Source organism: Conger conger, chromosome 11, assembly GCF_963514075.1.
Source record: "Conger conger chromosome 11, fConCon1.1, whole genome shotgun sequence".
In the NCBI taxonomy this organism is placed as follows: domain Eukaryota; kingdom Metazoa; phylum Chordata; class Actinopteri; order Anguilliformes; family Congridae; genus Conger; species Conger conger.
This window is the reverse complement of record NC_083770.1, coordinates 36,603,466-36,675,554: the sequence shown is the minus strand read 5'-3', so window position 1 is coordinate 36,675,554 and position 72,089 is coordinate 36,603,466. Positions and strand designations below refer to the sequence as shown.

At 40.9% G+C, this 72,089-nt stretch overlaps 1 protein-coding gene across 1 annotated transcript; it reads left to right on the top strand.

The window, feature by feature from the left end:
- The first annotated feature begins 29,591 nt into the window (after positions 1-29,591).
- On the top strand, positions 29,592-62,601 carry LOC133141161 (calcium-binding protein 7). The gene is made up of 5 exons (XM_061261589.1): positions 29,592-29,700; positions 55,886-56,029; positions 57,960-58,072; positions 59,950-60,100; positions 62,474-62,601. Exons 1-5 carry the CDS (start codon positions 29,592-29,594, stop codon positions 62,599-62,601), a joined length of 645 nt encoding a protein of 214 aa, XP_061117573.1.
- The last annotated feature ends 9,488 nt before the right edge of the window (positions 62,602-72,089 follow it).

The window sequence follows — 72,089 nt, the reverse complement described above, 5'->3', positions numbered from 1 at the left end:
ATTGAATCATTATGCAATAGCACATTATCATTATGAATTAAATTAACTGTGAATGTCCTAAATGTCTGATTCAAGTCCTAGGCACAGTGGTAACAGTTATTATGTCCAGACAGCCAGTCCAATTGCTGAATTTAGAAATTTGGCTGCTTTCCTTTCCCAATTAGCCACACATGAAGGAGATTCTCTGCTCCAGACTTTCATCCATGGCAGCAAATATATGAACTACGTGAGTATATCTTGGCAGTTACGGTATCTAGACATGAAATATTATTTCTATTACTTTTTTGACGAATAAGACAGTTTTGCCAATGAGTTGAAACAGACTCATTTCAAGATTTGCCAGTTAGGTAAGAATTTCAGAAATAACTTACAATATTTACAATATACATGTTTTAAGTCTCATTACAGGACCAAAACACTTAAGACAGACATTTTTAGTAGAGTTACGATGACGTTATGGATCCTCTCATATTCCTGAGTCATTAAAGTTTGAGCACAGCCGTGACTTGGTGCTATGACAGAGATGGTGGGAAGGGACTGAAATAACCCAGGTCTACAGGGGGACAGCATATGCTGTAAGAGCCACTCTAATTACCCCCACGCTTCTGTTTCATGATGTAACAACTGCCGCTGATTAAAGGGCCTGCCGGAATGTTCCAATCATACATTTAGTTTGAAATATTGAAATAAGAGGCACTTTCATTTTTAAATATCAGGTGACCAAAGCACCGTATATTTGTTCCATTACCACACAAATTTTATTTGTAACGTAAAACCTTTTTCTGCCACTCGTCTTAATGAGATGAATCAGTCAATAGATTTTTATTATAACCAAGTTTCCCTTAAAAATAAATTATATATCTCAGTTGGATTATAAGGTTAGATATAAGTTAAAGTAAAAAGAAAACAAAAAAACAAGTGTACTGACACCACCGTAATCATAAATCATACATAAATAATTAAATATAAATATAATAACTCCACTCAATCATATGTATTATGGCCAGGTCTCAATTGTAAAATAAATGATATATCTCATTATATAACTCAGTGGGATTATAAAGTTAGATATAAATTAGAGTAAAAAAACAACAACACCACTGTAATCATACATCAAAACATAAATAATTTAATATAAATATAAATATAATAAGAGCAATCAATCATATGTATTTTGAAGGCCATTTACAATCAAGTGGTACTTTTCCAGATTGAACACAAGGCATGGTGTTTGATGGAAAAACTGATCCCTGGTGTTAAATGCATTAGATGAAAATTAACTTGATGAATGTTTTGCGGTGATTTCTTTCTTTTATCCATTAATCGCATTGTAAAACACTGTACTATAATGACTATAATTGTGTATAATTACTACAACAACTGTAATCACTCAAACTGCGTATTCATTATACAATTCAAACCCACCAAGGCGTTATCCCATGCCTTTAAATGCAATGCCTTATCTTAAGTAAACCTGTTAAGACTGCCCAATGATTTATGGCAAAAAAGTAATGTCAAAGTAGTATAGTATATTTTTTTTTTTTAAGTGAAATTCCATATATGTTGACCTGGGAGTGGAGCACGTAACCAAACACAACCCCCACTCCATACATGCATCTTATCAACCTACATGAATTTGAATGTGTCTGACTTCAAATAGCTGCACCTATCCCCAGACGTTTTCTATCCATGCGGGTTACATCCAGTCCAATTATTATCATTAATTTAATGTGTGACTCAGAGTCAGATTGGTTGTTATGTTTAAGAAACAATGAAGCGTTCCGAACAGACAATTAAGCCAGAGGAAATTCATATCTCCCCTGTTGTGAATGTCACTGCTTCAAATCTGTAATCTGTAATAAGATGGCAAAGAAATCACCGCTGATGACTCAAAACATTTATGCCAGATGTAATCTTTGCTAAATGGACATGAATGCAAGATGATTTATGACCCAACAGTCTGCATCAGTGGTAAATATGTCCTGCACTGTCACAGTATCAAAGTGATGATGGTAAGGGCAAGCCCAGCAATGCCATGGCAACAGGTAGGGAGAATGGGAAGTGTAGTTTTCCAGAAAAGGTTAGAGAAACCGAAGACACTGAAACCTTGATGAGATGAAAACAATGTGTTCGTATGCGGAAAGAAAATGCAATTTCTCTTTGGTATGCTAAATAAGACAAAGGATTACTCTCTCAGAATGAACAATTTCCTGTAAAATGATATTTATCTTAGATAGATATATTATTATATCTTGAAATTAGAGTGAGGTTTCCTGGAATGTGTTGAGAAAGGGTTAGTTGGTCATTTGAAAGTCCACACAAAGGAATATTTTTGGTTTCACATACCAACCTTGCTGAAAAAAACAGCTCAAGCTAGGTTTTCAAACAACTAGTTGACAGTTTAGCTCCACGCTCAACATGGTTTGACCAGCTCAGGCTATGTTTCGAAACAGCTGGTAGCTGGTCATTTCAAGCTGATCATAACAGGATTGTACACCTGGTAAGTAAGGATTGGCACTGTATGTACTGTAAATCAAACTCTTTCCCTGGACTTTACTGGCTCTCTGAGTCACCATCCGTCCCATTTAAAAGTTGGAGAATGTTTAGCCGGTTATTTGATTGCGCTCTCCCTCCGACATTCGACCTTGAGGCTCCCTGGACACCACGTCGCTGCGGCCTCACCTTAATTTCCTAAATGCACTGCATAATAAAGTGAAGGAGAGCGTTGAGTGTGGAGTCAAGGACAGACGCTGGACGGAGACTCCTGTACGTGCTGCTGCCTCGGTGCTGGGTTTCCGTGCGCTAACGCCCTGGCAGGCTGATGAACAATCCTCCGTTCCTCCCCACAGCCCGGGCTGAGCCGCATTTCAGCTGCCACTGTGAAGCCCTCCTTATGAACATTAGCACCCAATCACGGCCTGTCACCTGAGAGCGCGTCTGCAAAATGGGACGTGAACCCAGCAACAGCGCGGTGTCAGGCTCATTTCCCATCTCCCAGCCCTCCCCCCCCCCCCCCCCCCAACACCCCCAGCAGCGCCAACCGCCCCCACCCAAACCACCAACCCCCACAGCGCGGTGTCAGGATCGTTTCCCATCTCCCAGAACACCCCCAACACCGCCAAACCTCCCCACCCCCCCCTCACAGCGCACATCAATCACTCCAGTACAGGACACCACTCTCCATGGATCTACCACCACAGAATTCATTATGCAGCCATAAACATAGAAATATATTTGCGTGGTACGGTATTATAAAAACTTTTACTTCCCTCTCGGGTCTTTCAGTGCACTTATCCCTGGTTATGGGTTTGCACTTTGCACTTTGTTGTACGTCGCTCTGGATAAGACATTTTTAATGTCATTTAAAAATATGTAATTATGCCTTTTAATTTGCCTTTTAATATTTCATCTTATTTTCTGATTTGGCATAGTCCGAAATGTACTTGAGTGTTTCATGTTTTAGTTCTATGTAATTTACATATAGAAGTTCTTACCGGAATTTCTGTAGTAATGTAATTCAGGGATCTCTAAATGCAATTTCTCTTCATTTTATTTCCTAACATAATTTATTTAAATTGTTTATTTAATTTACTATATGCTGGCTACTTCACCTCAATTTTGCCCCTGTGAAAAACAAAGATATTCTATTCTATTCCATGCATTTATTTGCCCGATGCTTTCATCCAAAGCAGAAATATGTGCATGCTGAAGTTTATTGGACAACTACAGAACACAGGTCAGCTAAGCTATAATTCTAATAAAGGTATCCATAGCCATGAACATCCATTCCAGTTCACGCTTCTATTGTAGAAACAGCAGCTGCTGCAGCATCCTAGCATGAGGTGCTGTCACATTTCATCGACTGGAGGTAAACACCTGAACGTCTTACCTGTAAACACACGCAACGTTTCCCAGAGCATGTCATCGAACTCTGCCTGCAAATAGAGAGGGAAAGCATCGAGGGGCCTGGCATGCCAGCCAATCAACTCCTGTCCGATTCGGCGGAGTGTTGATGCGTGCCACCGGCTTTTCCGGTGACATATTGAAATTACATAAATCACATTAACCCCCCCTGGGTCCCCATTAATTCCATAGCGGTGAATGCAGGGTCAATTACAAACCCAGCGAACCCTTCGGAGGGCTAAAAAATGAGGATAAAGGAAAGGGAGGATTTGCTTGCCAGTTGGAAGCAACAGCAAAGTGCTGAATGGACTTCCAGGCCTTTAGAAGCCCACCTTTGTATTCAATAAAGAAGCACTTTTGTGTTTGGCTGAGCTAACTGACACGCCATTGCATTACATTACTTACCACATTACAGTACATATGCCAAGATAAAGTAGATTGAGATGAAACATCAACACTGATGCCTCTTCTGTATTATCAGGTGTTTTAGTCTTTTCTCTTAAGGAGAAAATATTAATTGGTTTTCAGTTACCTTTTTCATGTCAAGTGAAATTGGTATATCTAAAAATGAGTCAAACTATCTTACCCCATTATCTACATTATCGTCTAATTTAGCAAACATGTAATAGAAATGTGTTGTGTATAGACGATTTTAAGTGTAAATATAAGATAGAAATACTGGTTGAAATGTGGAGAAGGAATCCTCCCCTTCCCCTGCCCGCATGTTCATTGCTCTTTGACCAGAGCAGTAATGGTTTATGGTGATGCCTTAATTACACTAAGCCTCTTCCTGAACATGCCCTGCACAAAAGAGAGCTGGCCCTGTCAGAACCTTTGATGACATCACCACCCTGCGCTCCCAACACTGCCGGTTACAATTATCCAGGGTGTTTAATTCCAGAGATAATCACCTCAGGGACTGCCGGCCCGGGTTCGAGAGCAGCGGAGGGGCTTACAGCCCATCTTTCTCTCTCTCGGAGGACTGCCGGGCGCGGCGTGTCCTTCTTATCATATCCTGCCAGCCACCTCCGAGGCTGGGAAGAGCCGTTTTATTGAATTTCCAGAACGTGCTCTGACCCGACGAGAGACAGAGAGCTGTCCCTGGCCGGCGCTGGAGGATTAAGGTGCGCCAGGAGAATTGAACGGCAGGAAGCAGCCTGAAAGCATAACACCACTTAAGGAACATTACAAAACATACGAGTGTTTACATGCACCGTTTCTCACAAAATGGCTGACGGTGGGGCATTTTGGGTGGAGCTCTGAACTCATGTAAGATATATTACCTGTTGGCAAATGTCCGAAGAGACGGCAGAATGTTGTGTGCCTTTGCCAGGAAGAGGGCAGAAGAGGAGAATGAACAGAGGGGTAATTTTTGTTTGTCCAGATGGGCACACATGGGCAGGTGCTCCTGTGCCTTCACCTGCTGTTGCAGGTACCTCTGCTATAAATGACCAGGACTGATCAGCGGTAGGCTGGATGCTGCATTGCTACACTGAAAAAGCCAAAAAATAAGTATCTTCGTCTTATATTTACACTTATCTCATTTCCTATTCTTATCCTATCCTTATCTATTACATTTTTGCTAAATAAGTCAAAAATATTCCCAATGAGGTGAGACATTTTGACTCCTTTCAAGATTTGCCAGTGGGGTTAGAAAAGTGTACTTGTCAGGCAAAGATTAACTTTAAACAAGCTAATATTTTCTACTTCCAAAAAAGTATTTTTAATTCTCATTACAAGACTAAAGCACCTTATAAAAAATAAATTCAGTTCAGTTATTACATAAAACTACATAAGTAAGTTAATACATTCATTAATATAAGATAGAGGTAGAGTTTATTTCCCTGGAGCTGACTGAAGGTAAGTGGTTTTGGCATGTGTCTGTTTGAAGACACAAAACAGAATCCTTGGAAAGATCGAAATTAAGACCAGTCTGCAGTTGAGAACATAATGCCACCCACAGGCCCTACCAGCAGAAAGCACTTTAACCTCTGGATGGATGGGCCTGTGAATCAGGAGGCTGACCGCATCTGTGAAAGCAGAGATTGAGTATGATGTCTGTAATCTTCCACAGAAATAAACGCCACGGAGGCATGGGTTTTCAGTTCTGCCTGAAGCAGGGACAGTGTGCTCGTTGTCTCTCTTCGCTGTTCTTATACCTCACCGCCGGAATTGGGTACTGTCTGCTATTGCTATAGCGATCATTTTCATCCATCCTCCAAAATTGTAGTCTTGGGTTCAACATCAGAAAGCCCTTACAGGGACAAACTACAAATTTAAAACAAAAAACCTGAAATTCTGCAGTTTAATCTGAACAAATACACAGGAAACATATTCCACAGGTACAAGAAAGACTCCCTCTAACTTCCACAATCCACAATCCCACATGGGATCAAGACATTCAGTATAAATAAAATATAATCCTCCACACTGGGTTCCCTTATTTTTTCTTTTAACATACGTACATTAATATTTATAAACCTGGGAAGGAAATTCCCCCTTCTCTCATGACCTGAGCTCTGTACTGTATGTTCGGAGTGAGTCTGGGCGGGTCAGAGATCCAGTGTGCTCGTAGGATCTGAACTCTGCAGTGATACAGGGAGTCTGGGCGGGTCAGAGATCCAGTATGGTCGCAGGATCTGAACTCTGCAGTGATACAGGGAGTCCGGGCGGGTCAGAGATCCAGTGTGCTCGTAGGATCTCAACTCTGCAGGGATACAGGGAGTCCAGGTGGGTCAGAGATCCAGTATGGTCATAGGATCTGAACTCTGCAGTGATACAGGGAGTCTGGGCGGGTCAGAGATCCAGTATGGTTGCAGGCTCTGAGCTCAACAGTGATAAAGGTTCTGGGCGGGTCAGAGATCCAGTATGGTTGCAGGCTCTGAGCTCAACAGTGATAAAGGTTCTGGGCGGGTCAGAGATCCAGTATGGTTGCAGGCTCTGAGCTCAACAGTGATAAAGGTTCTGGGCGGGTCAGAGATCCAGTATGGTTGCAGGCTCTGAGCTCAGCAGTGATAAAGGTTCTGGGCGGGTCAGAGATCCAGTATGGTTGCAGGCTCTGAGCTCAACAGTGATAAAGGTTCTGGGCGGATCAGAGATCCAGTATGGTTGCAGGCTCTGAGCTCGGCAGTGATACAGGTTCTGAGCACATCCCTGAGTGAACCCCAGGCTGGTCTAAAGAATGGAGAACAGGATGTTTGGAGTTCCAGAGAAATGTGATAAAGCAATGAAAACACAGGGCAAAGTGTACAAAACCAAGAGCTTTCCGAGAGCTTTGCACATCAGCAGAACCCCCTCGCACAGTGGCAGGGGTCGCGGAAGAGAAATTGGTACACTTAACATTCTTTCCCACTGATAATACTGGCAATAAGCTGACTTGTGTGTTTTCATTTATCCACACAGCTTAGTGCACTGGACTTGAACGAGACTGAAATCAGAAATGCTGTGTAAACCGAAGACATCATTTTTTAACCATTTTTCTTTTGTAAATAACTTTTGCTCCTGATTTTCTTTTCTGGTTTCTCTCAGTTTAAAATGCCCAAGCCTACTTGGTAGCATCATCTCACACTTCAAAAACCAAAAAGTAAATCTCAACAAGAGCCTTGTATTTTTACTAAATAAGACAAAACTATTGCCAATGAGATAAGACTCATTTCAAGATTTGCCAGAAAATTTCACTTCAAGCAAATAGTCATGTCAAAAAAGCTAATATTTTCTACTTGATCATCATTAGTTAAGACTAAAACACTTGTTAAGACACTCATTTTATGCAGTGCATCTCAAAACTTTACACCAAATTACTTAGTTTCCAGTTTGGGGGAATCACACAGATTTGAACTTATTATTATAAAACAAGAAAAACAAACCTGAAAACCACAAGAACACATTCTGAAGAGGCAGTGCTGGGACACTATGTTTGAAGTTGTCAAATCCCCTCAGTTGACCAGAGGAGGAATTAATCAGCCAACTGCGGAGGCTCTGGCGGTATGTTGTTTTCTGTGACTTGATTATGAGCTCCTATGGATCGCATCAGATTATTCAGTCACAAAGCGTACATACATAAATAAACCAATTCCACTCCAGATTAAATTACCTGCAGTAAACCAAATTTGATTTTTAATAAAGCTTTGCTCGCCTGCATATAAATCATCCCTGTGGAGCTTAAAGTTTGCACAAAGGATGTGGCCTCTACACAGACTCCCTGTCTGTAATTGGATTGGTTTTAATTGGCCGAGTGTGCTGCCACTCTCAGCTGATGGAGATGACACTTGATCCCGCCCACCAATAGTTTGGGGAACACATGAAAACTAAAGCACAATTAGGACATCATTTGTGAAACTCAGAAACATGTTCTTATACTGTTTGGGAGAAACAAGCTTCAATGCACATGACCGCTGACATCCCATGTCATTCATGAAACAGGCAATTAAAGTACATTTCAGAGTGCAAATGAGAATGCAGGGCCAAGGGTTTCGAAGGGAAAAGAGATTTATTAGCATTGTAATTGAGAACTGTACGCATACTTATTAAGATTGGAAACAAATGAGAAAGAATATGCTTTATGTTGTCTCATTATTCTTCAAAGTCTAACCAAGAAAGATCATAAGGTGAACCAATTCATGAGATGGCCCATGGGATGGGCTTTTAGTTAAGCCATTCTCAAATTTTAATGGTTTGGTAGAGCATTAAATTTGACTTAGTGTTGACCCAGACAACTTTGAGGAGGAAGCAAACTAGTTTCATGAATATTACATTTTATTTGATTATTTAGGGTTGATCGTTAACAGATATTTTCTTGGTAAATCAAACAGGTGGGCTTTAAAAAAAGGAATTTGAATCCCTTGCTAGTCCACAAGGATTTATAATTCAGAAGAAATTGGAAAGGGTAGCGTCTGAAATAACTAAATTAAGATTGACTGCAAGGAAGGCCATTTATTGACTGGAATGCACTGCTTGGAATTTATATGATTAATTTTATCACGGAAATTAAATTATGCACATGGAACATCCAGGTACGAATGAATATTCCTTTCACACAATGGCCCAATGTCAAGAGATTTCAGTGATAATTCAGAAAGGTGATAATCAGTAATGGTGGCTATACTACCCTTGGGGACCTATCTGTGGAACTGTTAGTGGCACAAGGCTATCGAGCAGAAGCACTAGGCTTTGATGCAGGGATGCACCCCGTGGCGTTGGATCAGATTCTGACTGGGAGCAGATGTGGTTGACAGAGTCACACAGGCTGGTGATGGCAGTTTCCAAAGGCAGGATCTCCCAGGCTGAATTGCACACCAATGACTTCTTTGGTCATGTGGAGTATCTGCACTGTCCTCTGCCACTCTCTCAGGAATAAAATGATTACAGTAGGAACCCTTTGATTACATAGAAGAACCTTATCCATTTCTAATTTGTCAGGCAAAAATGTTCTTTTTCTGAGCGCATTCTCATTTCACACCTATGATAGAGGTGAGACGGGGCAGCCTGTAGCCTAGTGGCTACATGACTGGGATCTGGAAGGTTGGTGGTTCAAGCCTATGTAGCCACGATACGATCTGCACAAATGTTGGGTCTTTGAGCAAGACACTAAACCCCACATTGCACCTGGGGGAATTGTACCCTGCTTAGTAAACTGCTTTGGATAAAAGCATCAGCTAAATAGCAAATTGTTACCACAGAGGGTTCCATAAACAACTCAAAAGTCAAAGAACAGAGTGTACCCACAAAGCTCAGCTTTTGGACTGTAGAGTAGAAATGAGTGGCAGCTTTCCGTGTGCACCTTGGAGAACTAGTGTCCTAGTCTGCACTTCCCTGGGTTGAAGGAGGTTGTCATGGTGACAGGCTTACAATTGTGATAAATCATCCAAATATGTGGAAAAAATGTAACTGCCATATAACTGCCAATAAATATATTTATCAAATGCATATGGGAGATGCAGACAAAAGTCGTTCATTTTTTACCTTTCAATAAAAGATCAGATCCATCAAACATCTTGCAGGCAAGATTAGATCTGATAACATCTCGAAATGAAGAAGAAAGAAAATTCTAGGTATTTTATTTTAAAAGCCTATTTTAATCTTTAAATGTGATCCTCAATCAAACCTATCCAGTTTCTGTTCAGAGGTAAAAATACATAAATAAATAAATCCATAAATATGGATTTTGAGCAACAATAGGTGGTTTGCATTAGCCGAGCAGTTAGACAATAAACCTTCACATCACGCAACAGCAAAATGTTAATATTCATAATATTTATAGCTTTGTTCTTAAAAGAAGCAATGAATAAATACGTCTACACCATTATTACCCCAGAGATAGTATGCATTGGAAATGCATATGCTTAACCTTAGAGCAGAAATAAATAACTTCGAGTCCCACAATAAAAGGCCAATTTCCTTTATGTGAGATTTAGAAATATCATAACTAAGAGTGATGACAAGAATAACAGTGCAGACTGCATGTTTGATATATGTAAGTCTGTATTGTAGAGAATTTACCAGTAGTTTTGGTATTTGAACCTTGGTTCAAATGGCTGTCTTTAAAATCACAGTTTATACTCTGGATAAACATGCAGGTGAATTGCGGATGAGCTAAGATGTTTGAAACTGATCATGAGGCAACCAATCACCTTTATCGATTACCTGTAGATCCCAGATAGCAAACAATTCTGGGCCATGCATGGTTGGGTTTAAGCACTTAAGGGTCAGTTATGGTAATTGCAATTGTATTGTGGCCCAATAGTAACCAGTTGAATTTGATTTTGGACCAAAGGTAAGTAGCCACATTTTTACATTACATTACATTATTGGCATTTGGCAGACGCTCTTATCCAGAGCGACGTACAACAAAGTGCATACCCATAACCAGGGATAAGTTCGCTGAAAGACCCTAGAGGGAAGTACAATTTCAATTGCTACCTGTACAACAAAGATAAGGACGAGGGCCCCCTTTTTTTTTTTTTTTTTTTTTTGAGAACAAAGAAACAAACAAACAGTGCAAAAGTGACCAAAGTTAACTATCCAAACACTGCTTACCTAGCCAACATTTGATGCTAATGAACTATGGCATGGTCTCATCAAGGTTGAGTTGTGGCTGTGTTCTGGCAGCCAGATTCAGATTGGTTCATTAGCATAATTCCGGGGCAGTATGTGGGCCAACTGAAATCAGAATGGCCAGCACTGGGTCATCACTCAGCTGCAAGTACATCAGTTGACACAAACCAGAATGACTCATTCTCAACATGAAGAATTGTACAGAGCAGTAAGCCCTGGGTTTTGTTGGCAACACTACCCTGACACACACTGAAGATCTGACTCAATCCAGGTGTACTGTGTTGCACCAAAACTGCTTGCCCTTTACCCTGTTCACCTATCAAGGAGTTAGTTGCCGATTCTATCCCTGGCCCTCCAGGTAAAAGTCAAGTGTCAAGTGTCCTTGAGCAAGACACCTGACCCCCCAATTGACCCTGACAAGCATGTTGGTATCTAGCATGGCTGACTTTTTGCCATTGGTGTGTGAATGGGTGAATGGCACTTTACGCATTAATTGTAAAGTGCTCTGTGTAGCTGCGGTTGCAGGAAAAGTGGAATCCATTTCCATTTACCAATAATGTCTGAGCCAATTTCCAGCTGGATGACAGCTCTTTTTGTTAAGTTGCCTAGCAAAATACAGCTGTCACAGTACCTTTTAGCCTCGACTACGTAAATAGCTTTGTCAAATCCTGAGTAAACTGCCAGATACAAACACATCACGTAGACTTAATTGAGGCTATAATCGCAGCTGCCATTACTTAGTCAAGTCTTAGAATATTAGTATTTATAAAATTAATTATGCCAACCGTAAGCCGTGTATTTTGCTCAATTTGTTTAATGTTTGCTGTAACAATGACTCACGTCTATTTTAACATCAGCTGGCAGATAATATATAATGGGCATCGCAATCGTGAAACTGTGGGTACTGCAGTGATTTAACAGCGCAATTATTGTGAGAACATATCCATACAGTAAGGATTCACCAATCATTCCAGTCATGCTCTGCAATGGGTTGCCATGTTTCTGTTAGACCTGATAATGCGCAAACAATTATAATCAAAACTTTCTCAATGTCTCCCTGGCTGACAGCTTTGATGTATTAAATACTGATCAGAGAGGATTAGGTTTACCACAGCCTTCTAAGGCTCATTTTCCATGGGCCCATAATATTAAGTGACCTACTTTAATTCTTGCTTTCTGTGGAACAGCGGTTCACGTGTTTTATAATGGGAGTACTGTTATTCGTTTTTAAGTTCGCTGTCATTTTTATTGATGTTTTAAACTATTCCTAAGCCATAAAATGTATTCACAGCTTCTCCATCCATCTATTAATGTGATGGAGCCAATTCTGTACCTGTGGGCAGCAAACTTACAAAACAAAGTCATTGCTTTTCCCCTTTTTTTTGGTTTTACCCATGGTTCAATGCAACTTTTAAGAACTGTGTCTTAATTAATGTTAAGAAGTAACTTCCTTTGAATTGTTGAAATTTCTGCCTTTTGCTCACAAGGGAAGGGTAATCAGGTCACGCTGTAACATTCATTCCAGCCTCCGTTTTCTACAGCCTACAACCAAACATGTACTCTCCTCCAAATGGCGTGATGTCAATTTCCACTTCTTATCACACTGTAGTTTACAAGTTGTCAGGCTCACACAGACATGAGTTGGAGGAAGATACTTCACAAGTATCTTAACAAGACAGCCTGCAGGCACCAGGGTGACCAGTGGGAGTTGTTGTCACACAAAGAGACACCATCACTCCGGCTGACTGAAACACCCACATGTATGCATGACCTGAGAGCCAATTGAGTGTAGCCCTGCAGTGTTGCCAGCACCAGAGAAGTCTGAATCGATACTAGGCCGGAGGGCTCGTCCATGTACTGGAGCAGGGCAAGCCACTATCCAGCCACTTTCAGTCCCTCTCTGAGTCCCTTGTCTCAAGGCAGAGCTAAACCTGCATACAAGCATTTCCCAGAATGCGTATGTCAGGGAACCAAGTGGGCGGTGGGGGAAGTCCCCCAGAGAAAGGAGGTGTCAGAAAGCTGACCTCCACGGATGATAAGGAGCTAATATTAGCAGCAATGCTATATAATTGAAGCCTCTGCGTATACTTTATCCACAAGGCATTTGCCAGTCGAAATACAAAGAGGGAATGATGGGTTTGTTGAACTACATAATTAGTTTAATAATGTCAGAATAAGATAGCAGATTCTATATATTTTAAACTGGCTTTATTCCTTACCCCTCTGTGGGCCTTCAAAAAACAATTTATTTTTTAAATATAAGCCTTTTTAACTTATAATGGGAGTCCTCTGGATACCTTTGAGCCTGGGTGGGGATTCTTGGATCAGAGAAGATTGAAGCCCCTTGGTCTAAGAGGCCACTAATGAACTTGTTAGGGGTGCACCAAGGTTTTGCACAAAGTTTTTGAAGAAGGGAAAACAGTGGATGCATGGTGACAGTGGGGTCATATAGCACATGCAGCCATTTAATGAAATTGAATGTGTATGTTCAGACTAAACAAAAAAATTGCATTGCTGTGGAAGGCATGTTAGCAACCAAGATATGCCATTTCCACATGCTCTGATAAAAAAAATCCAAATGAAATACAACACATAGCAGACATAACAAATATGTTAACATATTTTCATGGCCTTGCTTCCCAGTTCAGATCTGTTCATGCACACACTTTACTGGCAGGGACAACATTGAAGAAACACTACCCCGCTATTTACTATAATACTTGCATATGGCCAGTCACAAGTATGCAGAGTGCACTCTATGAACTGTAACCACCCATATTCCTAATCCCAGTTTTATAATTAATGTGCTGAAAAGATTGTGTGATGGGATTGCTGGGAAGGATGGTTGACTGTCGGTGTGTTAACTCGCACCATCTGTTCATAATAAACTTGAATGAGTATTACTACAGGATGACTTTCAGGATGTGGGTAGCATTATTTTAGTGCCAAGTATGTGTCTTTTTTCTAAGATATTTTTGTATCATAGATTATATAGCCACCCACTTTATCACAGTGGCTTCATATGGCTTGGTAAGCATGAATCTCATACTGTTTGTGTATTCCACACCCTAAGGATGGTACAGGATCTTGCAGTGACCCATTTCCATGAAACTTAAAAGTAATTCATGAAATTACAAAAACAGTGGCTTGCATCCAGGTTTTGCCATGGCTTTGTCAGTTAGATGCTGAAACAGCATTGGTCAATAATCTTCTACCATTGTGCCTTCATGACACACTGAGCATAGTGGACTGAGCTGAGGAAATAACAACATTAAAATTGAGCATTAAAATGTGCTGTAAAACTGCGTCACTGGAAGGGAGATCACACTCTGAAAAGACATAAAGAGAAAATCTTCACTATGTTTTTTAAAATGTTCTCATTGGAAGGTTGTCTCAAGCTTGTAATTTTTTTTATTCTCTGCTATTTCTTTTTTGTTTGAAAGCTTTATTCAAAATACTCATAAATGAAGGGTTGTTTCGCACAAGGATACATATTTTATTTGAAGGAATAAAATGAGAATGTTTTATGACATGAGTAAACATTTAGTGCTCTGGAGTTCATACAAAAACGTTCATATGTTTCCAGGAAATTTACTATTTTATGTGTTACCTGTTGTGCCTTAAAATCACCTCAATGCAAATTCTGAACATATGGCTGTGTGGCATTTAGTCCTCTTAGAAATATTGTGAACTATTGAACGATAGGGACATTTTCTTACCCGTATTTGCTTTTTAAAATGTGAAATTAAATAGTCAGCTTCAATCATGGTAAAAATAGCATGCCAAATGCCATTAATGTAATAGTATGCATGCCTTTATAAAAAATGTTTGCTCAGCTTGACCGCACAGGGCTACGTTCATCGCGACTTGTGACCAGGCGTTAGAAATGCAGTAAAACTGGAATTCATGGTCACAAAGGAGAATGAGTTATGATCCACTTGTGGAGTTAATCTGACTCATGGCAACAAGATCGTGGCCTACTTTTGTTTGGCCGTGAGTTCATACAAGGCTAGAAGCTGCTGATTATAAATAGCCAAGTTACAGCGTGCTAAAAGGCATTCGCCCATGAATACTTCATGCCCAATGACCCTTGAAGCCACAACGGTGCAGTTGCGTTCTCAAAATTGCGTTCAAAGCTGCTGCGTGGCACATAAAATCAGACGAATCATTCTCTTCCACCCTGCATAAAGCATTCTGGTGAATAAGAGTAACGCAAAAGCCCCAGATCAGTTGACAACTTCACAGTAAAATATCCAACTGTTTCAACTCTTAAGAGAGTCCAGTAGAGGTACACTGAACACTTTAAGCCTAACTTTTGTGACTGCATGATTGTGAGGACAAAACAGAAAATATTTTTTCAGCATATGCAAACTGTAGATAATGTACTTGCAGTCTGCCTCTTGAGTCTATTTTGAGTCTGTTTCCCATGCTTTAAGCCAACGGTCATTGAGTAGCCTATGAAGTACGAACTGGCCTTTAGTTCCCATTTAACGCACTGTACACACACAAACATGGGTTTCACTGTATAAGCAGGGCACATCAGTTCCTTCCCGTGGTTTTCTTTCTAGCATAATGTAGGTCTAATCGCCTGATTGGCCAAACGGCACGAACGAGCCGAATGAGCTAGCAAATATGTAGCAGAACGTCACTCGAACGTATCGCAGTCCCGAGTGGTCAAATGATAAATAGGCTACAGGCTTTGTTTTAATTTCCAAAATCGGGCTTCCTTTCATTTTTCTTAAATAATGAATAAATAAAGAGGTGTCTCTTGATTTAAAAATCTTTCACACTTGTAAAAAAAACTTCAACAGCAGTAGGGACCACGTAGAGGTGTTTACTGCAAATACACTGAATGAGTAATGCGTCAGTAGGCTAAGTTCAAACGGCACAAACATCGCATATTGCGACTTCATGGGAAAAAAACTGCCTCGTTTCTGCGTGGCGAGTTCTGTAGCGAGCTCCTTCAGCTGCGGCACCGCACCGGAGCTGGGTTACCGAGCGAACCGTCGCCTGAGGACCGAACTATTTGATGCGCCAAAGCGGCTCCCCCGAAAAATATCTGTAAACAGAATGCAGCTCGGGGATGGAGGAAAAAACGACACGGCCGTGCTGCTGTCCTCATTTCATCGGCTTTGATGTGTTGGAGGATCCCCAATCCCCCCAAACCTCCCAGCATTCACCTCGATTAACATTCAGAATGCAGCGCAAATTCCATAATCTTATGCTGCAGCAAGACAAATAGCCGTTCTGTTTTTAGAGTGCGCCGTCGCGGCGGAGGGGCTTGGATCCTTACCAGGTGGGGACTTGCTTTATTCCCAGCTGGGCAATCGCCACTGTGTCGATGAGTAAGGTACTTAACCCAAATTGATTCTGCAAATATCCTTATGTTTATAAAAGGATAATGGCTAAAAATAGAAATGCGCTAGTCTCTATGACGGTGCGCTGAAAAAAAGCAGGTTAATAACAGCGTTTCTTGTTTAAACACTTTAGACAAGCTCTCTCACGGCACAGACAAGTTTGCTTATAATGGAGCTCCTCATAAAGATTTTAAACAGGGGGCACTAAAGATGCAATATTTATGCGCTTGCTCATCCTTAATAAAAATGCCCATCACAGAAAATGGCCCAGCCAGCTGTGGTCCCAGCTGTTGGACTCCTATGTAATGGTCAGTCTAATATTCCAGTCGCCCAGGGAAATCTTCCGCAGATCTAACAGGTTTTTAAAAGCTCACAAATCACAAGGCGTTCCACCTCATTAAACCTGGGGTTAATCTCGTTGGGAATATAAATACTAATGAATGCTATGAGTACCAAACTCACAGCAGTGTGCAGCAGGACAGTGTACAATGGATCGTACAATGGAAAAGAAACTCGGCTTTTAAGCCTGTGGTTTTAGGTCTGATTCACAGGTAGGGAAGTGTTGTACACTGTAAAAAAAAATACACACCTATTTACTCCATAGAATTAAGGTACATTAACAGAGTGATCACTAATATTTTGTGTTATATCGATTTATTCAATAATATCATGTTATATTTATTCAATAATAATGCTTGTGATCTGTTAAGTTAATTGTAGTGTACTCTTAAGAAACATACTTAATGTGACTTGCTTTAGTGTGGCCTACATCTCACGCAGCCATCAGACTGAGCACTGTTTATATGTGTGATAACAGATGCCAAAGAGAATCAAAACACAGTGTACTCCCCAGGAACAGAACAAAGACAGTCTTTTAGGCTCCAGCACGTACTCCCTCCCTAAATTCATTGAGAAATCCAGGTCTGTAGCAGAGTCTCATTTGCATCTGCAATCAGTGCAATCCGCCGCCGTGTAATCCATGGGCGTAACGTGATTAGACTCTCCCAAAGTTAGTGAAGGTTGGAAAAGTTGGCAAATGTTTTGTTTTGTTTTGGCCTTTTCTGTTCTCGCACGGTTTTCATTGCGATTGCTTTTCATGTATTTCCCTTGCCTGCTATATGGGTAAACATTTGGATTCAGTTTCTTTAAAAGCCAAGCTTGTATGTTAAAATCTCTGATGAAAGATAGCATAAGTAAATAGATGTGAAATGTCTTGAGACGTTCTAGTTTCCTGAAAAAAAGGGGCGACAATAGGAACGAGAATCACTAACAAAAGTCTGCTAAGGGGACCGCCCCACCTTGCACACAATCTTTGATCACTCCCTACTCCCCAGCTAGACCACTCCGGTCTGCCAGCTCTGGTCGCCTTATGGTTCCCTCTCTACGTGCACCTGGCGGTCGAGCTGCACGTTCACGCCTGTTTTCCGTTCTGGTTCCTCAGTGGTGGAATGACTTGCCTACCACTGTCAGGACAGCAGAATTCCTCCCCCTATTTTGATGCAGACTAAAAACACACCTTTTCAAACTCTACCTTAGTCCTCCCTCCTGATTTCCCCCGCCCCCCTTTCTGATATCCCTATCCTCCTTGTCTAACCCCAAAAAAAAAAAAAAAAAAAAAATGCACTTATGATGACTATATGTTTAGAACAGCAATTCATGTGTATTTTACTAGTTATGGATGTGATGCTTTGCCTTGTGGAAAAACCTATGTACTTGTAAGTCGCTTTGGATTAAAAGCATCTGCCAAATGACTAAAATGTAAAATGTAAAAATGAAAAGTCAATGAGCAGGATACTGCAAGTTACAAAATATGTAACAACATGAACAGCACAAGTTATTAATAAAATAAGCACTGTATTATATACGGATAGAAAACTGCTTTGCATTTCAATAGCACTGTTGATCTGCCATCATCGTTTCTCACCAAGTGAAAGGGAAAGAAATTCAATTTCCAGTGAGAAGTTCTGACCTCTGAGTGGAGATTACTGAAAGGAAAGGTCGCTAGCCTTGTTAGACCCGTTTCATTTTAGACATAAAGCCCTGTTGCTCTCTTGGTCAGCTGCTGTGGCTGGAAGTGAGGGTGTGTGTCACTGGGCCTCAGATGTAGGAAACAGGAAAGAAACACCTCAAAGTGGTGACCTTTGAATTGTACCTGTCGCGTTTAGGTCCTCATTGATTACCTTACTAGGGGGAGTTCATAGCACCTCGCTTCAGAGCAAGAAGGTACACGGTTCATATCCTCACGAGGGCCTATCTGTGTGGAGTTTGCGTGTTCTTCTTGGGTCTGTGTGGGTATCTGCCTGGTACTCCTGTTTCCTTCTACAGTCCAAAGACATGCAGTAGGCTAATCGATTCGGAGTCCCTAAATTGCCCGTAAGTCTGAGTATGTGGTGAATGTGAATGGTGTATGCCCTTTCCGACGGACAGCACAAACTGTTCAGAGTGTTCCCCCCGCCAGCCCCTTCCAGGACTAAGCAGTTCAGAAAAGGGGTAGATGGGCGCTCTACAATACCATTCACTTACTCTGTGCAGCATGGTTTCACATTTTCACCTCCTAATTTGCAAAGCGAGACTGCTTTTGAAATCCAGGCCTTTCAAGTTCCCAATTGATCTTCAATATTCAACGACTTTAAATTGTTTTGCTCTTGGCAGAGTTTTTTTTATTTGAAACATAGAGCTGAAACATCTTTTTGCCCACCCAAACAGTCTGCTCCTGCTAACAATCTGACAAGAAATTGGAGTCAAATGATGGCCTTATTTCAAGCAAGCAATGGCATTTTAAAGAGCGATTCACTTCTCAAAGATGTGAGCTAGTTTTGGGCTTTTTCCAATTATACCAACTTTAAAATGATCCTCTCTTTACTGAAATGTTCAAAGCTTTTTCTAGTGGTGTAGAAAACCCTCATCACTATCCAGACATTTAGCTATTTAGTTTCCACTTTCACATCTTACACTGAAAAAAGCCAGGTCGGACTACGAAGTGTATGCATATAAATGTCAAGCTTTTATCTTTATGGTAATATTCCAGAAGATGCAACCATTTAACATGCACCGTAGAGCTGGTGTAAATTTAAGCTCTGACATTATGGATGAATGCCGATGGAAAAAGCAGACTTAAGAAGCTTAAGAAGTATATGTCATCACAAAATATACATCATGTAATTTTGTAAATTCAATTATATTTGCACAAAACTCAGCTCACCTAAGTGCAAATAAATACATAACAATTTCTGATTTGAATATATCAACATCAATGAAAATCCTTGTTTTATCTTTTATCTTCTCATGGGTTTAAATGTCTTCTGGGTGTGGAGCTCAGGGTTCACTTTCAAATGTTGAAAGAAAGGTGAAACATGGTGAAACTAGTATTGATGTATGCTGGAAAATTATTTCCCCTTTTTTTCCAAAGTCATTATAAGTCAACAACATCTGGTTGCACTACACTCTGTTAGTAAATGTAAATTCAGGGATACGGATAAGAAATTTATCTTCATTAAGGCTCCACTCAAGGAAACATGGAATCCAGCCAGGCCCAGTTAAAAACGCTAACAGTGACACTTAAAAGCAGCAACTGTTGGCATGAAGATGTTTTTCAGCTGTGAATACGCACAGTTTCCCTCAGTTCATTTCCATATGTCCCTGGCGGGTTATTTCCGTTGGCAGTTGGTATTTTCTCCCGGCTCCTGAAAGGTCCCGTGAAGACTCGATGGGGAGCGCAGACGCGTTTAGCATCCAGGAAAGAGTCTGCCGGAGCAGTTATCAGTGCATTTTGGACATGACACATTACACGAGTTAGGGTTTTTAAAGCTGCGCAGCGATTGTAGAGTGCACGCACTGAGCTTTACAAAAGAGTCACGGCGAGACGAAGACGAGCAGATAAAGGGACTACACTGGGGATGAAGTTGTGTAGTGCGCACCGGGCTGAAGGTCACCGAGTTTATGATAATTTGAGGATTTGATCGACATTGTGTGATGGCTGCTCATGAATTATACTTGAGAAACTGTCACATGCTGTTTAGGAAACGTTCCACCCTCGTTTAAGAATGTTCTGTCTCATGTAGGATTGGAGATCTTCACCAACACTGCAAAACGCCAAGTCTAAATAATATTAACAAGCATCTTTTGTCTTATATTTAGACTTAAAATCTTATTTTTTGTACATTTTTGCTACATAAGAAAAAAGATTGCAAAGGTGAGGTGAAACAATTTTTACTAATTTCAAGATTTGCCAATGTGGTAAGATAAATTTTATTGATAAATTTCTCCTCTTTTGTCTTTTTCTTGCTCCTAACCGGGAAATCAACTAAGGTCCATCACCTTTAAGGACATTCCCACTCCTTAAATGTTCCTTCTAGGAGCTATACGTAGTAGTTAAGAACTCCAGAACTTTCCTTTCGCGCAAGAAAACAGGAGCGCATCCTTTGTGGAAGTATTTTTTCCTAAAGCGTGACTTATAAATGATCAACCTGTGGGTCCACCTCTCCCCATCTGCCATTTCCGTAACTTGGCACATGGCTTCAAACTGATGTTTGAACATTCCATTTGCCTCATTCATCTTTTCCCTGTATTCCCTTTTACCATTTATGTCTTTTTCTTTAATATTTTGTTCCCAATGGGTGGAGCTAGCGGCAAGAAAGGGAGAAATAAAATAAAAAATAAGGGATTGGAATGAGCCCAATGTGTCGTGATCTCTGCCCCGCCCCCAGGCCAAGCTTCTCTGGCTGCATAGAAATTCAGCACAGGCACTGAGGGAACTGTGTTATGGGTGTACAACCACTTCATTTTAAATCACATTTCTGCTTACACAAACAAGTATCTGGATTCAATTAACATTTGCCCTTAGTTTTGATGTGGAAATACACGCACATTAAAGCAGGTAATTACTGAGCTCACTATGTGCAATTGTGGTGCAAAATTGACACTTGCATTTAATTATGAGTCAAGGTTAAGGACCAACATTGATGGAATCCAGGTCAATGCAAAGGGAAAGGTAAGAGAAGTACATCTGTAATCAACATGTGTTCTTTTCTCAAGGGCTATACTCATGCAGGCTTGTGTTTTACTACACTGTCCAGTTATGCAGCCGAGTATTAACTGAAGCAATTGAGGTTAAAAGGATCTTGCTCAGACGTACAACCAAAATGCATTTATAACCTGCAGTGTCCAAGCTGCAAAACAAACTTAAATCTGTACTCTTCAGTAGAGAGCAGTAGCAATGCTTATTTCCTCATGGAAGGGTATTGCTGTACCAGTATTAAATCCCAAGGAATCTTGTTCCTGGGTTTTTTTTTTGGTCTACCGTATATTCAGAATGATAGTCAGTATGACAAGGGAAAAACAATGTACAGCAAGAGAGGTTGCTGCATAGTCTTAACAATATGTGATAGTTCAAACATAGACTCCCAGAAGTATATTAAAGGTTGACTTAAAAGATCACTGTTATGAAATTCATATTCAGATAAGGAGTTCATATTGTGTGTTGCATACAATTAGTGGATGCAAGCATTGCGATTTTCTGAGTTTCACATCTTCCGCAGAACAGAAACAGAGCACTGCTGACGCACGGAAGTATCCCGGAATGTTGCCATGAATATCTTCAAAGGCCCACTTGAACTCTGTTTTGCATTATTTTGATTCATGAGATCAAATCTCTGCCACTTGGGAGCTGGGTTGTGTTTGTTTGTTGGTGATGCACCAGAAACATTTTATTATTCTTTTTTTTTTGAAGACGTGTGCCGCTTCCTCACCGCGGCCTGTCCTACATCCTCTGCGGAGCTGAAGAGCTCAGAAGAGTCTCTGAGTAACTGACTCCACGCTTAAAAAGGCTTCTGCTGTCCTCTGACAACCTCGCTACGGTCCGCCCTGAGCCTCGCCTGGGGACCGGATGCACGCTTCACGTTAAACGCGATCAGGAACACTGGTATTGAAATGTGGGCCAGGAATTCTTGGTTCAGAAATACCTCAGAAATACTTAAAAAGGCAACACTGCGCTTGAATTTTTCAGGGACGGCTGCATTACGAATGCCTGTGATGGCAGTTGGAAACAAGTGTTGTGAGCTCCTGTGGTTTTGCTGATGCTGATGGCAGTTGGCATTTGGGGAACAGTAAGTCAGCGAGATGTTTGTAAAAATCTATATGCTCAGATGTGACAAAATACAAATACATCGAAAATACAAACCCACAACACAGATAGTCACCCACGCGAAGCCACATACTAATGTAATTACAGAAACCACTTTGATGCAGCCTATGCAAGAAGTACATCAAAATGAATTAATCACGACGAACAGGAAATTATACATCGAATCAATGATCTAGACACTCCGCCCTTTCCAACCCAAGAACGTTCATGACGCATCATGCTCGTACACAACGAAGCCGTGCATCAGCGAGTCGGACGTCTGTCAGCTCGTCTGTAAAAAACAACGTTTATATCCATCATCTTTCAGCTTGCGGCTGTCTCAGTGGCTCTGCAGTGAAAATCGCATCCCGCTAAACAAGTTACAGTGTTTACCGTTATTTATTCAAACCGAGTCCTCCAGCCGGTACACGGTCGGGAAAATTGTTTGAAAAGCTTCAGTGGAGATGACAAATTTGGAGGAGCAAGTTTATCAGGGGCGGTCGCCCGTGTAGCGTCGCTCCTGCCTTGCTGAGATGAAATGCAAATCAGAATCGAAGACCCGTTCGGGCAGGTCCCAGAGAGCTCTCGGGTTTTTTTTTTTTTTTAAACTGAGCAACTGACCTTTAAATCTTGATTAGACTACAACTGAACACCCACAGAACGATATACGCTAACTATAAGCCTGAAACAACGTGGGACTAACGTTCAAATAGACAGTAAGGCATTTTGGACAAAACGAGTTGCTCGCCTGTTCTTGTTTTAAGGGCTGTTTTACATTTATATTATAATGGATTGGCTAAACCTACTCACCAGAAACGAATTTTCTAAAGGCTCCCATGGTTTTGATCTCTGATCCAAATGGAAGTATTAAACATATTTGGAGTGTCTGTATATACACTCACCAAGCACTTTATTAGGTATTTATTAGACTTCTACTGCTGTAGCCTATCCATTTAGAGTTATGATGCGTTGTGTGTTCAGAGATGCTCTTCTGCATACCACTGTTGCAATGTGTGGTTATTTGTGTTACTTTCACCTTCCTGACAGCTTTGACCAGTCTGGCCATTCTCCTCTGATGTCTCTCAAGGCATTTTTGTCTGCAGAACTGCTGCTCACTGGATTATTATTATTATTATTTTTCATTTTTTGCACCATTCTTTGCAAACTCTAGAGATTAGTGTATGTGCAAATACCAGGAGATCAGCAGTTTCTGAGATACCCAAACCACTCTGTCTGCCACCAAAAATCATTCCATGGTCAAAGTCACTTAGATCACATGTTTTCCCCATTCTGATGGTTGATGTGAACATTAACTGAAGCTCCTGACCCATATCTACATGATTGTATGAATTGCACTGCTGCCACACAATAGGATGATTAGATCATAGCATGAATAAGTAGGTGTAATAAAATAATTTTTTTCCTAATAAAGTGCTCACCAAGTGTATATGCGAACAACAACAAATTGGACCAACCGAAAAAACTAAACAATCATTTATTACTAATACTAAGTACTTACAGTAGACTGAGCTTTTAGTCCACCCCAAGACTTCATTATTTCCATCTTACTCTTCATGAGAGTAGGCCACAGTATTCCGTATCTGAAGGATACGGTGTTGTCTTGAGCTCATAGAGAGAAGCTCAAAGAGATGAATGGATGAACCCATAACATTCAGACACTCCCGAGAAGAAAAGAGTACAGTAGCACCAAGTGGACCTTAAAGCAGTCACACATGAACACCAACAAACTTTCAATGAATATCCAGACAAAGGTGAAAACACAGTGTATTAAAACCCCAAAATATATGCAGGCACAGTGCAACCCTCTCTCTCAAATAGAACAGCTTGCTTTATATTATTTTGTTTATCGCTGGTTAAACAACTGTAATTCTGGCTCCATCTCATACAATAATCACTGTGTCATGCTCTTAAGTGATCTGCTGCAGTTTCAACAAATGCATTCTGTATTTTGTTCAAATGTAAAAACACATATTCAGAGTTTCTTTTTCTTTTCTTTTTTTCAATTATTGGCCAATCTCTCAGTTTCTTGTCAAATATTGTACCAAAACTACTATTGAAGGTTACATGATATGATTCCGCTCAAGTGCCTATTTCTGAACAAGATACCTGAGAAAGTTCAGGGCTGGCATTGGGTTAGAAGGTAGTTCAAAGAGGCAATTGCATTTGATGCTCAAAAGAGGGTTCTTTCACTTGAGAAAGGTGTTTAACTCCTCCATTTGGATATTATATTTTGTAGCTGGCAGAGAAATCTGCTCCATTGAGTGCCACTTCACTTAGAATGTGTGTTATTATGATATTAGACAGCTCTTCGGAAGTCAGTGTAACGGGGTGTCAGTGCTATGTGCAACATTATGTGTGTGGGACATCCCGATGCATCGTTACCCCTGAGTATCTCTTTCAAATTAGAGGGCGGTCAGACTCTGATGACCTGACCTGGCTCTTCCAGTGTGCACAGGGACATATCTACTATGGTGAGGGTGTGTGTTTGTGTGTGAACCCCCTCCTGTCTGTCTGCTCTGGACTGTCAGCTGAATTCCTCTCCTCTGAAGGCTCCGGTCAGAGACACAGGGCAGACAGACCAGACACCATGGAGCCTTCCGTCTCCCAGGAGTGGGAATGACTGCCCAGCGGACGGGGCGTCAAACCTGTCCGATACGGCTGTCACCGGATCACTGATGGGCAGCAAAGAGGAGAAGACATCCCCCAGACCCCCCTCCCCCAAAAGCAAAACCTCCATAGCACTCCCCTCAATCATGCCCCCCCTCCGCCCCCCATCGCAGCCCCCATAGCAGAGACCGTAGACCTTCACACTACAGGTAGGACTAGCGCCATCTAGCGAGTGCCACAGGACAGAGCAGCGAAACAGCAGTTGTGTTGGCCTTGGGCCGAAAAGGGTACGAGGCCCACCCCCCCAGAGCCTCTCTGCATGGGCCTCGATCGTTAAAGACTTCGAGGGACAAAAGGAGAGAGCTGTGGGTTGAATGTGGTCCGGAGGAAAGGGAGGTGGGCCATACAAAGCCGCCTGACCTTCCACCGGCCTCCCGCAGACCTGGAGCGACGTCTGAATGGATGAGAGAGGTGGGGTGGCTTTGGTCTCGGCTCCGGCACAGAGGGGGACCCATTCACCGGATCTTTGTTTTATTCCATTCCCATTGGGCCATCGGTGGCACCAAAATCAATAGCCATTTTGAAAAGAAAGGTCAAACTCCAAACATACTCAGACGTTTCTCTAAAAAAGGGGAACACCGTAGGTGTGTATTGGCATGTGTGAGCCAGTAGCACTTTAGTGGGTAAACCAAGGAAAACATGGCATCCGGACGCCAGTTTAGCAACCAACAGGTCACAGATTCAGGAAAAACACTCTTGTGACAAAGTCTCCAGGGAAAGGGCTTGGATCTAAGTAACTTGCTTTATGTTCAGCCAGCCTCACAGGATGTCAACTTCATGTGCACTTTATGTTTGTACAAAGCACTTTCCCTTCAGTTCTCAAACATTAATGACTGAGATGAAAAAAACTTTACATTAATCTCAAACTCAAATTAGGTATGTGCTGGAAAATGTAAGACGTACTCCTGAGATGGTTTCAGGACACAGGCCCCGGGAACCTTTTAAGATGCTGCATGGAACAGTCCTGCAGAAGCCACAAGCTCCTCAGCCTGAGGTATTTTACCATGGTTAAGAATCTGCCTCTCGGTACAAGGCTAATATATTTAAGATAGGGCTACACAACCCTGTTCCTGGAGATATTACTGTCCTGTAGGGTTTTCATTTCAGCCCTAATTTTAGCACAACTGATTTTATTAATTCGCAGCTCAACAAGATCTCTAGCTGAGGTGTGCTTTGTTAGGGTTGGAGTGAAAACCTACAGGATGGTAGATCTCCAGGAATAGGGTTGGGCAGCCCTGCTCTGGCTGTTGAATGAGGTGTGCTTTGTTAGGGTTGGAGTGAAAACCTACAGGATGGTAGATCTCCAGGAATAGGGTTGGGCAGCCCTGGTCTAGCTGTTTCACTCAGAGCACATCATCAAATAAAAACACATCCCGCAGTCTGCCTGCTCAGGCAAATGATGAGCCTCTTGTCCTCGTTGAGGAAGAAAGGGAGGCTCAGAGGACCCACAGTGTGTGCTAGAGGACATCATTACTTAACAGGTAATGACTCCTTTTCAATTAAGGGATTTAACTAGAGAACACCAGGATACCTGCTGAAGTCCCTTTTCTCTGGTGCGCATGAGTGGATTTTGTGTTGTCTGGTAGCCTATGAAACATGAGCCATTAGGCCTGTTACCATAAATAGCCTTTAGCGAAACAATTTGCGACAAGGGCAAAACAATTTCAGAGGAAAGCGGCACGTCCCTTGTGGAGAAGGGGTGTTGCCGCATGGATGTTGTTAAATCCAAAGCCTTTCCACAGTCTTTTCTCACCTCTCAGGTGTGGGGGCAGATGCAGGTGTAGCACCTACTTCTGCCCGGTTATTAGGAGTGAACTCTAAATCCCGCTAGCCAAACGAGAGAACCGGAAACCTGAAAAGTCACCAATCTCTCATCTGATGCTAACAAGGTTTTGGTCTTATAAAAAGAGCTTTCTCTAGTAGAACATCCCGATTCATTATAACCACAATTTCAATATGCCTAATTTTGCAGAGAACATATGAGCAAATGTTTGTTGTGGGTTTTCAGTTTCATACACAAGTATACCGTACAAAAGAGGTTGATTTGAGGATATGGGGAAAGAAATACATAACAATATGACTTAAAGCAGAGTAAATGTTCAGCCATTTTTTGCCATAACCAAGCAGGGCCATGATTAGCGAGGTGAACAGTTGTGATGATTATAGAGCCCCACAGCTGGAGAGGGCCAAAAATGCAGTTGGATTAAAGCATTAGGGCTTTGAGCAATATACTTTCAGGGGACCAATAATTCCCAGCTATGTCCTGCAACCAAGACAGTATGGTGATCATCTACACACGTCAGATCTTATTTCTCATATTAAACGTCCCTGACAAAGGAATCCTAAAACAGAGATATTACTATTAATTGCTGATAGCATTGCATTAAGCCTGTCTGTGTGCTATGGCTAATTTGAATTTGATGTTGAAATTGTGGAGAATTAATTTGGAGTGGGGCCAATTAGAGCTAAATGTGATAGAATGCAATGATCGATGTTTTGCATTTGGTTCACTTTATTATCCCCTTGATACATGCAGTCAATGTGATTCAAAGTTGAGGTCCCCTGTACCACAGTTTCAGTACTTCCTGACTTGATCTTTTTTAATAATGGTATTTCTTGGGATTTAATTTTTTCTACTTATTTTTTGAAAATGCATGCTATAGTGGAGTAGAGTGCACACAATCGTGAAGTTCATAAATTAGCTAGCCAGTTTTTTATTTATTTTATTCTCAAGAGCTTTGTATGCTACAACGGTTGTTGTTTTAAACCTCACTGAATTAGAATATCAACGACTAAACTATCAAGAGAGCCATTGCATGTGCTATGACAATATATTCCTTGGTAGATGGCTAAACAAAATCTTATACAGCATAAAGCATAGATATACAGACACTTGTATATGCAGGAAGATTTATTAAGCTTATTGTAACGATGGTTACAAACTTTCATTTGTGAGGCCATTCATTCAGTTTGTCGCTGTGCTTAAAGCTTATGTTTCATTCCGTATTTCAGAATTTCTGAGTACGAAGCAGCGCAGTGCTGTCTCAAATACCACCCCTGCATATTCTTAAAACAAATTTGCCACTTGAGGCGAGGAGTTTATTCGAGTCCACGGGGATACATACTGTATAAGATAGAGAGTTAGTTACCGTAAACGTATAACGTGTCGACGATGCCGATCTCCAGATAAAGAAATATATGCGCTTGAGCCATGAGAGATACAGTTTGTGAATCTAAAATTTCAGAACCGTGGACAGCGCACACAGAAAACAGCCTACCATTTCAAAAAAATGTTGTATTTTGATAATAAAATCACGTTTTGTGATTTGTGTCTTATAATTAGTTGAAATGGCTGTTCTGAAAGCACTAAATGGCCATCTCGGCTACGTGCATGTGCAGCTGCTACATGCATAGGCGACTGCCACTGTGACGATTATTCCCCATCGGTTTGACAGGTTAGGAAATTGTACTTAAAGATGTTAATTTCAATTAAGAAAAAAATCACCAGTGGGACTTAATCCGTATGTGAACTGTGAGATCATTAGTCACATTTGGTATTGTTTATGTGGTACCGAGGGACCACGTGTGTTGCTGCAGGAGGTGAGTAAGACGCCAGCTTAGCGCGGGGACTGAGCAGAATAGGGATGAGAGAGAGCTGAGAGAGGGTACGTACGGAGCGACGGACACGCAGGGCGTTCCTTTACCTGAGAAGAAGCGAGAGCGATCACGACGAAGGAGTCTCTGCTTGAACAAATAATCACAAGTCTGGCAATATATTCTGATCAACTGGGAAGTGGTTTTAAATGTTAAATCCAGGCAAACGGATTATATAGGCATAACGAATCTATTTTTCCTCTCGTTTTGTTTCACAGCCGCGAAAAAAATAAGTTAAACTAGACTATTTGTTTAGTTTATTGAATTTCCTAACCGCTGGAACTGACGGATAAGCGTATGCTCAGTAAAGCGTAAGATTTTAAGATACACATAGCTGCAGGTCGCAGTTTATAGTCACCACATGTATGGATTTGCCTTCAACGACTAAAATTGGATTCTCTGTATTAAAATGACTGCAATGCCATTGTGCAATTGACAGGAAATGCAAAACAAACAAAAGTTCGAGCAATAACGCAAATAAGCATGATTTGAATATATGTATATATAAAAAAAAACACTTGATGCACTTGATGCTTGTTTTCATTTTAATATCAAGTTTAAACAATGTGATCTCGCTGAGGTTCCTGCATTGACGAAGAACAGGCAGCCACGTTACACCTGCGACGGTATTCAAGGTTCTGAGCCCCTGGATGAAGCAATTGTTCCCATTCCCTCTACACGAAAAAAAGGCTGGATTTCGCCTCATGGACCTGAGCTTCCATAACCATTACAACAAGTGGAGGAAAGTTGAGCTCTGATTACTAAAGAATACTATATGAAGATCGCCACAGAGGTGTTGGATTTTGATCGCAGAAATGCCTATGCATCCCGTGACCTCAACTTTAATGTACAGGGGAATTTGCACTATTCCAGATATCCTTTCATATCGGGCACCCGTAACCCTCCCCGAGGACGAAGTGGAAGGTAAGTATAGCACTATTTATTTGTTGCATGCGTTATTGCTGTATATTGTGTGATCGAGACCTTTTAATGTAAACATCCGAACAAAGCGTAATTCAACACATAACTGTAACCTATTGCGACGGTAAAAAACGATGCACGGGATAATGAATTCAACATTGAAATGAAGATGTGTCCACGACACGGTGCTTGGCAACATGAGCTGCATCTCCTATGAGCATCAAGTGAAACCGTATTGTATGTGCGCTAAAGTTCTTACGGCCCGCTGTAAAGCGAGGCAAGACGAGCAACACCTGTTAATGGTAACCTGCTGAGCGTTGCCTTCGTTGGAGTGCAGGCACCTGCTATTTGAATGATTTAATTCAATCGAAGTTATTATTATTATTATTATTATTATTATTATTATTATTATTATTATTATTGTTCTTGTTGTTGTTCTTGTTGTTATTGGAAACACACTCATCGTGTTTGAAAAGGCACGCTTTCAGCACCATGGACAATACTAGCGCATCTGATCACGTTGCAAGTATTCATACACTAAACCTGAAATGTTGAAATTAGTGTATGTTAAATATCTGATTTGTGTCATTTCACCCTGTCGTTGAGATCAATTGTTTTTTGACGTGTTTGCCTGTGCTTAACAAATTGCAGTGGTTTTGGGGAAGAGTACATTGCGCATTAGCATTCATAATTTGGGTTCAGAGAACTGTGGATGTAGAGTGATATGACTTAAACAGGGAATCGCCATGGAAACCATTAGGTATAGTGGAAAATTGAACTAAAATTAGAATTGTGTCGGGGGTTAATCAGAAGCACAAATCGGCATAGTTTGGCTCCTGCTTTCAGTCAAACAGGATTTGTGGATACTAGGGAAGAATAATTGTACAATTGAGCCAATAGAATCCACGCAGAGATGGGAAGATATTTTACAAGGAGCAGGCGATGTATACGTGTGTGTGTGTGTGTGTGTGTGTGTGTGGGTGTTCACACAGCTTTCAGTGATTAATATTCTAATCATTAGATTAATGATGTATATTGCTTAATATGTCCAATTAATTAGCACAGGATATTTAATGTTAAAGGGATCTTTTTCTTGGCAATACATCTTCTGCAAGCTGATCCTGGCCATTTTAACTTATGAATTCAATGTTTATGAATGTACTGGTAAAATTACAAACACAAATCCTCTTGCATCATTCAATAAATTCTGAATTATATAAAATGTGTATAGTTCCCCAGCTCTGCAAAAAGCATGTGCAATTTGGTGCATTGTGCATGAATTGTAATGATGAGAAACAATACAATCTTATATGTCTGCATCACCTTTTGTTTAAAATTTTCTGCTATTTTTAATGTGCATTGTGGTGATTTCTCTTTTTGTTTTAATTATGAGATAACATTCCTCCAGCAACTGTTTTTCCATATTTTTCAGTATTGCACAAAATCGGATTATTTCATTCAAACAGCAGTTTACAGCCACATTCTTTCACACATTTCAATGTTAGGAAATGAGTCAGTGTGCAACCTAGGTTCACCTTCAAATGGAATTATGTTCTGAAAAGAGACATAGTTTGTTATAATGGTAATATCGCAAGCAGAATCAGATGGTTTCACATATGCATAGCATTCAAGTTTAATTGGTCCTATTCTTACATTTAGCAGATAATGCGGAAAGGAAAGCAATCAGATATTAATATATTCAATGACAGGATGTGTTACAGAATCTGTCATTGTGAATTTAGATACATATCATTGGTATCATTTATCAACATTGGAATTCAAACTACAGAACAGACAACCCCCTGGTTCACTTCCTCAGCCAATAGTACCTGATCAACAGTGCACAGACACTCGCAGGAAATGTGAATTACTGTTTAAGCTCAGAGTGAAATTGAAAATGGTACAATCCCTGTACACCCCATATAGCTGGCTAATTGCTAAGAATATTGTGACTGTCTGTGAACTGGTCTGTCTTTTTCAGACATGCAGTGCTCATGTTAGGGTCAACTTTTTCCAAACACCGATCGTTGGAGCTACCTTTGCACTTACTTATCTGAATGTGTTCCAATGAAAACACATGACTGTATTCAAATGTACTGTAAATGACATTACATTACATTAATGGCATTTGGCAGACGCTCTTATCCAGAGCAACGAACAGTTGATTAGACTAAGCAGGAGACAATCCTCCCCTGGAGCAATGCAGGGTTATGGGCCTTGCTCAAGGCCCAACGGCTGTGCGAATATTATTGTGCTACAGGCCACCCAAATTAAAACTAGGAGAAAGGAAAGCAATAATGTATTGGGGGAGAGGGTGGATGTTGTCATTGAGAGGTATTGATGTCAATGAGGATTTATAAAAATGAGTCTTCTTCCCAGGATGAAACTTCATTGAAATTCCATCAGTGCTTCCCAATGAATCCAATCTGTCAAGGTTAAGGGGACAGCAAGACGGAAAGCTCAGCTCTCCTAGATATTGACCATGTTTTTGTGTGTGCCATTGTTCGTCTCCCAACTCGTCCTATTGTTGTCAGAATAGGGGGGTGGTTAGAAGAGAGACATGCCAAAGTATTGATCACTTAAGATATAGCGCTGTTCTAAACAGTCTAAAAATCTAAGCCCTACCCCCAGATACTCACGGTGTAAAAGCCACACTCAAAAAACAATGGGGTGCAAAGCCTGAATTAAATGAACACAACCCCAATGGGAATGCATTCCCAGTGCCAGCTCCTGCTCTGCCTCAATTAGAACAGCGAATCCCAGAGTGCTTTGCTGGATCTGCAAAGCAAATGTGGGCATATTTGTCCAGGCTCTCTTTGAAGAATGCGAGCAAGGAAGGGGGGAGAATTCCACTGCTCCACCACCGCTGTTTTGGGCTGGGAAGCACAGCACAGAAAATCCACAGTGACCCACCAGCATCATCGCACACCGTGTGTGCAGTTCAGCTCGTCTGAAGCAGAGAACTTGGACTGAGTTGGCTATGCATTATATTCACATTACAGGCAGCATCAATAATTGAGTGCCGCTGACGAGTTATATAACCACAATGCATTTCAATATTGTTGAATGAACACACATAATGCTGTGGCTATGGTCCAGTCACCTATGCAGTAATCTGAGGTCGCATTTCCATGAGACACACGGCTGCATGCACACACACGCACACACACACATGAACACACACACACACACACACAAACACACATACACACACACACACACATGAACACGCACACACACACACACACACACACACATGAACACACACACACACACACATGTCAGATGCACAGGGAATTGCTTGTGCTAAGAGACAGTTCCTACATTGGAGATTGATTCTAACAGGACCACAGGAAGAAATATAGCACTTCAATTGTGCTAATTTTAACATTTAACCATTATATGGCCTACATCATGTTTGATTATTGAGTCTATATCTCTAATGTGACCCACCTAAGGGTAATCACAATCTATAACTTTTTTATCTCAGCAATAAAACATTGTAATGTAGCCTGTTATTCACCTGACTTGTTTAAAATATGCACATGTTAAGTAGGCTGCAGAAACGAGGTCTCACTGAGGTTCTGTGACCATTCTTCGGTTGGGAAGGCGTAAAGGAAAACTGGTTGGCAGAAGTTGTTTTAGTTCACAGGAGGCACCAGAAAAGCCAATCACAGCAGATATTTGTGAGAGAGCTCAATCAATTACACCCTGTTGCTGCACTCACAATATGCGAAAAGGGACAGTGGATATAAATTAACGTTACATTACACTAAAGGTGTATTTAAGGCCTCTGCCCTCATGTTATGCATATACTGTGGCAATATTTTGGAATGGTTAATAGACAGTGACATTGTACTGTAGTTACATGCCATATGAAGTAGTGGTAGAAAGTGATTGTTTTCCCAGCTTGAAGCATTTCCCAAAATGGGCTAACACTAGGGCAGCAGAGGCTGTTCCGGAAGATTACACTTTTGTTTGATTTGTACATTAACAAAATGCTCAATAGTTGGATTGAGTGGAGGGCAAAGTTAAATGGGGGATTTGGAATGTAAGATCCAAAATGGTGGCATAGTCATCTTAAGTTGGTAGAAAATAGTTTGTGGATTGTTGTCTTGTGGCACAGATCCTGAATATCTACATAGCCCCACAGATCCCCACGGTACAGAATGCAATCAGTTTGCATCGGGGAATCATTTAGATGCTTTGGTTGCTCTAAATTTAATTGCATTGCCGGGAGAAGGTCCACTTAACTGATTCAATTGGAATCAAGAGAGATATACAATATACTTGTATTGAGAAAAGTGGTAAAGATACTAGTTTCTTTTCACCTTTGATACTTTACCCCAAAAACAAATGCAGAGAACTAGAATATATCCACATATTTGTGCATCTACTCACTGAAATAAATAGACTGGACTCAAATCATTAAACAAGTCAACGTGGTGGACATTTTAAAACAAGTCGGGCAGCAGAAGAGAAGCAGTTGTTGCAAAAACAAACAAGCACAAAAGAAAATGTCTGTACCAGGGATATTCTTTTTGAAATGAAAATGTCTACCATTGGAGACTGTCCCATTGTGCTTCGGCATGTCCAGCATGAGAAGAAAGGTGGATTTTATATTAAATTAATACTTTTATTTTCATTTTTCGAAAGAACTTTGCTTGGTTCCCTTAGGTAAAAAAAAAACAGGTATGAGATGTACAAAGCAGAGGATTCACAGGGGTTGAAATAACCCTGATTATTAGTCACAACTTTTCTACGCTGTTCTCTTTTTGACAGATTATACTGATGATTGGAGTAGAATTCAAAGGAATCTTAATCTCCTCTTTTTAAGAGAAATCAGCTACAGGCTTCAGATCTAACTCAGGCAGGGGGATTAAGGTGGTTGTGACACCTGAAGAAAAAGAGAAACTTTGGTGGGTAAAGCATCGGAAAAGCTTCATTTATTAAATACAGAAAGAGACAGCCGGCATATGTTCGTGGAGCTCTCTCATTATTTGTGACAAGGTGACCCACGCATATTCCAGCTCCTGCGTCGAGCTGCATTTCCTTTTTCTGAAAAATGGAGACACGTGCTAATGTGAATACCTTACAGGTGAGGGAAGCCATTTATTTTATTCGGTATGTGTCCAAGATCGAGGCCAGGCCATGGGAAAATGACAAATATGTTTGTAATTTTGAAAAGATTGCTGGTGAAGGTTTCCATGTGCATTAAGAACAACATTTACTTGGCAGACGCGTTTATCCAAAGGGACGTACAATAAGTGCATACGGATGGTTATTGGAACAACTACAGAACACAGGTCAGAGAAGGTACACTTCATATAAAGCCTCAGTTATCCATAGCACCTGGTTATATCATTATTGTAGTTGTGATGGTAATGGTCATAATCATGGATGCTACTGTAATGAATATTCATCTTCCTCTTTCCCTGCATCCTCTTCCTGTTATGTAACAGAGGATACTCTGAGAGTTTCAGCCTCAGCAGAAAGATAAAAATGACTATTTTCAACTTCATTCCAAAAGCAGAAGAGCTATTATAGCCCTGGGGCATTATGCAGCATATAAAACTGTGAGGGTTTACCGTGATTACACATTTCTTTAAAAGCAGAGCTCGCCGGTGGTCTGTTTTTTTTCCCCTACCGAGCACCAACTGCAGTATGACACCAACTGCAGTTCTTCCAAATTCAAATCCCATTTTTTCTGTAGCTCAGAGCATGACTTGCAGTATTTTAGCATACATTAGTATTTATATGTTTCACTTAACCACATTATCTTCACTGCACTTCATTATTGAATGCAGATAATTTATCTCCTCGATCCAGCAGGTAATGCAGAGAATCGGTGTGGTTTGGTACTCCAGAAACCAGACCCCCCGCATTAAGGTGTATGGCACTGCTGTTTAAATTACTTAACCTGAATTAAACAAAAACCCAGATGCTGAAATCAGTAGCATGTCAAATGTAAGCTAAAAAATAGAAGAGGAATTCAGTAATGTTGGCATTAACAATGTCACAATGCATGTTCTATTGCTATTGTCTATTTTCTTCGTGGAGGCTAATCCAAGGTGAGCTGCACTGCCAGAATTTATTTTTTTGGCTTGTGTCCATAGATGAACCCTTTTTAGTTATTTATGGAAGCCTCTATCAAAGGTGTGAAGTGTGAAAGCTCCCAGACAAAGAACCATTTTGCCTGACAAACCCTTGAACTAAATAGGGTTCTTCTGTGGAATCACAGGGTTCCTTTTGGAACCATTCATTTCTGAGAGTGTACATAGCTTGCGTTTCACATACACAGTACAATATGCAGTGTTAATCCAACTCTAACAGAGTACAAATAGGGACCAAATGTACTCTGCAACAGTTGATGCTACACTGAATGTTTCACAGTGTATAATCAATGTATAAGAATGAATATTGACTCTAGCAATTCAGCTTGAGTGCCTTCATCAAAGGTGCAATCCCAGTGCCTCACCGTGGAAATTAAATCCACATCAAGTGAAGTATAGGAGCAGGGCTACCCTGTAGGATTCCACTCCAACCCTAACAAAGCACTCCTCATTAAACAGCCAGAGATCTAATTAAGCTGCTAATGAGTAGAATCAGGTGTGCCAAATTAGGGTTGAAATGAAAACCTACAGCATGCTATATCTTCAGGAACAGAGTTTGGCAGCCCTGCTCTAGCTGTTGAATGAGGTGAGCTTTGTTGGCGTTGGAGTCAAAACCTGCAGGATGGTAGATCTCCAGGAACAGGGTCGGACAGCCCTGCTGTAGCTGTTGAATGAGAAGTGCTTTGTTAGGGTTGGAGTGAAAACCTGCAGGATGGTAGCTCTCCAGGAACAGAGTTTGGCAGCCCTGCTCTAGCTGTTGAATGTGGTGTGCTATATTAGGGTTGGAGTGAAAACCTGCAGGATGGTAGATCTCCAGGAACAGGGTCAGACAGCCCTGCTGTAGCTGTTGAATGAGGTGAGCTTTGTTGGGGTTGGAGTGAAAACCTGCATTATGGTAGATCTCCAGGAACAGGGTCGGGCAGCCCTGCTGTAGCGATTGAATGAGGAGTGCTTTGTTAGGGTTGGAGTGAAAACCTGCATTATGGTAGATCTCCAGGAACAGGCTTGGGCAGCCCTGCTCTAGCTGTTGAATGAGGAGTGCTTTGTTAGGGTTGGAGTGAAAACCTGCAGGATGGTAGATCTCCAGAAACAGGGTCGGACAGCCCTGTTGTAGCTGTTGAATGAGGAGTGCTTTGTTAGGGTTGGAGTGAAAACCTGCAGGATGGTAGATCTCCAGGAACAGGGTTGGACAGCCCTGCTGTAGCTGTTGAATGAGGAGTGCTTTATTAGGGTTGGAGTGAAAACCCGCAGGATGGTAGATCTCCAGGAACAGGGTTGGACAGCCCTGTACTGCAGCATGGCAAATGAGGCAGAGCAAATAAAGAAAAGAAAAAGAACAAAAGAAAGAAAGAAAACAGCGCCTGGAGTGGCATGAGTCTGCTGAAACACCATCGCTAGCTCTGAGGACCATGAACAGTTTGCTGCACTATGCCACAAATGACTTTACACACAAGACTGCGTCGCCGGTTCACACTTTGGCTGTCAGAAAATATGCATGCCGTCGTCTTCGGCATGCTTCTAGGGACTGGAAAATTACTCCGCTGTCTCTCCCAAATACACCGCAGGCCAGAGAAACGGGAGGGGTAATTGTGACATTAGTCACGCCCTACAGGCTGAAGGACCATTCGTTGCAAATGTTTAGAAATGTTACTCCAGGTTTCAGATTGCATTTAACATTACATTAAGCTTGGTGAGGCTTATCCAGTGTAGCTTACATAGATATGCCTGTTTTTCTACAGGTTCATACAGGTGACATTTACCCAGGCATATTAGAAAAAGCATGTCGCTAAAGTACAGTAACAGCAATAGCCTTCCAGTTGTATGTCAAAATTGCCTCGTTGCTGTGGCAAAGATTGTACAGTCCATTTCCCTGCAGCACTGTAGGTCCAAAGACATCTACTTAAAAGCACATTCTGCTAACACTACGGAGAGTCATCGGTGTTTGGCTTTGATCAGTAAAAGCAGTTGATTACTGATTTAGCGGTGCACTCCCTGTCAGCGTGCCATGGTCTACAGGAGAAGTGCTGTTTTTAATTGTGGGTGGGGGTTGGGGGGAGGTGGAGGTTCTCCGAATGGGCTGCGGAGCGAGGAAAGCGGCCGAGCTCGATGCGAAGGGTGGGCGGTGTTGATGAAACATGCAGGTGCCGATCCACAGCTGGGATTTTCAATTATGCCAGCGCCTCGATGGGGAGCGTGGCTCTGCCGTGCTGAGCCTCGTTTAGGGCCCACCAACGAGTGAAAAAATAATAACCAAAATAATCATAATGATAATAATGAGCTGGACATTCACATAATTACAGTACATAAAGGCTGATATCAAACATATTTCAGCACTCAGATATTTCAGATATGTTAACCTTCATTTACACAGGGGAGGTTGACTGAGCACACATGCTCATTTACAGCAATGTCCCGTTACCCCCCCCCCCCCCCCCCACCGAAGTAGCTTAACCTTCATGTCTTTGGATTGTGGGAGGAAACCTGAGTACCCAGCGGATACCCACACAGACATGGGGAGAACAGGCAAACCCCACACAGAAAGGCCCCAGCCAGGATTTGAACTCTTCTCACTTTTAGGGGGACACTGACACCCCCGTTCCACCCCTGGATGGGCTCTGAGCGGGCCCCGTTTGCCCTTTTACTCCGAAACACAGGCCACAGACCCAAAGAAGAAAACTTTCATTCTCAACACAGGGGACATGAATAGCTCTGTTTATCTATTCATGGTCAATGATTCTCAGTCCCTGTGGTTATAATCATGGCAACTGACCAACAACAACCTATGAAAACACTGTAATGAGTGCAGCTCAAGACAATAACCACTTAATGGTCTGTGGACTGGAGTGGATTCAGTCAAAATTATATATGATACTTTTATTTAACCAGGGTAGTCACATTAAGAGTGACATCTCTTTTGCCAGTGAGCCCTAGAGTGTGCATAGCTCTGGTCAAAGGAAAGTGCCTGCCAGCTCGCTGGAAAGAGAAGCTTTGGAAAAACAGAGAGAAAAGGTGCAGAGATTAATTGGAATAAATTATTTTTCCGTGTCACTGCTCTGGGCCACAGGAGGGGCCAGTTCTTGTGAATTCCGTAAGTTTTCTTTCCACCAACTGTCAAACTGGATGCATAATTGATTTTGTGCGTGGGTGTGTGTAGATCTGTGTAATTGGGCAGGTGGTGGACCTGTTACCGGGAAGAAAACAGCTCAAATTTAGGAGCTTGCCCCTGTCGAGAAATTGAAAGCGAGTACTGGCTGATGCAGATGCAGAGAGGCAGAAAGGAATGGAGGGCAAGGCTTTTATCTGTGATGGACAGGTACCGAAAGGATTTCCTGTTCTCTGCTAATTCTATCTCCTCACAAAAGCAGCTGGATCCGGGCAGAATCGTGGAGAGAGTGCTTTTTCCTCCGGATGCGGGCGTTCGTTTCAGGCCGTTCACAAAGGCGCTCGGCCGTGAGCGGTTCTGTTGTCTGATTCCCCAGATCCGCACACTGACGGACTGGCGGAGGTGCAGGAGATACGTACCGACACCGCTCCATCTGTCGTGTGAGAGGGACAGAGAGCACTACAATTCCTGAGTGTGGAGCTTTGAGGTGGAGAAGTGTTTTCCCTCTCGCTTATAACGCCCCCGTCAATTGTTCTTTGTTCTTTTTTTTTTTTAGAATAGCATACATACTGCACATTCTAAACCAGGAATCATCAAACCACAGTCCATTACCAGGGAGTCAAGTGTGAAGGCAGTCTGGCCAATCAGTAGCACTAATTGTTTTGTTAATTACCTGGGAGAAAAGAAAACCATGGCTGGATTTGAGGAGCAATCCCTTAATTTTTCCATAGGCATTAGTGTGTGAGTGAATGCTTATGTGTGTGCCCTGTGAGAGATCAGTCCAGGGTGTATTCCAGGGTGTATTCCTGCCTCCTGCCCAGTGCATGCTGGGATAGGCTCCAGCACCCCCTGCGACCCTGACCAAGAATAAGTGGACAGTCCTTGTTCTAAACAGTCGGACATGGTCGACACAATGTCAGTCCTTGCAGAATCAGTGGGAGGTTTGGGGGGAATGTTTGATTGTTATCAGAGCGCTACTCACAGTAATGCAATGCAAAATGATGCAGCAGCGACAAATGATAGAGCCTCCAGTCGCTGGGGTGAGGAAGGAGCAAATATGAAAACTTGGTATTTGCAGAGCAGAGCCAAAATGGAAGCCCTGGGCATTACAGTGTACTCAGCTTCCTGATTCTAATCTGTCAAGACTGCTCAACACTGGGAAAACATTTGGCGAATACCAACCTTCTCGGGGCTTCTTTTGTGCGCCGTCACAAAGACAGCAGACAGCGCACCGCCATCGTGTAATTACCGCGGAATGAATTGACAGTCGCGGCTTGACGGGGAAGCCTGCAGTGCTTTCCCTCAGCTCAGGGACAGACAGCTAACTCACGCGCTCGCTGCTTAAGCCACGCACAACAGCAAACACCAAGTCCACATAAATTCAACCTGATGAGCAGGCAAAGTTCCTGAGCGCTATATTCACAAAGATGTAATATATGCACGGAATGCAATAAAGTAGGCAGGTTTATGTCACAAGATATAATCACACTGAGTAAATTGCTGCCATTTTCATCAAGTGCTTTATACAGATGTGCTATAAAATAAGTGCTTGCCTTAAATCACAGAACGTAATGCTGGCACGAATGGATGGGAAATGAAGCAGAAACACATTGATTCAGAGCACGAACCATATTTGAAAATGTAACGTGTTTTTAGATATATTTTTAATTCCAGGTAAAACATACATTGCATATCTTTCAATTACGCACATGTAGACATGTTGTTTATTTTACACAATGTAAAATACTGTACTGTATATTACTTGTGGATGTGTGCTTAGCAGGTAATGGGAAATAGCCAAAAAGTTTTTAATTAAAAATTTAAAAGTTTTAAATTTTTTTATTTAATTTTTTTTACATTGGCACCTGTTGAATCGAATCGGCCAAATAGAAATTTGGCAGTATTAGTTCAATGCGTGGCAATATATTTTCTTTATCTAAGAGTCTACGCTTCCCTTACCTTTAAAGAGAGTTTAGAGTCTGATGTCTGTAAGGACTGAGGACTGAGTCACATGCACACACCTGTCCCAACATGTTTCCCACACAGTGTATTCCGCACAGCCTCCCCCTGTGGCACTGAGAGACCCCACAGGGGCTGTTGTTAATGCTGACGGTCCAGTCCGTGGTGGTTAAGGGGGTTCAGAGCGAAAGACAAAAGCCCTCAGGCGGCCTGAAGGGAGTAGCCCAGCCGGAGATACACCGCTCACCTTAAGCTGTGTGAAGAAGTGGATGAATAGGCCTCTCCTCTGCAGGAAGTTATTACTGAGCGTGGGTTTACAATGATGCAAGGGCACAGTTAGCCAGGAAAGGGCAACGAATAAACACGGAGGAATTACTAGGGTTGACTCCTCTCCTCGTACCCACCACCCAATCATCCACGCCCCCCCCCCCCCCCCCCCATCCCCTATACTTATTGATCTGCGCTCCTCAATAGTGTTGAAATTTACCTGATAACATAACCCTCCCCCTTCTCCCCAGATTATGTTATAAGGCAAATTTCAATGCTATGGAAGTGTAGATCAATAAAAATGGGATGGGGGGTGGGAGATTGGGGGGGGGGGGGGGTGGGAGATTGGGGGGGGGGGGGGGGGGGGGAGTTATTCGACCCTTGTCATATTGATCATCACACTCCTACACAGATTAGCACACTGGGTGTAGGGTGTAGGAGGGGGTAAGATCGATCTACACTGCTGCCAGCTCAACTTTAAGAGACAATGCAGGACACACGTATGGCCACAGATATCCTTTACCTGCAGATGCCTGTCATGAATGTCGCAGAGCTGTGATTGGTTGACTATATGCTTTAGAACATGTAATTTCTCTCAGCCACAGGTTACCAGCGCTGCTGTAGTCAGTGCCAGCTCTCACCTGTAGTACAGTGTAACTTGTTGGGTGTAAAGTAACCACTAGCTCATCTGGGTGACACACACACACAGGTACACTAACACACATAGGCATGCACACACACACATTCACATTCACACACAACACACACACACACACACACACACACACACACACACACACACACACATAGTTCAGCTGCAGTTCTCTTTTCCAGATCCTCTGTGGGGGGGACAAAGGTGACAAAAGAAGGAGCTGACAGTTATTCAATTATCTAGGTCCATGTCTGCATAAATAATATGAAAATGATTTGAAAAAACCAATAAAACCATGACCAAATAGATTGATTAGACTTGAAGTAAATCAAAGAAAGAAAAGTTGGCTCAAACCTGGTTTCAGCAATGATCACACCAATGTTACAAAAGTTTGAAAACAATTAATGAATTTCTCCAGCAGTATCAACATTGTATTTAAGTTGTCAAAAAAGCCAGGCGTACAGAATTCAGAATATAAAAGAGGCCTTCAAGATACACAAAACCTTATCTCAGTAGAGCACAGAGTTCAATTTCAGCTTGATTAAACTGTCAAAGCTCTATCCAAAATGAACAAGTAAAATACAATTACAAATAAATACTTGAATAAAGAAATCCTTGGTATAACTGTTAAATAATATGTAGACAATTTCATATTCTGAAGTACTTTCATGTTTAATTACACAGCAATATGCTCTACTTGAAAATTTCATGTGGTCAGTATAAGCTTTAGAAGGATCGATCAGGCTGAATATGGTGACATACAGTATATTAAACATTCCATGCAATCGTTTATTCATGGTTACTTGATGTGGTGCAATATAAGATATAGAGTGTTGCACTTAAGATGGTGTCTTGGGAAGCATATTCACCCCAGCCAAACTGGACCATTTTGATAGAGACAAATGTTTCCATGGGGACTTTGACTGTATGAGCACACTCATTAAATGAGAGACTGCTACTGTGTTCGAAACCAGGTACTAAATATCAGGCTTATTTTCATTGTGTAGTACAAGTAATATGCTAAGTACGGTTTCTAACACAGCCTGCATGTTGTATTATGTGAGTCTGGTTCATCATGCAGGAAAACGTTAAACCACTGCCCATCCATTAGGTTTTTCTGATAAAGCTGTTTGAAAAAATCAGAAATAATTTTTTTTACATTTTACATCAATGTTAGATGTTTCTGTGCTCACATTCAGAAAAGCTCTCCACAGTATCATGCATATTACTGCTAATACACTGCTGGCCTTAGTTGACTTCCATAAATAGGTGGATGGAAATGGGTTAAAGGACCATCCAGGACAAGGGCACAGCCACCTGACTTGTTCTACAGTGTATTGACAACACAAGCGCATCATTCATTGTAGCTCTGTTTTGACAGGGCATGCCCATTGCCCATAATCGTTTTCATAACTCTGCTTTACGAGGTCGTCGTAGTTGTGAGTTTAATTTTGAGGAATGGCTTTTAAAATCATCTGCACTTCCCCTGAAAAAGCAAAGAGGAGAAGGATATTAAACATTACACATCGGGGTGACAATAATTCTGCTCAGCGATGTTAAGGGTCATTTATCGCATGACAAGTACTGCTCGCTCATTCACGACTTGCTTGACAGCCACAATAGTCGACAGGATACACATTTGTCAGGTTAATAGCGTCATCAATCAGACACTGTAAAAGTCCAACCTGGCCCAGGCTGCGGTAGAGCCAAGTCCTGAACAAAACACAGAGATGGGGAAAGTGCACAATTTACTACGGATACAGCGGAGCATTGACTGTGTCTGGATTACCGTGTCAGTAGACGTTTATTGAGAACTTCCGGGTGGGTGTTATGCAGTGTAAGGATGGGGACTTTCTCTTTCTTTCTGTCATGTTAGCTTTCAGATGAGAGATAGAAGATGAGGCAAAATGTGTGTGTGTGTGTGTATGTATGAGTATGTGTGTACTGTATGCATGCGAGTGTGTGTGCCTGTGGTCATGGTGTCGACTGTATTCTGATGAGAAACTGCTTATTCTTAGTCAGAGATGGTGACTCAATTGTAATCATATTAAAATGATAATTTATACTAATAAATGGCCCGAGGTGGTTCCTGTATCATCTTTAATTTACTGACACAAATCAAGATTTAATTTAACTTTAAATTAAATTTAATGAGCCACAATGCATAGACTGTTAAGGCTATACAGCCATTTTGGTTTGGTCACAGTTGGTTTGGTCACAGTCCTCCTGATACAGATTGCATGTCAGCACTTTTCAAAGTTAAAATGATCTAGAACTTCACCAGCGCCATGCACAGTAAGTCCAGGGGAAAGTCAAATTATTGGAGAGTCCAAATATTTCCATTGGCTGCAGTTTCTCTCTGATCGTGAATTGTGTATCATCTCTGTGTGATTCTCATTGCCTGTATTTAAGTGCAGCATGTTTTTACTGTTGAACTGCGGCATCCATCTTACGTGAGCCTTGGCAAATACTTACAGGCCATCTATTTGAAGAAGGCTGCAGGAGAGCAAAGAGGAAGACCAGCTCTCAGGAACAGTTGTTTATCAGCCAAGAATCCCTTTGAGATGTATGCGTTGATGAAAGTGAAAAATTCTGGAGGTGATTCGAGAATGATCAGTTGCCTTCCAAGTAGACAGTTTTGTGAGATGAAATGGATTGATTTTGAACTGCCTCTGCTGTACCTGTAACTGCGTACATGTTCCTCAGGTCTGAAGAAGCAGGGTGGAGTTTGATGTATTTAGGTTTCCTAGACCAGGGCATGATTCCAATTCCAGATTGGTTGGTCAATATTTTGTGAAGGCCCTTTTTTGATGAATTGGGAATCTTTTCTCTTTGGTACAACACGCAAGCTTTCTTTTCTGTTTGTCACATTTATTTTACAATATCTTTTGGGCCCACAAAGGGTAAGGACAGACGAATATAGCAGTTGGCTTCTTCCTTAGAAGAGACAGAGAGTCCTCGAGATGTAATTCTTTAGATACGCAGCACTTCCAAGTGCAAGTGTGAAGTCTGTACAAAAGAAATCATCTCTGGCTATTACAGATAAATATATTTGCCTCTACCAATTTCTGGCTGTGGTCTCAATTCCATTTACCTGCACTTTTTGTAACCATGTTTTATGCCTATATGCAGATTTAAGTAGCTTTTACTGCTTTTAGTTCTTACAATATATCTGACAGAATGTCATGTTTACAGCCTATGTTGTGGTCAAATCAATGTAGAAATCTATTTAGCAGTAAATTACTCAGTCAGTGCCTTGCAGTTTCATTCAAGGTCTTTGTGGTCAATGCCTATCAAATTGGTTGTTTCTGTATGTTTTGAAACACATAGATAGTATGCATAATAAATGTGCATGCAATCAATTCATAGGCAGACAAATGAAGATCTTCTGGACTAAAGGACTGAAAAACACAGAGGCATGTGTTACCAGTGAGTCACAACCTGGACACGCCCAGCAAAGCCAGACACACTGATCACTGTGACTTACTCAAAACCTCATGGAGTATAAAAGGTTGTCTCTGTAGGCAACCCATGGGATAATAGTAGCAATTTCCACAAAACACAAGCTCCTCTTAGTTAATGCACATTTGTATACTCCAGAGCCTTGTTAAAGCGTGGTCAGTATGATATTAAAATCTTCTGGGTGCCGGAAGAGTCTCGTTTCCCTGGGAAGATGGATTATCGCTGCCAGTGAGGTTTAAAAATAGTCTACAGTGTTACACACAGAAGTGGTGTTTAAGATGCATCGACTTTTGAGTCTACTACAAAAAGCATCAGTCTGCTGCGATAACAAACCCCTGCCAGATTTTCCGACCTGGCACAGAGGGAAGCTCTTGGATTTGAATTCAGTGAGGATGGCTACTCCCTTGAACACCGAGCTGTGGCCAACTGAAACAGCAGCCTCTTCCACATTAACAGTCCAAATGGTGTCCACGGAAACCTTGGCAGCTAATTTACCAAGAAATGAAAAAATAATGATAAAAGAAAAATAATTCACAGAAAGCTTATCGTAACATTTGATGGTTATGGTACACCCCCCCTCCCCCTCAATCCTGCACACACAAACTCTCTCACGCTTGCACGCACACACAAGCTCACTCACGCACGCATGCACACACTTTAAATCGTAGCAGGTGCCTCATTTTTGCGGAAAGGATTTCAATGAGCTCGACATAAAAAAAAGCTTAGGAAAACTGCTTGCCTACTATCAAACATTACTTAAAGACACATTGGCACCTAACAGCTTCACACAGGGTGATTCAATTCTATACCAAATTCACATATTCCTCCTCTATGTGCCCATGGGTGGGATCTGTTCCTACTTGCATTCGTCTAAAGGGCAGTGTTTGTATTTTATTGATTTAGCATCGCTTTAAAAACAGTTGAGTTGTGGGGTTAAACTAAAAACGGCTCTAAATTTGAACGTTTCATCCACTATCAAAGCCCAAGGGGACAGAAAAGCAACACATCTTTGAAGTCTGACTGCACCTTCTTCCTCTTCAAAGAGAATGCTGCAGTGAGAGGGGGGGGATTATGCTTCATGGTCGCTTAAACTCGAACTGGACGAGAAAAGTTCAAGCGGCTCCCAGAACAACAGGAAAAGAAGAGAAATGTACTTTAAATATAGATATTGGCAGCAAAACAACAGCAAACAATAGCACAGGCCAGAGATTGAGTTAGCATAAAGAGCTGTTTCAACCTCTGAAGCGAATGCATTTGGAGAGGAGTCAGTTTATATTCTGCTGCTAACATTTCAACTGGAAGCAACCAGGCAGATTCACGCAGAGCCTGCCTTCCACTACATCTTATAAAGCAGGCCTTAAATTAGCGGTCACTTTGTGTATTTGAATCAGAGCCTTGCGGTCAGACAGAGGGTGAAATAAAATCACATAGGCAGGATTAAACAAGCGCTTTTGAATCAAGAGATCAGGTCAGGTCTGTATCTTCTGACGGCTTCACCACGCTCATGTCTGAAAACACTTGTCCTGTCGTGAATTCCGCGGTGTTTTTCGTGACGTGATCAAACGCGGGGGGACAACCTGCTGATGATAATTGTTCAGAGGCAGAGCAGAAGGCCTTGGGGCTAACAACCCAGAGAGTCACGACAGCAGAAGAGCGTGCATCTATCCGTCCCTTCCTTTCCCCCCCAAAAATAGGGATGACTGAACAGAACAGGCTTTGATGGCTGGCAGAAGCTCCAGAGAACACATAGCAAAAGCAAAACATAGAGGTGCAACACAAATGCATATTTCCCCTGCTGTGTCTGCAACTGGATGAATCTGAAATCTGGACAAAATAAATCTGAAATGCATGTTAGCTTAGTTGTTAACATGCATTGTGACATACAAATGCATTGATTAACCATGAAATTGAATTTCCATTACTTAATGTACTTGTTAACTACTAACTCATGTATTATATTATACATTAGCAAAACTATTAACAAATACACTGGTTTCTTTCATTCCAATATTAATTGGCAGTAACTAATGTAGTACTAACATGAATTAATGGTGTACAAATACATAAACAAAGCTGTGAAGATCATTAGTTACTAGTTAACAACTACATTAGTAAATGTAACCTTATTGTAAAGTGTTACCAACAACTACTGTATACTGTAGTTAGATGTTCATACATTTTCCAACCACTGAAATAGACCTAGTGCTCAGTTTACCTACAAAGTAGATAGTATCTAGTATCCATCAAGCCTGGTCTTGAAAACCCCATGAGTTTCTGCCTCTACTATATGACCCGGCAAGCTACTCCACACAGTGACCACTCTCTGTGACTACCCTTTATGACTGCAGATGAATGAGTGTGCAACAATGGGATAATTTATGTATGTCATATTGTGTGACCCAAATTCTGCTGACATCACAAATCTCTTGATGGGAAAGCAATAATCCAAGTGATTCACTCTGTTTGTGTGGAACTCAATAACCCTTGGTAAAGAAAACAAACTCTGTTCATAGTGCCATAATCCTCTCTTCTGCACTTCAAAAACAGGTGCAGAATTGTAGCACTGAATGGACCACTAAACTAGAGACTGGTTTGGTGGTACAAGCAACCTTAACTATGCTGTAGATTGTGCAGCCGGTGTTTTTCTTACCCTGCAAGGTCATCTTTCAAAAGCTGTTACCTTCTCGTGATGAATTTTCTGTTTTTTCATTTGAAAATATAATCCTTTGTCTGCTGCATAATGTATGCTAATACAAAACATAACTTGAATTAGATTTACACATTGATACTGCATTTTGATGATGTGACATATTTTTCTACTCTTTGTTCAAAGTTTATTCAGGGAAAAAAAACATCCAGGGATATCTCATGAAATATGTAATAATGCCACACAAATGCTAAAAAGCAGAAGAACAACAAAACTGCAAACAGCGGTGACAAATGTGACAGGAACAAAACAATATTTGCATCTAGCAAAAAGTCAAGGAAAGGCTATGATATCTATAGCATAGATACATTTACAATACCTTATATTTGAACACACAGAAAAAAAACAGCAACCAGCTTCAAAATGGAGTGTTGGGTGAAGCTGATAAAGAGTCCTACATAAGAGCTTTATAACTTCATAAGCACAACACAGCACAATCATAAGCACTACATAAGCATTCCTAAGTACTACATTACAATCACAATTGTTTATATCAATATCCTCATATAGGCATATGGCGTGTTCTGTCAATATTGATGACATACATTGTGTCATTTCACTTGATATATCATGGTAATGTCACTTGCATCAGTGTTGACATAACACACCATATTCCTATTTGCCCTTATTGACATAAGCACTTATGAATGCTTATGTAGTGCTTTTGAATGTACTATGGAGCACTTACATATAGCTCTTATGTAGGACCCTTCAAATAAATTGTTACCAAAATGTGAGTATGGTCAAACATATCCTGATTCATAAAACCGTCTTAACAAATCACAATCAACTAGAAATGGTTGTACATGCAGGAGCCCAGTATTCCACCTTGTGGGAGTTAATTGTGAGTGTTAACACCCACAATCAACTATAAAAGATTAATGTGGGAGGATATGCATATCCATATTCCATTGAGAATATGGATATGCATATGAATCAGCTTGTCATTCCAGTGAATTGTCAGGGAGAAAGGAGATGTCAGACCACAAAACAGAGAAGAGAAACTTCACGGAGTGTGAAATCGAGATGCACGCCATGCAGGTAGAGGCCAGCCGGGCAATGTAGCTTAGTGGAATTAGTTCTGGCATAACCAATAAAAGAACATTTGTGGAGTGGCAGCGTGTCACAGCAGCTGAACCATTTTGGAAATTTGAAAGAAGTGGTTGGGGATTAAAGTGGATGCAAAGATGTGTATTGCTCTGCACCAACAAAGTGCTAGGGCCCCTGGTACCGCCATGTTGTGCCTCCCTCCTCAGATTATATATCAGATTACACAACCATAGCCAGTAATTAATCAAAACCTTTGCCATTAATTGAGTCATGGCACTTATCAGCCTGTGATGAGACATTATTCAAAGTAGGATATATATTATTGTCTGATTACACAGACATTTACCTTGCATGTTAAAGTGGTGCAAGTTCACAAAGTAACAAACATGAAAGATATATCCATGACAGATACATCCACACAAAATTTATAGATATTAGGCCTACATCAACATAAAGTATGTACCTCCCAGATGAAACCCCTCACCGTTAAATTTATATCATATCGTTGGACCTTGCATTCAGCATTCAAATGGATTCTGGGATAAAGGAGGACTTGAATCTTATGCTTCCCTGGCATAAACTAAAACTCGTAATGAAGCACATGAGAGGTGTCATTGGCGATATTGTCATTTTTGGACAGTCTGGATGCTTAAATATGCACCAAAAAGACAGAAACTACTAAGGCCAAGATGTTCCTCGGATAAGATTAGAAGCCTGTGCACTTTGAACTGACTGAGATGGATCTGTAGAAAATTCATCTGTAATTTTGCCAATTCACACAGACTCCAAAATGAGCATGGCTCATAGTTTGTGTGAATGTGGGTATGTTTTGACGTCAACTCTATCTTATAAATCCCAAATCCATGGGGACGTTGTACGTCATTGTACGTCATTGAGCATAGCTCTGGATAATGCCTTTAATGTAATGTAATGTAATGCAAGTGGTGTACACATCTTTTTTGTATGCACACACCATTTATAAACATTGTTTTTTATCATATGGGCACCAGAGAAAGCTTTACAAAAATACTGCCTAGATTCACTCAATACGTGTCTTTCATCGTTTACAGTAATAAGTGCGGCTTTTCCACACAGTCTGGCAGTTTAATTTTTGTGATAAGGGCTTCCGTGATTTCACTTGACAACCCAAAACAAAAAATGAACAGCTGCATTTATTTTAAAGACAAAATTATATATGTTGACTGAATACAAGCTTAATTCATGATAAATATCAACTCAACATTTCTTCAAAAAACTTGAAGCTTGAAGGACAAAATGTAATAAACAGTGTCAGCATTTGGAGGCTGTTGAAAAGAGTTTTCTTATCCATGGGGAAAAAATAGATGGATATTCTTTTTCCTACAAATGAGCATGACCTTGTTTCTAGCCAAGAAAAAAACACATGTAAGTGCAATGCTAATGGCGTCTGTTTTTCCCCATATCTTCTGTTCAGTATTTCATAGGTAAGGATTATTTTTTTCACGTGTGTGATTACACCCATTACCAATCAGCTGCACTTTATATAGGAATAGGACTCCACTCAGCATTAGCTCAGCATACACTCTGAAGAAGACACGGTGTATTGAAACATTGGTTTTTCCAATAAATTGCTTGGGAGCATAATCGAGTGAGTGATTATCTCTAAGGATTGTTCTCTGTTAGTCAGCACCTTGTGACATTTTTGGCTGTGCGTTCCCTCTCCTTATACCATATCTGAGAGACACAGCATCCTGGATGGTTCAAATAAGCTGACTAGCCTTCTCTCTGCCACTTTCCCGTCCTCCCTCTCCTCTCTCTATCTCTCTCTCTCCCTCATATTTCAGAGCATACGATTGTGACTGAATGCATGTTTTAGGGGCACATTAGAAAAATTTACATTTGAATTTTATCACATGATACTAAGGTACAGTTTCAGAGCTACAAACTTACCACGATTGACCAAATTCTCTGCCGTACTGTTGGCATAGAAGTATCAGCTAACAAGGATCTCAAATAGCAAAACCCAGTCCAGTCCAGTAAGTCCTTAATTGAAAAAACGCCAAATAATGCAATGTCATATTAATGCATATTCACACTGTGTGTGCAGTACTGAAACAAAACAATGATGAGATGAGGTGCAGACTGTGATGATCTGCTTAGCTGGAATTGGCACTTATTTGTTCTTATAAGAGACAACATCAACAGACCCCAAAAACAAATTCCACAAATCAACCTTTGGTTGGCTTTTTATACATAAAATAACGCTGCAACAACACCCAAGTGACCCAAAAACAGCTGAACAGCCAAATGCCCAATTGCCTTTGCTCTCCTAAAATGGGAGTACAAAAAGAGGTGTAATTCCGACACTGATCACCCGATATATAAATACCCTGAAAGTAAAGCTGACGCTCTGCATTTTAACTTCACATTCATTATTGTATTTAAAATCACTATCAGACTTACTCCTCTGTTGGTGTCCAAGGTAACACATTATTTGAATGGAAATAATTGCGTATTGAGCTAGCATCTTATCATTTGTCATGATTACCGATAAGTTTGTCACCATGAATTACCTGATACAGCAGCTGATTAAAAAAACAAAAGGCTTGATTATCCAAATTGATATAATGAGCCATTTCAGTATAGTAGATTAAAGGTCTTCAACATTCATGTAAATAATTAACATGAAAATCTATAGATATTGACGGACTAGAAAAACGTATGCTTGACACGTGCATTTGAAAGATAGTCAACATTTAGCGTATGAAACAGCGCCACTCAGCAGCAGCAAGCAGCTTCTAAATTTGAGCAGTTTGGACAGCAGGTGGAGGCTGAAGCAATATTGTTATATAGAGAGGATCCCAGCTGGCCACAAAATAAATGTATCTGGAGGCTTTCAATAACTCAGGCTTTACCAGCAGTGAGCCATCAGGCCCTGAGTGTCAGGATGCATCATCTACTATAGCGAGCTTGGCTTCCGAATTGTTAGCCTGTCTGACCATATAAATGGGGTGCCACGTTCTACCCCAGCATTGGAGGTTACGGGTCCCCTCCCTAATTCAGAGCCACAGCTGCAGTCTGTCTCCATCTCTTCTGCCCATTCACTCTGCTCCAGCCTTTCAGCTTTCTGTCTGAACACCACCACAGCCCCGGCCCAATGGAACAGACTGTCATTATAAGACATCGTTCATTTTAACTGGTGCAAGACACCACACTGGAATCAAGCAACGCTTGTCCTTTACTTGTATTGTTTTCTTGTTTTCGAGTGAGATTTGACAAAGTGCTTCCGTATTCACCACATAACACGTGGTGAGATCAGAAATGATAAAATATCATGCGGTAGTACTTTTAAAAAATACCAGGAACTATGGGGTGGAGCTAACAGCCCTGCACATCACTAATAGGTCAACCGCAAACTTCCTGTGAATCTATCTTTTGCCAAAAAAAAAAAAAAAAGGCTGGCAATTGTATGTCATAGATATTTACCTATAACACTAGTTATGCATTTTTATATTTTTGTGCTTACTTGCATACCACTTGCCATCTGCACCCATATTTTTGTTACATTTTGTGACTAATACCTACCAAATCAGCCAAACAACTTGTCTACTCTTTTTAATCATTATGTCAGTCCGATGCTGTTTTGGCTGGTGGACTATTACAAGAACGGGCAGGTACAGATATTTATTCGTAGCTAGCTACTGTTAACACTTTTGGTCATAAGGTCAAAAATAGCCACTGATTGCAGGAAATAAAATTAAAGCATATCTTTAACTTATATAAAATCCTTGATTTTAGTGTTTGTAATTACATATCACTGCATAGTACCTTCTGGAAGTCCTGCTAAATTGGTCGTCATGAAACACCACTTACTGCTGTGACACAATGGATGCAGTTCTTGGCCACTTCCTCCTACTTTGCGTAATCTTCACAGTTCTCGAGATGCAGTGGGAGAGCAAACACAAGCGTGCTCCAGGACCTGTTTTAGTACCTGTGTGGATAATTCCTGCCTGTTTTTAGTTCCTACAACCTGATGAAAAAGGGGCTAAGATTTCAAGCCTACATCACTCACCCACCTATCCCATCACAATGAGCTATATTCTGTGCATATCATTGTCAATAGAATTTGAAAATAAATGAAGTATTAAAAATGACTGAGCAATTGTAATAACGAACTGAGCAATGGATAAAATAATGAAGGCAATTATGTAAAATCCACTGGGATTGGTATGCTAATCTCCCTGTATTATGCAGACTGCTTAGCCGCTGGATGATTATATCTCATTCCTCATCCTTTTCTTTCCTCAGCTTCCTTTTCCTCTACTCATTTTCTTTTGGAGCAGAGGGATTTTTTTCTTAAACATAACTTTAACATAAAAAACCTACATAATCATCTTCCGTGGGTTCCTTTGCCCTGTCTATTGTTGTGTATAATAAAACACAATTTACCTCAGGTCCTGCTGGAAATGTGTTTGTGGTGTTCTGTTCGTCTGCTGCATGATATTTCAAGGGCTGTTGCCAGGAGAGAATATAAACACATTCTGAGAGGTTGAGAACGTTTAAATGACTCGGCTGGGTTTCCAAGCCCAGCCTTTGGCTTCAAGACCATCATTCAAGTATGCTCGATGGACTTCCCCTCATAACAAGCTCCTATCAATCCCAGCATCTGGTCTGAAGGCCATCATACGAGGGTGCTCGATGGACTTCCCCTCACAAGGAGCTCCGAGCTGCTGCGTATCAGCATGCGCAGCATCCAGATTATAAAAAGGCATTTCATATTTACATTGAAAATGCGTGCAGTTTAAACGCACCCAGGGTGACTCTAGGAGAGAAATAAAACCGAGGGGCAATGAGCACGCTACGCTGAGAGCATTTATATTTAAAAAGAAAACCTCTTACTGAGTGTGTATATGTCTGTGTATGTGTGTGTATGTGTGGGGTTTACAGTACATAAATACATGTTTTATTCTCATACTTATGGGGTCTTTTCACCTCACGCATCCCTCAGACTAAATACAGTATACTGGGATTCATGTTTAGCTTAACAATGCAATGCTTTTCATAGTGTTATGATAAATGTTTGTCTCTAAGCATTTTTTACTTTCTCATTTACCATTCGAAAGCACATTTCACATCAAACTTAGAAACAAAGACAAAACCCATTAGTATTATCCATGGATAAGGGACAGAAAGAAATACTGGTCTCCCTTCAATTGTGCTGTTAATGTCTCAATTAGCAAAGCAGGAATGTAAAGTGGCTCTACAGTCAAAAATGCTATTATGATGCAAAGTGTGCGGAAAACGTGAATAAAAGTGTACTTACATAAACGCGAACGCAGGCTCGTTAATGTGCTACAAAGTCCCAAGTGGCTTTACAGTGCATTACTGCTCTTTCAGCACTTGAAAAGTGGTCAATTCATTTCTGATATCGTGATACACTGTTCTGAGTAATTGCTCTTGTGGAGAATGGTGGCATTCAGCCTAACTGGGCTTCGTAGCAGGTTTTCACCTTTTTAGCGTAGCGTTTCATAGGCTTTAATACAACCCTGCAGGCGGCACCAACTTCGGAACATTTGCGTTCGTTTCAAGAGCGGTAACACGCGAGATACATTTGTAGTGACACTTCTCTTTGCATTTGCTTATTTGGAGGTTGATGGTTTTAAATATCAGACACTTATGTACACCAACGGATACTGGTGAAGTTTTCAGTTAAGTGTTTCGTTCAATGGTACAGTTGAAGTGCCCCAACCTTCAAAATGAAAGTGAAACCCTCTAATTACAAGCCCGGCTTTCAAAACATGTTCCGATGATACCATCACATTATTACCCAATGATATTGGCTACAACTGAAGCTGTGCCGCCATGTGCCAAGACGGGTATTTGGCTGTGTTATTTTGTAAAAGCCTTATAGAGGATGTGGGTGGAGGGTTTTAAGATTACGGCAGATTTATGATTTTACTGCAGTTTAGAGATGCTAACAAATAACCATGGGTATAAACTGCTGTTTTCCTAAGCTCCGTTTGTAATGGCGTAAACAAACTGAATAGAGACTATGTCCCTGAAAGAGAGGCATATGATTAGAGATTTATCGTTGGATGATGGTGGCTGCTATGCTACATACGTTATGATTAGGCATTTGACATTATCACTTGACAAGTGGAAAATTGTAGAAGAGTGGATCATTATCTTCAACGCATACTAATGAAATGGTGCAGTCAGCCAGGAGAAAGAAGCTTTTAAAAGAGAGATGCCCCCGGTCAGAGTTGATGAATTTATACACAACACTAGCCACTGAAGTTGGTTTGGCAAAAAATGCATTATCTAACTGTACCACAATTATTCTAAGGCACCCCAAGGCTGTTGACAGTAGTTCATCTTATGAGTTTTTGAATATATATATATATATTTTTTAATCAAAGTTGCAATTGCTATGTTGCCTGGAAAGAGTCAACAAGCTATAGATAACAAACCCAAACTGTTGCACTTATAAACTTGAAATTCATGCTCCTAAAAAGGTTCAGTGTAAGTAAAGTGAGTAAAGTGTACTGATAAAAGTGAATTATTGTGAACCTTAAGAACACAAACATATGGAAAACCACACCCTGCTGAAAATTCCAGCTAACACCACCTGGGATTCTAAGCTGGTTTAAGCTTGTTTTCGACCTTGCTAGCTGGTCATTGCTGGTCTGTGGCTGGCCAAACGTGATCTCTACCTGGTAAAAGCTGATTAAGCTGGTCAAGTAAGCTGGTGGTCAACTGGTAGCCCAGCTGAAACCAGCTTGACCAGCTCAGGCTGGTTTCATCTGGCATTTTCAGTAGGGCAGTCATATATTTTTCCCTGCGTGCTTGTGCACGTTTCACCACCCTGTGTCTTTAAATGTAGCTCTCTTCTGCAGAGATCCGTGAGGCCTTCAAAGTGTTTGACCGCGATGGGAACGGCTTCATCTCGAAACAGGAGCTGGGCATGGCCATGCGCTCCCTGGGCTACATGCCCAATGAGGTGGAGCTGGAGGTCATCATTCAGAGACTGGACATGGACGGTGAGCCAGCAGCAATAACCACGCTAACCCTGGAGCTAGCTGTTAGCGGAGGTCACACTTGATAAACTCTGTCTAGATTACACATATACAGTATGTATGTGCAGACATATACCGCACCACAATGTTGGAAATGGTTTTAGGAGTATTGATATACTGATGCAGAACTAATAGTAACACTAGTTAGTCGAGATATGATATTTAGCATGTGATTGCTGACTCCCTAATGTTAATGTGGAAACCACAGTGAATTATGAATTGTTCACCCGTGCTATCCCTCAGATGGGTTCCACATACATCACCTTCACTTACAGACTGATCTGAAAAAACTTGTGATTGGCTGTGTTGGTCACACCCATAGCTTATAATTGGATGAGGAGTCTCGCTGCTCCCAAAGTAATTATCATAATTTAGGTTTTTATCTGACGTTTTTATCCAAAGCAACTTACAGTTGATTAGACTAAGCAGGGCACAATCCCCCCTGGACCAGTGTGGGGTTAAGGGCCTTGCTCAAGGGACCGGCAGCCATGTGGATATTATCATGGCTACACTGGTGCTTCCTGTCATTAGCATAGCCACTGTGCTATAGGCTGCCTGCCATTCCTTCCTATTTGCCAACCAGGGTAGTGTTTTTTACCATTTGCCGTACAGTGAGCTGTGAACAACAGCAAAGAGAACAGAAGCTATTCAGACTTTATTTATTTATTCATTCATTTCTTTCTTTCTTGGTGGGAGCCTCCATGGATTCCCAGGTCAGCCCTGAGAGAGTGGCTGAAGTAGTCTGAGCATGCTACACTTTCCCTGGGGTTCGCTGCAAATTACCTGCTGATTTTTAAATAAAAATTCATTATTTTCTTTGTATTCATATGAACTCATAATTAATGGAGGAACTACTGATACATTTTAAGGGAGCAGGGCTAATTTGTAGTCTACATTTGTCTAAACAGATTATGACCATGAAGCCTTTATGGACTACAAAGTATATACCCATTTCTGACAATATCTCAATAACACATGCTGTAGATACAGTAATTTTATTCATAAACAGCTGGCAATAATGTTAAAATCATTAATATGTCAACAGAAGATATGACAAATAGACAATAACTGGTTTGTCTTTGGCTTGTGTTTATTTTATTATTTGTGCTGGCCCGGTATATAGGGCTATTGGATTGTTATTATACTGTTATAGTGGTAAATATTAAATGTGTTTCATTATGTCAGCTGAAGAAAGCATTGATGTCAATTAGCTTATGGGGACTTTGCACAGATACCAGATATACACTCACTGAACACTAGACCTGTACACCAGCCTGTTAATGCAAATATTTAATCAGACAATCATGTGGCAGCAACTAAAGGCATGCCAGCATGCAGACATGGTCAAGAGGTTCAGCTGTGTTTCAGACTGAAATGTCAGAATGGGGAAGAAATGTGACCTAAGTAACACGTTTACCGTGGAATGATGGTTGGTGCCGGACAGGGTGGATTGAGTGTCTAATAAATACCTAATAAAGTGCTCACTGAGTGTATTTCTCCATGTACTTTATGTAGCATAGCCTACTAGACCCTTTGGATATTGAAGACCAGTACTTATACAGTGCTGGATACTCTACTGTCACCCTCAAGCAGACAAGCCTATGGGCTGAATGGCCTCTGCTCATCATCAAACTTCATTATTGCCATATAAACAGCAGGAACTATGAAGCTCAACATGAGTGATAAAATACAGTATTATACAGTTTGTACTGGCTGAAAAATGTTATACATTTCACGCTTCAACCATGCATGCCTTTAAATCTGAGTACATTGGATTCAATAGGTCAGTGAAACTATAAGGGCTGACCTTTTTCTTACTGCCTGTGGTTGTTTTGAGAAACGCATTTTTTTCAGCAACAGAAGCCTGATAACACCATATCCCTATTTTGTGTAGGTGATGGTCAAGTCGATTTTGAGGAATTTGTTACTCTCCTCGGACCAAAATTGACCGCGGCTGGAATGCCTGACAAATTCAACGGAACAGACTTTGACTCCGTGTTCTGGAAGGTAATCTTCACCGCTGCCCTCCTAACACAGCTGGCCACTATGTTTGTGATAGGTACTAGGGACCCATTTAATTCACTGCAGCCATAAGCTGTCAATCACTGAGCGTCTAGAACCAACAACAACTCTTTGCTTCTGAGGGTAATATATTTATATATATTTTTATTCTAAGAAAATAAAACCAAAACAATGGTTAGTTTACATCAGTGAGACAATGAAAGGACATGTTATATCAGCCCTTTAATTGGTTTATGCAGCTTCACTGGACAATAATGACTTAGTAACCTCTCTCTTTCATTTTATCTGTGTTAATTAGGGCTCTCTGTAGATTTTGTTTTGTTAAGAGACTATTTCACTTCCTGGGGCATTATTATGGTGTTTTATGATAATATACCAGACATCCTGATTAAAAATGACCATGAAACACATTCAAACATAAATTACTACCAAGGTATGAGAGAATCCTTTCTAATTACTAATATTTCTTAATGAGTTTCTGATGAAGTCCTTGAAGCCACATGAATCCAATGTTTATTTGTATCAATGAGCTTTTGTCCTGGAAAAGGGGAAGGTCAATTTCACTGGATTTCAGCAGTGAAAGTTCATTTCAGGTCAGGACACTTTACATTACATGGTGCATATGGAACAGCACACATATCCGCACAAAATGGCCGCCCACTTATGCCCAGAACAGGCCCAGTCCCTAAACTCTGCCTTTAAACCATTATATAGAACCATAACTAAATTGAAAAAGGTAGAACTGAATGCTGTGCAAGCTTGGCCGTAGATCTTCTCCTCTCCACCCTGATAGTGTGATTATTTTTTTTTACAGCAAACTTGACTTCCTTACATTTTAAAAAACATTATTTTGAGAAACATTTCGGCATTAGCATTTCATTTTATGCTACAATGAACAAGGAAGCTGCAATGCTATTACGTTTATGTTGTCTGGTTTTGTTTATTATCAGTTTTGTTTTTGTGACATTTATTTTTCAATATCCAGTGTATTCTGCAAAAAGAGGCAACAGGCATGATAACAAATAAATATGACGAAAATGCATGATCTTATTCATTATACACTAGGCAAAGCACCAGGCACTCATTTAGCACATTGTTATTCAGATCACTGCCTACTTCTGTTCAAAATGTACTATTACCAATAGGACGAGCCCCCCTCACGGGTAGACTGAGTGCTGTGTTAAAATTGAGAGCTTCGGGAGAGACTGCAGTGAAAAAGGAAAATGCGATGGAAGACAGCGCTGCTGTGTGTGTCAGTGGCACATCTTTCACAATCAATCTTTACCACTCCTTAAGTGTGAAGCAATTAACTCCCTGAGCCCCTCACACAAACCAATTAATCCTCACAACATCTGCTAATGCACTGAACAATACATTTGAAAAGTGCCGAGGCACTCCAGACACAAACATATGCCAATACATTTAAACTGGTTTGCTTAACAATAAATTATCTTGGTTGTCTTCAGATGTATTCCAATGAGAGAAAACCAACAATGATTGGCATATTTGTACAGTATATTTTCATTATTCAATACATGTATCAATACAAATATATCTTTTTTAATGTCAGAAATAGGTAAGTGTTTTGTCTTGGTATCACTGGCATGTGTGATTAAATGGAGAAAATGTAAATTGGAATAGCTGTCCACTGTTACAAAAATTACAAATAAAGGATGGTTGTGCATTGCCTGGGGGGGGGGGGGTGGGGGGCGGGGCGGGGGTTACACAAGCCTCTCTACAAGCGCTACATGTACATGGCATTACTCCCAGGAAGCAGCATGACTGGTGTTGTTTCCCATGCAGATAAGAGGAAGTGTGAAACATAATGGAGGCTCTTCTCCTCCCACCCTGTGTTCCTGCAGTGCGATATGCAGAAACTGACTGTGGAGGAGCTGAAGAGGCTCCTGTACGACACGTTCTGCGATCACCTGTCCATGAAAGACATCGAGAACATCATCATGACGGAGGAAAACCACATCGAGAACCCAGAGGAGTGTCAGGTGGATATCGACAGTAAGGGCCTGCAGTTTAACCTGGCTTTTCATAATTCCTCCATTTTTTATTCATCTCACTATTGTTAAAACACAGAACTGGCAAATTATTGGTGCACTATTCAAAATTCAACAGAAATAAATGGAATTACAGCAGAAAAGTTAAAAACCTGGAATTGGTTTTAAGTGTTTTTTGAGGGAAAAAATCCTAAACCGAATAAATACTGCACCACATAAAGTTTTATCTCCTAGCAGCAGCTTTCAAAAGCTGTTATCTTTCTGAGTAAAACTTTTTTTGTGTACAACCATTGGTCACAAACAATGAATACCTTTGCCCGAGTGAAAATACAATAAACCTTTATTGATAGTTTTTTTTCTCCATCACAGTATTTGATCTTCATTTTATCAGGCGAATGTGGTTTGGAAGAAAATAGGGATTGGGCAGAGAAAGACATTCCTATGCTATGAGGTGTTCCCGAGAGAGAATTACTGAAAAAAAATCTATACATCATGGTATTTCAATTTACAGCATTCCCTGTCAGTCTGCCCTACAGCTCAATATTCTTGCTAGCACCAGCGAGCATTATGACTTACCAAAGTGAAAATGGCTACATGCACTCACTGAGCACTTACTTTATGACACCTACTTCTTCATGCGATTATCTAATCAGCCAATTGTGGGGCAGCAGTGAAATGCATACAATCATGTAGATACAGGTCAGGAGCTTCAGTTAATGTTCATATCAACCATCAGAATAGGGAAACATTTTTTATCTTAGTGACTTTGACCATGTTGGTGGCAGACAGGGTGGTTTGAGTATCTCAGAAACTGCTGATCTCCTGGGATTTTCACATACAACAGTCTCTAGAGTTTGCAAAGAATGGTGTAGACAGAAATGGCTTGATAATGAGAGACGTCAGACATAATTTTTGGCCAGACTGGTCAAAGCTCATAGGAAGGTGAAAGTAACACAAAATTAACAAATTAGTGTGACAGTGGTATGCAGAAGAGCATCTCTGAACACACAGCGCATCATAACTTCAAGTGGATAGGCTACAGCAGTAGAAGTCTAAAAAATAAGTCTAATAAATACCTAATAAAGTGCTCGGTGAGTGCATATACTGTACATTTCTATATAAAGGCAGGAGCCATTAGTAATACTCAAGTGTATTGTTATCTGGTTTTAATTTTAAAATTAGCTGATGGAGCCACACTGACCTCCACACTGAACTGAAAACATTATACATGGAGCCTCAACGGGTGCCCATTCTGCCCTGGGCTGCATGAGGAGACATAGCTCTCATAACCACCTTTAACACAGGAACACTGAGATTTCAAGGGATTTACTTTAAGAATTTTAGCATCTGAAAAAACCTTTTAGCTAACATGAAACCAGCAACATGACCAATGAAGGGTTATTGGGGGGTGTTGGAGCCTATCCCAGGAGCCATTGGGTGAGAGGCAGGAATACACCCTGGACATCACAGGCTCCGCAGGGTTAAACTCAAACAGGGTTAAACTCATTACCTTCTTGTTTGAGGCGACAGAGTTCATTTGAAGTGAAAAATTCTATCAAACATGATTTTGCACAGAGCATTTTAATGTCGCTCATTTTTTTTACATTTTGCAAAGAAGGCTCCTTGAATTGTTTTTCAAAGTTCAGAATGAAAGCTAAATTGTGAAAAACTGTTTTTTCTCTGTCTGCTTGTGCATTTGCATATGACATACACACCGGTTGCTGGAGTGCATTTTTACAATTTATTTGAAGAGTTTCGAAAATGTGGTTTTAGCAACTGTGAATAACTGCAAAATGACTCACTAACGGGATCTGCATGTACATATTTTCACTGTCCAACATAAGAAATATTACAATATGTTATAGGAAAAGTCCTGCTGCTGTGTGTGATACCCTCTATATTAAGCCTGGTCCTGTGCTGGACTGCCCAAGGTGCTTTGGGTTTTTGCTCCATTCCAGCTGGATTGCGTAGTTTCCATAGATTATTTAGAGTCTGAGGCTGAATATTCAAAGACTGTGAAATGAGTACCTGCGGTGGATTGTCACTGGCTTTCATTAATAGAAAATCTGCTCAATCATTCATCCAATCACGTAGTCTGGGGCTTTCCATGGAGCAAAACCCAATAACATTCATGACACCCCAGGACCAAAGTTATTAATCTCTGCTTGTAGAGTTCCCATTGGGTAGGGCAAAGGAACAGATCTAAGGAGTTCAACTCTTTCACCTCTACCCTCTCTCTCTCTCTCTCCTTCCCTCTCTGTCCTTCACTCTTTCTCTCTCCTTTTCTCTCACCCTATCTCCCCCCCTCTCTCTCTCTCTATCTCTCTCTCACTATCCATCTCCCTCTCTGTCTCTCTCTCTCCCTCGTTCTCTTCAGCCAGTCCCACGCAGCAGGTCAAGCAGACGTGCGTGAGGAAGAGTCTGATATGCGCCTTCGCCATCGCCTTCATCATCAGCGTGATGCTCATCGCAGCCAACCAGGTCCTACGCAGTGGCATGAAGTAGGAGGGCCCTCCAGTGGCCCCGCCTCCAATGCAACCAGAGAGACTGGCAAGGGCCAATCCCCTCTTCCCCAACCCCCCTCCACTCCACCACTGCCCCCGCCCCCTTTCGTTCTACCCAATCAGTGACTGAGCAGACTGGCCACCCCATGGCGATGAGAGGAGGGACAGCCCAGTAGCACTGTCATCCTCCCCTCACTCTTTCGCCCAATCAGGCGAGGGGGGCGGGACGCATGAACCCTGGCGGAGGCCTTTGAACTCGATGCATGACGTGCATGGATTTACAGTCATCTCCTCACTACAGTCGCGCTCCATTTGTAGAAATTACTGTCCATGTATATATATAAATATAAATATGAATATAAATATAAATATATACAACTATATAACTTACCTATGAAACAACTGTGATCAGTGGTGTACGCAGTGGCATCGGGAGTGGAGGGGAGGAGGGGTGGGGGGGACTCGGGGTGGGGCTGGGGTGATAAGGGAGCGTCAGAAAAGACAGAATATAAAAGGAGGGAAATATAAACTGCAAGGACATCCTGTAAGGGCTGTTAACGACATACTCGTGGTCCTAGGAGCAATTGTAACCGCGGTACAATGGGTTGCTCGTCTGTAACAATAATCCGTCGTCCTGCCAACGAGGGCATTTATAACTCATTAATGATGCATTAGAAATAGCTGCAAAACAGTAATTGAGCACACGGCAATCATTTTCATATTTCACAGACCACTGCTTTGGAGGCATTGGCTATTAAAAAAACCACCAGCAATAAAACACATGATAATTTACAAAGAAACAAATCTGTGTTTCCGGAACGCAGTGAGCCTGTCGAGGGCATGTGGAAGATCACTGAAGTTAATCCAAATGCATTGGCTATGATGAATAAATCATATTTCCATATCACATACAACATTAACCTGGCAGCTTTAATCCAAATTGCTGCCAACAGAAGAGCTTTATGAAGAAGAAGCGTGGAGTGAAATGATCAAGCGCGTTGCTGAAGACCTCTCTTGCCCCCTCTGTCGATGTAAAGCCATGCCGCTGAGTCATCGGGGATGTAGCTGTGGTAACTCCATGACACTCCGTAGAGTAGGCAATTTACCCATGTAATTACATTGTAATTACTCTGCAGCAGTTCAGTAACTCCAGTTTATATAAGTATATCCTTGGATGATGTAACTCTGGATCACACATTTGTGATGTTTGCCTCTTCACGGATTACATGACCAAGCATAGCCCAGTGCTTAACCTGAGCTCCAAATGAGCTTCTATACTTCAGCCAACTTCTGTTATCCACACTGTAAACATAACCGATCCTAACCATTCAAGCATATATACAAGGACATATACAATGTACAGTACCCTCAAAATCTATTCATGCCCTTGATAAATAAACCAAAATGACTGCATAAAATAAATAATAGATGTATTGAGCTGTATTGTAATTCTCAAACATGGGGAGGGGGGTTCTGCCTCAATAATGATTCAAGGGAAAGTTTGAGTTTCCAGGCAGAGGGACGCAGGTTTTTGGCTAAAATGTCTGGGCACTTGTTGGAGTACAAGGGCCCTAAGACCCGCAGGACCGGGAAGCCCTTCCAAAAAGCCTACTGGCACAGAGGTGACATCTCATTACACATTTACAGACTTTGTGTCCCCAAGACACAATCACATTTTTGTAGATCTCAAACTCGGGGGTTTTCTTGGCTTCCCAAACCATCTGCCTCAATGTACATTCGGCCAGGATGCACCTGTGCCCCCCTAAATTATTCAGCTAATGTCAAATTGGTAGTTTCTATTTATTTGTTTCCTGACAACCCTTTGGCTTGTTGCACCTGATAATTGTCCTGTTCAATGCCTTCCCCCATAGTAACGGATGACACATTGATTTTAAATGTGTGTTACCTCATTTTTATACCCCAGGGAAGCCATGGGAGGCCAGATACAATATCCCAAAACATGAAGTAGCAAAGTAATGTGGATATTTATTTTTGGAGGTTTTTACCTGAATTATTAGGGGTGTAAATAACTGTAATTGTATAAAATGTCCAATTTAGGAGCATACAATGTAGCTCAATATTTAAATTGTTTAATTTATGCTGCCATTTTTTATAATGTTTATCAAGGGTGTGAAAAATGTGTAACAATGTGCAGATACACTCCAGATACACAGTTATAACTTTACTTGACCACAATGTAATTACACTGATGTGTTGCCTACAAAGTTAAGTGTGATTCTATAAGGTATAGCCAATATTAAAAATAAAGATCTTAAGGATAAAATCTTAACAAAACTGTTGAAAGGATAGCTCACTTTCCGGGCTTTTAGAAAATATTGTTTTTGCTTTTAAATGGCCTATACAGTTTTTGTGAGTGGTGTTTTCTGATGAAAAGACACTCTGATGACGTGCTTGTTGGCTGGTATAGGGACACTCAGGGATATTTTGGTCAAAGACAAGAAAATACACTTTAAGTAACTCCAAAGTGACATTCTGTTTATGTACAGTGGCATTATGTGTTTATGTTTCCAGGGTCTGTATATATACAGATTCATTTCAGAGCTTGTATTCACAATTGTAACCATAATATCATATCTTGTATTGTGCCGGTACTTTTTTCTTTAAACGCAGTGGTCTCAGGTTGCATATGCCACAGGAATAACAATACTTTATAAGATAATTATTATTATAACATAATTATAACATAAGAAAGGAGAACATCGCTGTACAAACTTTTCAAAGTCCCAAATGCCCTTTACCTGCCAAAGTAAATCTAAAATAACCACATACAAAAATCACATACAAAAATTGTCTGGGCCAATCAAAAGCACACACTTTATCTGAAATAATATTAAAAACAAAATAAACTATAAACATATATTAATTACAAGTGAGTTCAGTCCAGCGGTGGGTTGATGCATGCATTGTTGCTGTTTCTGTGACATTGATAAGTTCCACAATGGGCAACGAAGAATCACAGAACTGGGGTTCCACTGGATGAATTTCTCAGTTTGTAATGGAGAGAATGTGAGGTAGCTTAGCGTTGCAAAGAGCAAAACTCTGTCATCCAAAGAGGGTTGTATTTATTAAACCTACACACATCCATATCACCGGGAGCCTATACACAGATATGCATTACTGATGCGCTAATGAGCTATTGCAATAGACTTTGTGCACCACTCTGCCTGTCTGTAGTAGACCCCATTTTGTTTGAGACCACTGTGCCAGTTTTCATACCAGAACGGACGGTCAGAGCACCCCTCACAAACAGGCTGTTGATCCCATCAAATCGGCACCCAGCGAATCCTGGGCTGAGGGACGCAGGAACTCAATCTGCCGGCCGGGTCCACCTTGGGGAAAGGGTTGCAATCTAACCTGACCAGCACAGAAATGGGCTTAACTTAAAAGGTTTGTGATTGGACACATCACAAGATCAGGCAGTCCTGCAAGGACGTCCCTCATCCACATAAGTCATTTTGCCCTAGCTCCCACTGACTGCAAAACCCCCAAAGCTTCACAAACACACAGCATTATGCATTTTATACGCTAATGTTTGGCATATTACAGTATTCTCTAATGTGGAGATGGGGTAGCTCTGTGACTGCAATATTCAGAATGTAGGAGAAAAAATCAGGTGCCTCCTTGGCATTTTGTGAAAAAATGTGAAGGGTTGAGAGCACAGGATCTCATTTTTTATCATAATCATAGTCAATAGCTTTGTTTGTTTTTTTATCATTGCACAAAAGAGTTCTGTGGTGCACAGTGCAGATTGTCTTCACACGGGTCTTTTTCACATCATTGGTCAAATTTCTCCTTTTACATTTTTTTATTTATTGTATCAAAATAGTATTCAAGTATGATTTAGATAGAAATTATATATTTTGCTTAACTTGCTTTTTTAAAATCACAAATGTTATTTAACAAAATGATATAAAATAGTCGATGTTACTTTAAAGTTATAAAAGTATTGTTATCCTGGAAAGGATTGTACCTGAGATAATATGAATGTTGGAGGCAGAAGGCATTTGAATGTTGCTTCATGACAGGTTATGTCGCCTTATTGTACGTAGTTCACTTTATGACACTTAAGTGTTTACACTTTTAACATGTAGTACTTTCCCATGGAATGTCATTTGTGCAAAAAGCAAAAATAACAATACTATTACCCCACATTGTGTGACTACATTGACCAAACAAATGTATTTATTTTATTGATAAAGTTGAAAAAAAAAAAAATTGGAATGTGAATCCTAACCTACTCCAAAATGTGCCAAGTTTGACTTATGTTCCCTGCTATGTTTCTGAACCTTGAAAATGATGTTATATAATCAAACATGTTTGAACCACCCTGTGAACAAATGTTGATTGAACATTGGAAATGTACCTCTCTGTAAGTAAAAAAATGTCTGTGGGATGATACTTCACATAAATAAAAGTAACATGCAACCAGCAACTTTTCTTTGTTCAATTCAGATAAATGGTGTGAATTATATCTCACTTTTAACAATCTATGTAACATTTATTATAATACTCTCCACCATCAAGTTGAAATATCACTCATGTTACTTGTCTTTACAAGTTTAATCCTGAAGAAGTCTGAATGTCTGAAGAAATGCACTGCAATGAAGTTGTATCTTGTACACGGCTCAGTAATGGACTTCTATAGGGCGGGCTTTGTCCTTGGTAGCCTTCTATTATAATTCAGGACAAGTTTATTCCTCCCTTTACAGTGCATGGTGGGTCTTCGTGGATACACAGGTTAAACAGCCCAGGTTCATTAAATCATACTCTGTGTTTAATTATGCATGATTGATGGGTAACTGTCTCTTCCGCTCAGAGTCAGCCTGGATCAGGGATCCTGTCATGGCTGCCTGTGCTGTATCCAAGTACAGCACACTTCTTTGCTGTCTCTCATAAAATTATACTCAACCTCTGGATTACATTACATTACAGTTATTTAGTTGACGCTTTTGTCCAAAGTGACTTACAGTTGATTTGACTAAGCAGGGGACAATTCCAATGGGAGAAATGCGGGGTTAGGAGTTAAGAGTTAAGAGTCCCTTCTGCGGATCCACCGCCCCACCCCCCGTGCTAATGAGCACCGACCCCTGGAAGAACAGGCTCCATAAGGGTGAGAATGTTCTGGAACATAGACCCCCTGATGATGGCTATTTGTCAGCTTGAGAGTCCTTACCACCGGGATGGCGAGGCAAAACCGAGAGACAGGAGGCGGCGTTGGATGAATAAACCCTCCCCCTCGATTAACGTGGCTTCATCATTACATTACAACAGCACTAGTTCTCCCACAACTACCTCCGTGGTTCAATAGCCTGTTTCCTCGACTGCAGAATTTTACAGTCCTGTTTAACCCTTTAGAGGCCAGTTTATAGTCCAGGGATGGATGTGGCTGCTCACAGAGATGTCTGGTTTATACTCTGGGCGACTGGAGAGCATGCTTTTCTGCTAAGGACAATGACCTTAGCCTACAGTCCCCTCCAAAGGTATTGGAACAGCAAGGCCAATTCCTTTGTTTTGGCAATACACTTAATACATTTGGAGTTGAGATAAAAATATGAGTTTTAGCTTTTATTTCCTGATATTTATACCTAGATGTCTGAAACAACTTAGAACATAGCTCCTTTGGTATCAGATCAAAAATGTTAGAACAGAGAGTATTTAAGCAAATTAAAGTAAATAACGCTTAATATTGTGGTTGCATATCCCTTACTTGCAATTACTGCATCAAGCCTGCAACCCATTGACATCACCAAACTGTTGCATTCTTTTTTTGTAATGCTTTTCTAGGCTTTTACTGCAGCCTCTATCAGTTGCTGTTTGTTTTGGGGGGTTTATCCTTCAATCTCCTCTTCAGAAGGTGAAAGGCATGCTCAATTGACTTAAGGTCTTGTGATTGACTTGGCCAGATACACAAGGTGATATGTTCTAAGTTGTTTAACAAATCTAGATAAAATCGGATCTGTCATCTCATGTGTATCTTTTGACCTTTTGATCTTTTGTCTTCAGTGTATAGCAAAAATAAAGGAATTGACCTTGCTATTCCAGTACTTTTCGAGGGGAATGTATGTCGGATGACAATAGAACATTCATGAAAGCTCTGTGATTTCAGTCAAGCGACACTGTAGCTGTAAATATAAACTGGCATTAAGGTGTAAGATCACAAATATGCGATTAAAATGTTTGGAACGTCGTAATGCTGGCACTACTGCTTCATTGAAAGCAAAGAAGTTGTAGAACACTTGGACTTGGAATAAAAAAGAAAACACATTCCAAAAAACCTACCCAACAAATGATGCCAGGGAAAGTCATTCCATGATTGACAATGTCCTTGCCTCTGAAAGGGATGAATATCGACGGGCTTGTTGGCAGGAAAATTCCTACAAACGAATAATGGATGGACGTGATTGGACGTGAATCAAAAATGTAAAAGCCCAACTGATCCAGTTTGACTGGTTCAGCAGCAGGGGCCGTGCCCTCCAGATGGGATTTCTGTGGACGCAGACCCCTAGGAGTGGACATTTTTACAGGCAGCATTAAAAAGCTGAGTATTTGAAGAGAGCAACCAAAATGAAATCTGCGGACTTTGAGGAAAAAAGCCATTTAGCCACGGCAGAGGCATTGAGTGAGGTAAAAAAGAGAAGGCAGCGGTTATCTTTGAAAGAACGGCACAGCCGGAGGGAGGGAGGGCTCTCAGGGTCGCTGCGAGGGTAGACCATAAAAGTGGAGGAAGAGAGATGAAGGTTAGGAGGGGGTAAAGACTGCATGGGTCAGATGGGCGGACGGAAGTCAGTCAGGAGAAAGGACGGAATTTGCAGGATTTTAAGCGTCAAAAACTATCAGGATTCTGCAGCCACTTCACATTCTGATGAAAAAATGTTAAAGAGGTTAGTGTACGGAAAGGAGGGGCAGCATTTCCCCTGGGGGGAGAGAATGCGCTTAGCGGTCACGGTGACCGCAGCTGAACCCCTGCAGATTTGGGTCGACATCCCATCACAGATGACTGTAAAGCCACGGGCAGAGACCCATATCGCTGCCTACCTGGGCGGCGCAGAGAGGCAATGGTCTCTTCCATAAAGCATGGACCGTTCCAGACACTGAAAACACTTAGTCCACTACGATGTCTCCGCAGCACTGATGTCTGATGGAGACCAGCTTAAGCAGGCTGCCGGGACCAGAGACATGCCAAATTGATAATAAAGTAAGCGCAGCCTTTTTGCTGAATTCCATTTTGACTGTAAAATTGCTTCTCTGCATGTAGTGCACAGCGGGGCAAGAGGAGCCACCAGCTCAAATTTCTTTTGTTCAACATATATTATTCATTGATGTATAAAATTCTGTTTAATACAGAAATGTTTTAGAAACAGAACTGAACTAGCATTCTCAAGGATTTAAATTTTAATATTTTGTGGCACTCCGATATATAGGCCATTTGCTCAAAATGTATGCACTCTCAGAAATAATGATACTAAAAGTGCTAAAAAGGTATAAATGCTTGTCGCTGGGGCAGTCTTGGTACACTATAGGTATATAAAATTGTACCCCTAGCCAGCAATTTTTAATTCAAGTGTACTCATCGTACTCACTTTCAGGGTACATTTGGGAACAGGGTACATCCTTGCAGAACAAAAATGTACCTCCACTGTCACTTTCTGAGAGTGTGGTTACTATAGTAGCATCCTGGAAATGTGCATTAGTATCATCTACAAAATTGTCCGTCAGGTCTTAATAAAAGAGTGCTGTCAATGTATAGCACACACACACACACACACACACACACTTATTCTGGGTTAGTGTCAGTCATTTGGCATATGTTTTGTACATGTAATCAATACTTACTAATGACTAAGGACAATAAAAAAATGCATTTGGAATTGTGCCAGTAGTTTTCTCGATATATTGGAGCAAATGGACAAAACATTAATTCATCTAATAATGCTCCAAGAAAGGGATGCTTATAAACATGTGCTTCATGCAGCAAAAATGGTGTGTATGGACATACAACAAATTATTTGAGTAAAATGGATGAATAGAAATGAATAGAAATAGGCTAATAATTAGATTATTTATGGAAATAGCACACGTTTGCATTCAAGTTTAAATTTTTGGTAAAAATGTTTAGTTTGTTGCAACAGCATATAGTTGAAAAATATGTGGAGGAAAAGATGGAGGGATTTTGTGGAAAAGTATACGGATGAATTAACTGCTTTCTGCAAAGTGGAGAAGCAAGGATAAGCAGGGCGGTATTTTCCTAAAAAAGAAAAACTCCCAAGGCAAACATTTCTTCCCTTCTGTAAACACATCTAATTAAAGGATGCAAACAAGCTTTGAAAAGTGCCACCTAACCTAGATCACAATAACAAGTGTCTAATTCAGTAATGCAGTACAGAATTAAGTACAAGATCAACTGAACTACACTTGAGTCAAATCCTTTTGTGTAACTCCTTAAAAACCAATCTAATATTTTATGATATTTAAAAAGATTAACTCTACACAGGAACCTATAATCCCATGGATTTTGGATTTTACAGATATAAAATTACTGTGATTTAAATTGTTTGTATTGACACATTTCACAAGCCAACCAGTGTAGACAGTAGGGTACCGCTAGTTGGGCTATTACCAGAAAATGCAACACAGTTGATGTTCACTTTTACATTTAAAACACTAAAGTGGTTACATGTTGTTGCAGGGACTTAAGACTTCACAAATCCAGACAGGGCTATGGGCCTGGCAGAACTGAACTATTACACACGCTCACATTCACAGCTCCATCTTCATCTTGGCATTCTCCATTCCATCACCACCTCCTCAAATACAAATGTTGTAAAAGAAACATGAAAACTGTGCGTGTGTTTGTGTGCTTGTTTGTGTGTGCGAGTCAATAACCCACACGTCTGACAGTGATGAAAGCCCTATTTTAGAGTAAGCTAGCATGGGCACATCGTCCCACTCACACCCTATTTGGTGATGCATGCAGGCAGTGACACTACTTGAATGATGGATCCTCACAGGTTCAGTAAAGCTATGGAACATCATTCATCTACAGCCACAGTCAGGCTTTTCTAAGGCCCATTTGATCTACTCAATTTGTCACAAAGGGCTTGAGGAGATTCTGACTCTAATGTGCTTGGCTGGGCACATACATTTTCTGTTTACAATGTAATATATCTTCTGTTCTGGGTTAATTCCCTGCATCGTCAGTCACCTTAGCTTATAAAGGTCTGCACTTTGATCGACACTTGACATACAGCACACTTTTTACAAATACATTTACATGCAGGAATGGTGCCACCTTCATTTTTCTCGCTGAAGACTCAGGCCCAGGCCAAATTGGAGAGTCATGCACAACAAACGCAGACAAATTGCGAGGCATTCCATCAGACCGTGTCCCAGCTGAAACCCACAACAAACACACACATAAAACAACAAACACTGCTTTGAACGTCAAAGGAACCTGACTTGGCCTGAGGT

What these genes read in the sequence shown, in the direction of transcription:
- LOC133141161 (XM_061261589.1), top strand. Translation starts at nt 29,592, where the DNA reads ATGCCTATGCATCCCGTGACCTCAACTTTAATGTACAGGGGAATTTGC. An exon ending in TCAGAGACTGGACATGGACG is followed by an intron (nt 56,030 to 57,959) that starts GTGAGCCAGCAG and finishes TATTTTGTGTAG; the next exon opens with GTGATGGTCAAGTCGATTTT. An exon ending in GTGTCAGGTGGATATCGACA is followed by an intron (nt 60,101 to 62,473) that starts GTAAGGGCCTGC and finishes CGTTCTCTTCAG; the next exon opens with CCAGTCCCACGCAGCAGGTC.